The sequence below is a fragment of the Schistocerca gregaria genome, chromosome 6, assembly GCF_023897955.1.
Source record: "Schistocerca gregaria isolate iqSchGreg1 chromosome 6, iqSchGreg1.2, whole genome shotgun sequence".
NCBI lineage: Eukaryota > Metazoa > Arthropoda > Insecta > Orthoptera > Acrididae > Schistocerca > Schistocerca gregaria.
Window position 1 is genome coordinate 143394012 of NC_064925.1, and position 72089 is coordinate 143466100.

The following is a 72089-nucleotide window of genomic DNA, read 5'->3' on the forward strand; positions in this document are numbered from 1 at the left end:
TACTTCCGGCCTCACATGTCGAGATTGTGGACGCCCATCACATCCCGATACTCCATGTGCTCCGCCTCCCATCTGTGTAAACTGCGGAGAGCACCACTCATCTTGCTCGCCGGACTGCAGGATCTACCAGAAAGATCGCAAAATCATGGAGTATAAGACCCTGGACCGCCTGACATACACTGAGGCCAGGCAGAAGTTCGAACGCCTCCATCCTGTTCGAATGCCTGCCTCTTACGCCGCGGCTACTACTGTTATGGCCCCATTAGCTCTCCCTCAGACTGCCACCTCTCAGAGCCGGAATGCTACACCTGCCCCCTTGATGGTGGGAATCACTTCACTCCCTGCTGCTCCTGCACTACCTGCCTCAGGAGCAGCAACCCCCCAACCATCGGGGACATCAGTCCCCACTTCTAAGCTGGGGAAGCCTCAAACTTCCCCTGCTCGAATAGCACAGAAAGGGTCCCTTGGGTCCCTTCCTTCCCACGTTTCCGCCTCTGGGAAGGGTGACGTCAGCCAATGGAAGAAAAGCAGACCAGCGGCTGATCGCAGGGCTTCCCGCACCTCCTCCGTCCCGGAGACTGACTCGCTGGAGCCCTCCCAGCCAATGAAACCCAAGGACCAGAGAGACAAGATGAAGAAGAAGACCTCTAAGGCCAAGGACCACGCGGTGGCATCCACCCCACTGCTCCCTACAGGCTCTGCATCCGGGGATAAGGTGGAGATCCGGGCGTCCGCTGAGGACCTGGATCTCGCCGGACCCTCAGACGCCATGGAAGCAGATTGTACTGGTCCTCCTTCGGTGGCAGCAGGTGACCCAGTGGCGTGATCTGCCTCCTCGGCCCCTTCACGCCTTTTTCGGACATGGACAAAGCAATACTCCAGTGGAACTGCAGCGCTTTTTTCCACCACCTTGCTGAGCTTCGCCAACTCATCAGCAGTCACCCTTTCCTCTGCATTGCCCTACAGGAAACTTGGTTTCCGGCAATGCGGACCCCTGCCCTACGTGGGTATCGGGGTTATTACAAGACCCGGGCAGCTTATGAGAGGGTATCTGGTGGAGTCTGCGTCTACATCCTTAACTCTGTCTACAGAAAATGTGTTCCTCTTCACACACCTTTAGAGGCTGTCGCTGTAAGGATGTGGACGCCTCAGCCTATTACTGTCTGCAGTTTGTATCTTCCGCCAGATGGTGATGTCTCGCGTCATGTGTTGGCTGCATTGATAGCACAACTGCCTCCTCCTTTTGTGTTACTGGGCGACTTTAACGCCCATAACCCCCTGTGGGGTAGCGCCGCGATTACTGGCCGGGGTAGAGATGTCGAGACTCTTCTCTCGCAGCTTGACCTCTGCCTCTTAAACACGGGAGAGCCGACACATTTCAGCGTCGTCCATGGCACATTTTCGGCCATCGACCTTTCTATCTGCAGCCCCGGACTTTCAACATCCATCCACTGGAGTGTCCATGACGACTTATGTGGTAGTGACCATTTCCCCATCTTTCTGTCACTACCACAGCGTCACTCTTCTGAACGCCCCTCCAGATGGGCTCTGAATAAGGCTGATTGGGGCTTGTTCTCCTCTCTCGCCACTATCGCACCTCCTTCCCCTGACACCATTGATGCAGTGGTTCAGTCGGTCACCACCGGCATCGTTTCTGCGGCGGCATCTGCGATTCCCTGTTCATCCGGGTCCCCTCGGAGGAGGACTGTGCCTTGGTGGGCGCCCGAGATCGCAGAGGCGATTAGAGATCGCCGGCGGGCTCTTCAACGCCATAAGCGGCACCCGTCCTTGGAGAACCTCATCGTTTTTAAACAGCTCCGTGCCCGTGCCCGACGCCTTATTCGCCAACGGAAGCAGGAGTACTGGGAACAGTATGTTTCCACCATTGGCGTCCGTACCTCTGCATCGCAGGTTTGGGCTAAGATTAGGCGACTCCATGGCTATGGGCCGCCTGTCTCTGTCCCTGGGCTTTCGCTGAATCGAGTGGTGTGTACTGACTCCGACACGATTGCGGACCGGTTAGCAGCGCATTTTGCTCAGTGTTCCGCATCCCGCTCCCGGAAACAGCGGTTGGAAAGTTGGAGGCTTTCCTTTCACACGCGCCACGCGGAGTCGTACAATACTCCTTTCAGCGACTGGGAATTCCAGAGTGCCCTATCTGCTTGCCCTGATACGGCTCCTGGGCCAGACCGCATCCACAGCCAGATGCTGAAACACCTCTCTGTGAATTGCAAGCGACGCCTCCTAGATGTTTTCAACCGCATCTGGGTTGAGGGTGTGTTCCCGTCTCAATGGCGAGAAAGCATCGTCCTCCCCGTGTTGAAACCTGGCAAGAACCCGCTGGAGGTGGACAGCTACCGCCCCATAAGCCTCACCAACGTTCTTTGCAAGTTGCTAGAACGTATGGTGAGCCGGAGGTTGAGTTGGCTCCTCGAGTCTCGAGGCCTTCTGGCTCCGTCTCAGGGTGGGTTCCGCAAAGGCCGCTCTGCCGTCGATAATCTGGTCTCCCTAGAGTCTGCCGTCCGTACAGCCTTTACACACCGCCAACATCTGGTTGCCGTCTTCTTCGACATGCGGAAGGCGTACGATACGACTTGGCGATATCACATCCTGGCCACACTTCATGGGTGGGGTCTTAGGGGCCCGCTCCCGATTTTTATTTAGAATTTTCTGTCGTCTCGTTCCTTCCGCGTGCAAGTTGCTGCGTCCCATAGTTCCTCCCGGGTCCAGGAGAACGGGGTCCCACAGGGGTCTGTCCTCAGTGTCTCCCTGTTTTTAATTGCGATCAATGGGCTCGCTGAGGCGGTGGGATCGTCCGTCGCAGCTTCGTTGTATGCAGAAGATTTCTGCCTCTACTACAGCTCCGCTGGCATTGCAGTTGCTGAGCGCCAGCTGTAGGGCGCTATCCGCAAGGCGCAGTCGTGGGCTGTAGCGCACGGCTTCCAGTTTTCGGCCGCTAAGACCTGCGTTGTGCATTTCTGCCGGCGTCGCACGGTTCACCCTGAGCCACGCCTTTACCTTGACGGTGAACCTCTTGCTGTGGTAGAGACGCATCGGTTCTTGGGACTGGTATTTGATGCCCGGCTGACTTGGCTGCCTCATATTAGGCAGCTTAAACAAACATGTTGGCGGCATTTAAACGCTCTCCGTTGCCTTAGCCACACCGGATGGGGTTCCGATCGGTCCACCCTTCTCCGGCTGTATCAAGCGCTGATCCAGTCCCGCCTTGATTATGGGTGTGTGGCTTATGGTTCGGCGTCGCCATCAGCGTTGCAATTGCTGGATCCCATCCATCACTGCGGGATCCGACTCGCCACAGGAGCATTTCGGACAAGTCGGCGCGACCGACTTCTGGCCGCTTATGCTGCCCACGTTTGTAGCTTGCCAGGGCATCCCAACTACCGTCTCCTGTTCCCGCACTCGATCGTCCATCTTCCAGACAGGCGGCCCCGGTCAGGGTGTACGATCGCGGTTCGCATCCGGGCTCTACTGTGTGGGATTGAATTTTTTCCTCTCCCGCCTGTTTTCCGGGCCAATCTCCGTCTGCCCCCTTGGTGTGTGCGCCGACCATGCATTCGGCTGGATTTGGCACAGGGTCCGAAAGACTCGGTTCCTCCTCCGGCCCTCCGCCGCCGCTTTGTTGCTCTCCTTGCCGAGTTTCCCGGATCTGCCGTGACCTATACCGACGGTTCGATGGTCTCTGGTCGCACTGGTTACGCTCTTACTCTAGAGGATCATTGTGAGCAACGGTCGCTGGCACCCGGGAACAGTGTATACACTGCCGAGTTGGTTGCCATCTATCGCGCCCTAGAGTATATCCGCTCCCGCTCAGGTGAGTCCTTTGTCATCTGTAGTGACTCCCTGAGTGGTTTACGAGCTCTTGACCAGTGCTTTCCTCGTTCCCGTCTGGTGATGGCCATCCACGAGTCGCTCCATGCTCTTGCCCGTTGCGGCCGCTCCGTGGTCTTTGTTTGGACCCCAGGTCATGTCGGCATCCCGGGCAATGAGCGGGTTGACACGCTGGCTAAACAGGCAGTGAGTTCACCGGCTCTGGAACTCGGCCTTATGGAGTGTGATCTCCTGTCGCTTTTGCGCCAGAAAGTGCTTGGTGCCTGGGGTGACGAGTGGCGCACCCTGCCCACGCCCAACAAACTTCGGGCGGTGAAGGAGACGAACCGTGTGTGGCGCTCCTCCATGCGGGCCTCTCGGAAGGACTCTGTCGTCCTCTGCCGGCTGCGCGTTGGCCACACGTGGCTGACGCACGGCCATTTGTTGCGCCGGGAGGACCCACCACTATGTCGCTGCGGGGCAGCTCTGACGGTGGTCCACATTTTGGTGGACTGCCCGCTTTTAACAGGACTCAGGCAGACGTTTGCGCTGCCTGATACCCTCCCTGCCCTTTTATGTGATGACGATGCTATGGCGGACCTCGTGTTGAGTTTTATTCGGGCAGGGGGTTTTTATCGTATGATTTGAGTGTTTGTCCTTTTATTTCCTGTATTGACTTGGGCCTTTGGCCTGTGGTTTTAAACTGTGGGTTTTAATGTCATTTGGTGGTTGGCTTTTCCTTATTTTCATGGTCGGCCAACCACCTTCACACTCGGTGCGATTTTAGTTCCGTTTGTCTGGTCTTTGTCTGCCTTTCTTGTATTGTGTCGTCCCTTCTCTCAGTTCTCCGTTTTTAACGACTGACAGTTTTTATTTCGTGTGATTTTATCGTGGGTCAAGGGACCGATGACCTTAGCAGTCTGGTCCCTTGAATCCCACACCCAACCAACCATTATCTTCCACTGCTCCAAACACAAGAACACTGCTGGTAGTGGATAAAAGAGAGTTGGCGGTTGTTCACCTCCGTCAGGTATTCAGGTTTGTGGTGCATGCTATCTTTAAAATAATATTTTTGAGAACTTCAAAACTGCGAGTAAGAGATTAACGTTCCCGTCGTATTAGTTAACCTTTATACCAGCATAATCATTCCACTGTAGAACATTCCTCTTTCTCCGGACATTTTGCACGGGAGAAAAATCTTTGTCAGAAGACGTACTCAGAGTTCCATTCGCTCATCTTTCCCTGCATATCTCTTGCTCCAATGACGTATTTGTTTAGTGTCATGAAACATGTATCAATGATTGTTGCCACTGTGGTTTCTAATGAAACAGAAAAACTGAGACATTATGCGAGACTAGGGTTGGATACGGATACCGGCGATCTATAGTCAGCACCTAGACAAATGACCCTACCGAGAGTTACACAACTAAAAAAAAGCCCCAACAACAATATTCCGTTTATATTTGAGATGAGCGTGGTTCATGTTAGTGTCATATTTATTTAACATCTTGTTTTTACCGTATGGCCGCCTCGTCATTTTAATTTCAATTACTGGTGTCACTGAATTGCTGTCTTGCCTTCCCTTCAGTGGCAGCAGCAGCGCATATCGATAAGTGCACTGTCGCACTATCTCTGAGTGACCGATAGTATTTCCGGGTCGTCGTGTGTCTGGAAGTTAGAGGTAAGAAGGACCAGCAGGGCGGTCGTGACGCACCACCAGTACAGTCGGGCACGCAGCTCCAGTGAGGACCGCACAGCCAGTACCAGCAGGCACATTCGTTCGTTGGTCGTTCGGTCGGTCGTCTCATCGACGACGTGTATTTGCGTCGGTTCCTTCCTGTGCAGAGATGTCGGTTCTGTTCCCTCAGCATGGCTGGGTCCGAGATAGTGTCTCCTGACGTCGTGCGTCCGAAGGAAGTCAGTGAATTGTAGGAGATCGGACCTGGAGTCGTTGAGTTGGAACGCGGCAGAAGTGCGGTCCAGACACAGCAGAAGAAAGGGGGGGGGGGGCGGGGGGACCGCTAAGGAGGCGCGGACAGCCAGTATTCGCCGACGGACGGAGATGGCAATGGGATCGACCGTTGATCGGTCATTCAGTTGGTCGCCTCTTTGGGCGACGTCTTCAAAAATGGCACGGAACGCTATGGGACTTAACTTCTGAGGTCATCAGTCCCCTAGAACTTAGAATTACTTAAACCTAACTAACTAATTATCACACACATCCACGCTCGAGGGAGGATTCGAAACTGTGACCGTAGCAGAAGCGCGATTCCGGACTGAAGCGCCTACAACCGTTCGGCCACAGCGGCCGGCACGGTGTCTCCCAGTTCCGGATGGTCATCGGGTTGAGTCGGGTTGTAGCTGCAGTGGGCTGCCGATAGTCAAGACTCGCCCGACCGTTCCTGACACACATGGTTTGAGTGGCAACGACCTTGGTTGGTTGTTGGTCGCTCGTCTGGTCAGACGACGTGTGTTTCGTCACTGACGGTCTTTCTCTCTTGTATGTGTGTCCGCCTGTGAATTGTTCTAGTTGTTCATCATGGATTCATTTTACGAGTGTTCGAGATTCTTGTGGCAGTGTTTCGAGCAACACTGTGTACCCTGTGTTAGTTCGACTGAGCAATGTTTTAAATTCTGTCTGCGTTCTGCAGTAGCCTGTTGGTCCGTTGCGACAGAGCAGCGACTGAGTGTTTTCTTACCGTGTTGATGCTGTTCGCCACGGCAAGTAATTCCACAGCCGTTATGTCAGTAGATATTGTGCATTGGCTTACTAACACACCGATATTTGAGAACCAGTGTTACTGGTCTCTTCGCCTCGCTGGCCTTTTGGTTGTCGTGTTTTTGGTCTGGTGACTGAAATCAGGTAGTTGGTTGGTTCGTCGGCTGACTGTCGTTTGGGTTGCCTTCCGATTTAGAGATTGTTGGTCAGGCTGCCTATCTCCCCTAAACGGGCGTTACTGTTACAGTTCCAGGCCGGCCCTTGGAAACTTCTGAGAGCCGTTCCGTGACTGTTACATAGTAACTTCTCTGTTTGTGTTTCAGTTGTTTGACTGATGTATGGCCTTTAGCTGAGTTTTTATGTATCCTGAATTAACGTTCCTGTGTTGTCCTCTAGGCATAAGATTGTTATTCCCTATATGTGGCTTTCAGCCGAATCTTACATCAAATCTTTTAACGCCTTAAGCCGTTAAATTATTGTGTTGCTGTGTGGCTTTTAGCCGAGTTTTAATTTCTCTTAAATTTATGTTCTTGGCTTGCCCTTTGGCAAGAAATGTTTGAAGATAAGGCCTTCTGCCTTTTGATTGTAACTCTTATTTTTTCTTAATATGTGACCTCCAGCCAAATTCCATTGAAATTAAATTGCTAAGGCCTTTGGCCCGATTAGACTGAAGATTTAGAAAATATAAAAGGGTGAAACCTCCAGAAGAACCTTGTATTTCAATTTCTTGCTTAGGCCATGTGGCTTTCAGCCAATCTAAAGTTAATCAAAGGAGATCCATTACAACCCTGAGCGTTTTGTCTTATTTTTTAATATTGTGTGTGGACAAACAAAGGTGTATGTTGAGTACAACTGACAGCAAGCTCATTTTGGCCCCTCTCGACAACGTAACCCGTTCTGGCCTGCTAGCGCAGATGTTTCAATATTTGTCATAGTACATTTTTATGGTCAAGCTTGCGAAATGTGCCACCCCCAAGGGAATTGTCCAATCCAACACGTCGAAATCAACCCTGAAATTATTCACACAAGAGGAATACACAGAAAGAAATGCACTGTCGAATTTTAGCTGCTAAGCCGCAGTGCAGGTATGTTTTACAAAAAAGCGAACGCTACTCTTTTTCCCCCTTCCCCCCACCATGAACCATGGACCTTGCTACTGGTGGGGAGGTTTGCTTGCCTCAGCGATACAGATAGCCGTACCGTAGGTGCAACCACAACGGAGGGGTATCTGTTGAGAGGCCAGACAAACGCGTGGTTCCTGAAGAGGGGCAGCAGCCTTTTCAGTAGTTGCAGGGGTAACAGTCTGGATGATTGACTGATCTGGCCTTGCAACATTAACCAAAACGTCCTTGCTGTGCTGGTAGTGGGAACGATTGAAATCAAGGAGAGACTACAGACGTAATTTTTCCCGAGGGCATGCAGCTATACTGTATGGTTAATGATGATCGCGTCCTCTTGGGTAAAATATTCCGGAGGTAAAATAGTCCCCCATTCGGATCTCCGAGCGGGTACTACTCAGGAGGACATCGTTATCAGGAGAAAGAATACTGGCGTTCTACGGATCGGAGCGTGGAATGTCAGATCCCTTAATTGGGCAGGTACGTTAGAAAATTTAAAAAGGGAAATGGATAGGTTAATGTTAGATATGGTGGGAAGTAGTGAAGTTCGGTGGCAGGTGGAACAAGACTTTTGGTCAGGCGAATACAGGGTTATAAATACAAAGTCAAATAGGGGTAATGCAGGAGAAGGTTTAATAATGAATAAAGAAATAGGAATGAGCGTAAGCTACGACAAACAGCATAGTGAACGCATTATTGTGGTCAAGATAGACACAAAGCCCATGCCTACTACAGTAGTACAAGTTTATATGCCAACTAGCTCTGCAGATGACGAAGAAATTGAAGAAATGTATGATCAAATAAAAGAAAGTATTCAGATAGTGAAAATTTAATAGTCATGGGTGACTGGAATTCGGTAGTAGGAAAAGGGAGGGAAGGAAACGTAGTAGGTGAATATGGATTGGGGCTAAAGAATGGAAGAGGAAGCCGCCTGGTAGAATTTTGTGCATAGCATAACATAATCACAGCTAACACTTGGTTCAAGAATCATGAAAGAAGGTTGTATACATGGAAGAACCCTGGAGATACTAAAATGTATCACATAGATAGTATAATGGTAAGACAGAGATTTAGGAACCAGGATTTAAATAGTAAGACATTTCCAGGGGCAGATGTGGACTCTGACCACAATCTATGGGTTATGAACTGTATATTAAAACTGAAGAAACTGCAAAAAGGTGGGAATTTAATACTATAGGACCTGGATAAACTGACTAAACCAGAGGTTGTACAGAGATTCAGGGAGAGTGTAAGGGAACAAATGGCAGGAATGGGGGAAAGAAATACAGTAGAAGAAGATTGGGTAGCTTTGAGGGATGAAGTACTGAAGGCAGCAGAGGATCAATTTGGTAAAAAGTCGAGGGCTAGTAGACATCCTTGGGTAACAGAAGAAATATTGAATTTACTTGATGAAAGGAGAAAATATAAAAATGCCGTAAATGAAGCAGGCAAAAAGGAATACAAACGTCTCAAAAATGAGATCGACAGGAGTGCAAAATGGCTAAGCAGGGATGGCTAGAGAATAAATATAAGGATTTAGAGGCATATATCACTAGGGGTAAGATAGATACTGCCAACAGGAAAATTAATGAGACCTTTGGAGAAAAAAGAACCATTTGTATGAATATCAAAAGCTCAGATGGAGACCCAGTTCTAACCAAAGAAGGAAAAGGAGAAAGGTGGAAGGAGTATAAAGAGGGCGATGTACTTGAGGACAATATTATGGAAATGGAAGAGGATGTAGATGAAGATGAAATGGGAGATATGATACTGCGTGAAGAGTTAGACAGAGCACTGAAAGACCTGAGGCGAAACAAGGCCCCAGGAGTAGACAACATTCCATTAGAACTACTGACGGCCTTGGGAGAGCCAGTAATGACAAAACTCTACCATCTGGTGAGCAAGATGTATGAGACAGCCGAAATACCCTCAGACTTCAAGAAGAATATAATAATCCCAATCCCAAAGAAAGCAGGTGCTGACAGATGTGAAAATTACCGAACAATCAGTTTAATAAGTCACGGCTGCAAAATACTAACGCGAATTCTTTACAGACGAATGGAAAAATTAGTAGAAGCCGACCTTGGGGAAGATCAGTTTGGATTCCGTAGAAATATTGGAACACGTGAGGCAATACTGACACTACGGTTTATCTTAGAAGCTAGATTAAGGAAAGGCAAACCTACGTTTCTAGCATTTGTAGACTTAGAGAAAGCTTTTGACAATGTTAACTGGAAAACTCTCTTTTAAATTCTGAAGGTGGCAGGGGTAAAATATAGGGAGCGAAAGTCTATTTACAATTTGTACAGAATCCAGATTGCAGTTATAAGAGTCGAGGGACATGAAAGGGAAGCAGTGGGTGGGAAGGGTGTGAGACAAGATAGTAGTCTTTCCCCGATGTTATTCAATCTGTATACTGAGCAAGCAGTAAAGGAAACAAAAGAAAAATTTGGAGTAGGTGTTAATGTCCATGGAGAAGAAATACAAACTTTGAGGTTCGCCGATGACATTGTAATTCTGTCAGAGACAGCAAAGGACTTGGAAGAGCAGTTGAACGGAATGGATGGTGTCTTGAAGGGAGGATATAAGATGAACATCAACAAAAGCAAAACGAGGATAATAGAATGTAGTCGAATTAAGTCGGGTGATGCTGAGGGAATTAGATTAGGAAATGAGACACTTAAAGTGGTACAGGAGTTTTGCTATTTGGGGAGCAAAATAACTGACGATGCTCGAAGTAGAGAGGATATAAAATGTAGACTGGCAATTGGAAGGAAAGCGTTTCTGAAGAAGAGAAATTTGTTAACATCGAGTATAGATTTAATATCAGGCTGTCGTTTCTGAAAGTATTTGTATGGAGTGTAGCCACGTATGGAAGTGAAACATGGACGATAACAGTTTAGACAAGAAGACAATAGAAGTTTTCGAAATGTGGTGCTACAGAAAAATGCTGAAGATTAGATAGGTAGATCACGTAAGAAATGAGGAGGTGCTGAATAGGATTGGGGAGAATAGACGTTTGTGGCACTACTTGACTGTAAGAGGGGATCGGTTGGTAGGACATGTTCTGAGGCATCAAGTGATCACCAATTTAGTATTGGAGGACAGCGTGGATGGTATAAATCGTAGAGGGAGACCAAGAAATAAATACACCAAGCAGATTCAGAAGGATGTAGGTCTGCAGTAGGTACTGGGAGATGAAGAAGCTTTCACGGGATAGAGTAGCATGGAGAGCTGCATCAAATCAGTCTCAGGACTGAAGACCACAACAACAACAACAACAACAACAACTCTTTTTTGCCACAAGAAGAACCGTTTATAAAGACAGATTGTACAGCCCTTCCTGCATAGCGCTCGATCGTCGATGAGCAGTCGCAAACCGTGACAAGAGTACGTAGCGTGAGGTCCAAAGCGCAGTCATAGCAATTTTAAATAGTTGAACTATATCAAAGGTTTCTCAGAGCATAAATTTTTTGGTTACCTTGCAGCTCTCGTAGAAAGCTATACTTTTGTAGATGTATTTTTTTACCCAAGTTAGTAGCAGAGGATAGAAAATCAAGGCAATGTTTAGCGACTTTCATTAATCGGGACTTTAATTTGTTGATAGGAAGTATTTTATAACAATTCCTGTAGCACAGTTCCTGTAATATTTTCTGAATAATGTATAATTATTTTACTAACAATGAAATAGTTTTTTGTTTATTCCCGGTATGGTTACAAAAATGCCAAGCGTCCATTGAATGACGAAAACCTTTTCCTTACACCAAGCACACGTGACAAAATATTAATGCATTCTGGCGCTTTACAGTAATTACTAGTTTTATTTATAGACAACTGGAATTTAGTAAGATATGGCCACAGCCGTTGTTCTGCATATTGTGCTGCATGCCAAGCATACTTGATTCATGAAATGTTGCAATATGAACTTACAAAGCATATAAGACTGAAGTTTACCAATTCTGATACATCTGAAATCATAAAGAGCGATCGGAAATTTTATTGTCTGACAGTATTCTGAAAAATTATTTACTGTGTTGAAAATTATTTTATAGAGAGGGTGCAAAATACAGTTTATTCTGGATGTAATCCTAATTATATTGTCAGGAAGAAAGAGTATAATAACGCAACGAATTATTCGTTAAAATGGTCAGAAGACGTTACAGATGTACCATGGAAATTTATTCTCTTCCACTTTTCCAGATTTTGCAAGATAGAATAAAAATTTTTTGCAAGTAAAAGGCCGTTTTTAAATTTTTTATCCCAACTTGCCTTGATGTTCCTGAAGACAGATATAAAGCTGCGGAAACAGTAATGCACTGATACTTATCACTGGCACTGTAGTACAGAAAAATGTGTCACGGTATTCATCGACTGCACAAGCGATTCTGTTTCTCGCTCGAAACTGCACACAGTTCTGGCACGAAACCTAATTAATTGGCTTTATACACAGCATTTCAGGGGAAAACAAGAAGTTCAGCTTTAATATCAGCTACGAATTTATATATATTGTACCTTATTATTGATACCTCTTCACATTTACTTGAGGTAAGGATCATGATTTTGCGACTTCCTTTTCATGTAATTTCCTGAATCTTTTTAACCTCGCCGAAGAAGCCTGGAGATCATCAGTGTTAATCCCACTTGTAAATCACAGCGCCCTGTCTCGTAGATCTCCTTCCGTAACAGGACACTGACTCTCACATGCTCTTCTAAGCCTTTCGAATAGTTTTCACGGTTTTTCGAGTTTCATTTTTGGGCATATTTCGTAATTCGTGTAAATCTTTCTTCTATTTATATAATTCATGTTCCGATTTTACGAAAATAAACCGGCTTTGTATACTGCTTAAGTTTAAGCATTTTCTCCTCTTTCGTTTAACCAAAAAACGCGTAGCCTTTTCTATGTCACAGAAAGCTATTACTAAACGTTTTCAAAAAATGCTTCAAATGGCTCTGAGCACTATGGGACTTAACAGCTTAGGTAATCAGTCCCCTAGAACTTAGACCTACTTAAACCTAACTAACCTAAGGACATCACACAAGACCCAGCCATCACGAGGCAGAGAAAATCCCTGACCCCGCCGGGAACTGAACCCAGGAACCCGGGCGTGGGAAGCGAGAACGCTACCGCACAACCACGAGATGCGGGCTAAACGTTTTCGCCGGCCGGGGTGGCCGAGGAGTTTTAGGCGCTACAGTCTGGAACCGCGAGACCGCTACGGTCGCAGGTTCAAATCCTGTCTAGGGCATGGATGTGTGTGATGTCTTTAGGATAGTTAGGTTTAAGTAGTTCTAAGTTCTAGGGGACTGATCACCTCAGAAGTTAAGTTCCATAGGGCTCAGAGACATTTGAACCATGGACTTGTAAGATAGTCTCTTTTTTGCTCCGGACTTTAATTACAACAATTGTTGTTTCAACTATAATTCGTGGACTCGTCTGATTTCTTGTTTCTTTAATACTGGTATTTCCATAATTACTAACAAATAAATAACACATATGTACGCGTTCAGGAGAAGTAGGAGCTTTTGACTGCACGCCGTGTTGCTCATTTATCCTCTTCGCAAGATTGAAAATATTAATAGGTTTCCGCTTTACTGTGGAATTGTGGAAGCCAGACAACTACAGATGCTATTAGTAACTACTGCCAATTATTATGGATATTAATAAGCTGCAAATTCGAGCGAATAGTAACAGTGAACAGTTGTGTCAGAGAAACTATCAACTCACAGTGATATTCTCTTTACAATTTAATATCACGTTGTGCCGTGTTACCTATTATTGACGTGCAGTCAAGCAACGCTATGTACCCATCCAGTTTAGCATGACCTGTCTGTTAGCTGGGGTAAACATTTCTCCAACCCTCATGGCGAGCTATGAATTTGGCGGTTTTCAACATTTTCTTAAATACTTGCAGAATGTCTTAGCAGCTAAGGACAATTTTCGACATGTCGGATTCGACAGTTCCCTTGTCAGGTAGCTGGTGTCAACGTTGTCACAGGCGTTGGCAAGTTGGTTGCTCTACTTCCTTGGGCCAGCCGTCAATGCAGAAACAGAGTGGCACAAGTTAACTTCTTCTCCGCCAGTATTTAGCAAACCAACTGCTGCAAGCTGGCCAGTTCTTGTTGCGAAGCCGGTTGAACTCTGACTGCAGTAAGGTGATCACCAGCTGCCTTCGAGTAGTGGGAGTGGGTATCCGCCGATAACCTACTTTGGGTCATTTAGTAATCTTTGAGCGAGCATTCAGATTTCTTGTTGTTGTTGGCAGGGGAGCCAACACCGTGTTACTAGAGGAGGCCGAAAGGCACGCGATTTAGCTCACGCAGACTGGCATGAGGTCTGGAACGTGACTATTGAATTAGAACTGAAAAAAACGGACGTAGCTGGTGGAATACTTAACTTTAATCCATTAATGATTAACGTTGGTCTTGACTTTACATGATTCACAGTATCAATAGTAACTGAAAATGGCGCCTTGCTAGGTCGTAGAAAAAGACGTAGCTGAAGGCTATGCTAACTATCGTCTCGGCAAATGAGAACGTATTTAGTCAGTGAACCATCGCTAGCAAAGTCGGCTGTACAACTGGGGCGAGTGCTAGGAAGTCTCTCTAGACCTCCGTGTGGCGGCGCTCGGTCTGCAATCACTGACAGTGGCGACACGCGGGTCCGACGTATACTACCAGACCGCGGCCGATTTAAAGGCTACCACCTAACAAGTGTGGTGTCTGGCGGTGACACCACATTTCTATTTTGGTATAAGAGTATTTACGGAATGGACTGCACCCAGAAAGATAGCTAACAGGGGTTGGACTTCGATTCAAGATCATACACTGATTAGCCAAGACATCATGACCACCTGCCCACTAGCTGGTGTTTCTACATTTGGCATGGATAACAGCGGCGACGAGTCGTTGCTTGGAAGCAATGAGGCCTTGGTAGGTTACTGGAGGCAGTTGTCACTCCACCTGCACGAACAAGGCACCTAATTCTCGAGCATTTCGGGGAGAGGCCGATGAGCTCTGACGCCACGTTCAATCACGGGTTCAGATCTAGTGAATTGAGGGCCAGCACATCATTCTAACCACTCCATCACACTCCTCCCTTTATGCCATGGCGCACAATCGTGTAAAAATGTCACTGCATTCGGGAAACATGGTCGTCATGAATGGGTGTACGTGGTCTGCAACCAACGTACGATAGTCCTTGGCCACCAAGGTGCATTGTGCGAGCTCCAGTGGACCCATGGATGCCCACGTGAAAGTTTTCGAGAGCATAATGGAGCCACCTCCAGCGTGTCTCTGACACGCAGTACAGGTGCCAAGGAGCTGTCCGTCTGGAAGACGACGGATGGGGCAGTCCTAGCGGCGTGATGAAGAATGTATCGGGATTAGTCAGAAAATGCAACGCTCTGACAGGGCGCCAACGTCGAGTGCTGTTAGATGTCGTGGTGTTAACATTGCAACATGCATGGGTCGTCGACTGTGAAGGTCTGTCGTTGTCATTATTCGGTGCACTGTATGTTCAAAGACTCTAGCCAGCATTACAGTCTGACGTTGATTGCGCCTCATTCGCCGCCTGTCCTGTTTTACCAATCTGTCCAGCCTACGACGTCCATCATATGTAGTGAGGGGTGGCGACATAACTTCGCAACGTCTGGATGTGGTTTCACCTGGGTTTCGCCACGTATTGAAGACAATCACCACAACACTCCTATATCACTCGACTAGTAGTGCAATTTCCGAAATACTCTTGCTGAGCCTCCAGGCCATCACTATCTGTCCTCAGTGAAACTCAAAAGCATCGCACGCCTTCCCCTTCTACACACGGACGGCACGCTCACTGATACAACATGCACAAATGGTTCAAATGGCTCTAAACACTATGGGAATTAACATCTGGTGTCATCAGTCCCCTAGACTTAGAACTACTTAAACCCAACCAACCTAAGGACATCACACACATCCATGCCCTGGGCAGGATTCGAACCTGCGACCGTAGCAGCAGCACGATTCCGGACTGATGCGCCTAGAACTGCTCGGACACAGCGGCCGGCTCTACATGCACAGTGCGTGTGTCTGACTAGCAATCATTCCTCGCCAGGTGGCTCTGCTATCTCCTGGACGGCTTTATATCGATGGTAGACCGGCGGTCATAATGTTCTGGCTGATCACTTTATAACGTATCCTATTTGGACTTACCTCCTAAGTGAACTGTAGTGAAGTTGTCCATTTTATCCAGAGTCTTGTCACTCAACTCTAAGAGTATCGTGCCTCGAATAAATGTGGTGACTTTTATTATCATTGTTATTTATAGTTGGGAAGCTACCTCGTAGAAGCTAATATTGTTTGGCGTGCAGACTGCGACAGCCATCATAACAAAATGGCGAAAAGGATATTTGAACATGTGATAATTTACATTCCAGTTCTCGCTACTTCGTACAGGCATTATTTCTCAACTGTTCTCAGTATCATATTTTTGATGTTGCCACCATTTATTTGTCTCTGTTCTAATCGGAAGCTTTTCCACTTTAGTACGACAACTCCGATATTCAGCACGTTAGAGCAAGCATTACACAGTGGACACTGAAGCTTATGTTGGCAACATTTTGCCAGTGTGAAGCTTACCCGGTCCCAATTATGTGTATCCCACCTGCGCGTTTCTTATATTCTGACACGAAATTGGAGATGTTGTAGAAATACAGCATTCTACAGCTAACAGCATCACGGGTGACACGCAACATTATACTATTTGCTTGCATACTTAAGTGAAAATGTATCTAAACGTTTTCAGAAACTTATTGTAGTTCTATTTGCTATGGACGTAAAATACTTTCAATAGAGAGACATACTAGGTGGTTACTGTGATTCTTAAATACATGTAGCGGCTGCTAGATATAAATTTTTCTTTTATGGTAACAAAAGTGGTCGTAGTCATTGTCAGTAAATAGCTCAGTCATCGAATTGATGCGTGATTTTAAATATCAGTGTCCCAATGATAAGTATAAGCAATCATATGTGAGTTCATTAGTGTGGGGTATAATTCTAGTAGATTCTCTGAATGTCTGAAAATGATTTATGCAAGTTGAATATTCCGGCGGTACACACTTTTATAACTCATCCGTGCTTTTGAAGAAACAATGACGTCGTCGGTGGTATTGGAGTATTCTTCAGTCATATTTGAGACTACAGAGTACTCACACCACACCAGTTTACACCACAGACACGATGCAGCCGTCCTCTCTCAGAACGTAGCAGGAAAACAAATTTCCATTAACTTCGCTCCTATTATAAGTGTTTTGTATGTTACCTGTATGAGAATTGTTATTTTCGAAGGATCAGGTGTAATTCTTGTGAAAATAAAGATAAAAAAATCAAATTTCGTAACTCTGTACATGAAAGTAAATGACAAACATTTTCGTGACGATATTTCGGGCAATGAGCAAGATTTTGCAGGTTCGGGTTATAACGACTTCCAGGCCAGAAAAATTTTAGCGTGTTCTCTCAATCATTTAATCTTAGATGGGACAATCAATAGTGCCTTTGTCATTTTCAAGGATCGTCGTCGGCGATTCTCAATTTGTTAAATTATCGATGGTTACGCTCACAACAACTCTGATCTTTCCGAAGTTGATCAGTTACAGCTATAATACCATAGCAGTCTGTTGCCATAATGTTCGTCATAAGGATACCACAGTCTCAACTGGTAATCAAATGGCAGGATGCCAGTAATATTTTTCTTCTCGACACATTCTCAAATTTGTGACTGGAAGTACAAAGGTAAGCTAGTGAGATTTAGGCTTCACCAACCCACATTCATCTCCAGAAATTCTTAAGCTGGTAGCATCAACTACTTAAACCTAACTACCCTAAGGACGTCACACACATCCATGCCCGAGGCAGGATTCGAACCTGCGACCGTAGCGGTCGCGCGGTTCCAGACTGTAGCGCCTAGAACCGCCCGGCCACCCCTGCCTGCTGGTAGTATCAAGACGGTCAGTGTCCAGTAGTAAGACTCAGTGGTCGACTCCATTGGACCTCATTCCCTATTTCAAGTCGGTTAAACACCGCCATCCACCAACTGTAGGGCATCCACAAAGAATAAAATTACAGGAAGTGAAGTGTCTCTGTCACTGGGACAGGTGATGGTGGGTGGCAGCGCAAATGACCAAGTTGCTGTGTCGCGCCTTGTAAGTTCAAACTGTCACCCTGGTCAGCTACGCCCACGACTGGGTTGAGTGCCATTCACACCGAGTCTCCGTCCGTGCTAGCCACAACGCCCAGTCAGGCTCAGCAAGGCCTGCGGATGAGGTCGAAAAAAACTAGTATGAGACCACTGACTCACATTCCATTCCAGTGTTGTACATCGCCAAACACAAGGTATCTCATTTCATCTACACACTGTTAGTGATTGTTCTCCGCGGCAATTAGATCGCTCTTTAATTTAGGGTGCCTAATGGATTCTGCTTTCTCGGATAGATGTGCAACATTCAGGAAAATCAGGTTAACAGTTGATTGACACTACATAACTCTGAATTTAAAATAGTGTCGCAAGCGACAGGCGACATGCAAACAATCAAAATCCTTTGCTGTATACAAGGTCCATTTAAGCAACTGATATGGATCACTGCTATCGAAGTGCTCCCCGCTAGGCCAGGTCAACTACTGTGCCGTCCAGTACTGCGGTAGTAACGTGCGGTCAGGCTGGCAGGAGGGGCGCTTATATTCTCTTCGGGTAGGAGCCTCTCCTATCGTGGTGCGGTACTAGTCAGCGGGGTGTTGGCTGACGTCACCTCACAGCCTTCTCTCCTCTTGTGTTCCTCATATTCGTGCCGGTGCTTGTCGATAGTCCCCTCCCCCCCCCCCCCCCCAAAGCGACGGTCCGTCGTGGTGTAGTGAGTCCGACCATGGCGGGGAAGGCTGGACCGTAGGCACCTCATGGGACCCGAAGTTGCAACTGCAGGGGATTCGGACCACCGCCATCTGACTTGCTCTGTGGCGGAAACATCCCCCAGAAAACGACCAGAAGGGTACGCGTCCACTTGCTGCCATGAACCAGATGAAGAAGGTGGTGACTGCTGCAGTGTGAAAGGGTCCAGCTGCATGGGTAGGACGAGAGGGGGCAGGGGAGGGGAAGGCTCCGTCTCCATGGGGTCGTCCCGCGGTTCCTGAGGACACCCTCTGGCGCCTGCCGCGGCCGAGCTGTCATCTGTATCCGTGAATCTGTGGGTAGTGACACTGAAAGATTATCGTGCACGTGACAGAGGCGAAGTTGAGTTTGATGTCGGCGCTGCAAGCTAACTGGACCTGAAATAAGGCGCACGCAATATCCAAGTCGCGCCCACCTTCTGCTCCCGCTAAAAATCCTACTTGTAGCTTTCCTGCGTCGCCGAATTCTGAGGACGGTGGAGCAGGTGGAGCAGTGTCCGATGGCGGCGGCCGTGAAGCAATTCCGCCGGCGATGGTGCGAACGATAGGAGGCAAGCAACAGTTGCTCCTGGCGTGTGCGGAGCGAAGTTTGGCAATTTGCTGCTTGAAGGTTCAGACAAAAACGTTGCGCTTCGCCGTTTGACTGTGGATGGAACGATCCACTAGTTAGATGCTGTATGCCATTGCGTGCACAGAATGTTTTAAATTCATTTGACTTGAACTGGGGGACATTGTCTGGCACTATTACTGTAGATAATCCTTCTAGGCAATAAGTCGATAACAACACCTGAATTGTGCTACGTGACTTGTCGACTTTATTGGCACATAAAAAGGAAACTTGCTAGACTACTCAACCACAATCAGACAACAGGTGTTCCACAAAAGTCCAGCAAAGTCTATGAGCACACGTTGCCATAGCGATTGCGAGAGATGAGACTTTTGTGGCCGAGCAGACTGATGTTCCGCAAATACTTGACACTGTCACGTCATCCTATTTGGGCATCCATACCCTGCCAAGTACAGCGTCGACGCCCTAACTGTTTCGTACGAACAATGCCACAGTCTCTTTGATGAAGTAACTGCAACACTTGTTTCTGCAAAGCTTTATGGATCAACACATGTGACTGCCCACTCTCACTTTGAACAAAAATCACACATTTCTGTACAGCGAGACTATGCCGACGTGCAAAGTATCAGCTTCTGTGGCTTGTGCAATTTTCCTATAGTTAGCGGTAGAGACTGAAGCAATTTAGAATCCTGTGCATCGATATGACAACACGATGCAGCACAAGCTTCAAAGTCTATATCAATGCCAATGGGAAGACGTGAAGGGGCATCAGCTGTCGGACGATACACAATCTCGTACTGGTACTGAGATAACAACAGAGCCCATCTTAGCAATTTTTGGGCACTTAGTACAGGAAGCGGTTTCGTCGGATGAATCAAGGACTGCAAAGGCTTGTGATCCGTTACTAAGTAGAATTTTCTGCCATACAAATAGTGGTGGAATTTGGTGACACCATACTTAATAGTCAAAGCCTCTATTTAAATTTTTGAGTAGTTACACTGAGTTTCTGATAACACTTCATGCGAAACAATAGGTCTGTCTTTATCACCAATTCTGTGGGAAAACACTGCACCGATTCCATAAGAGGAAGCGTCAACTTGCAGTACAACTGGTTTGTCAGCATCAAAGTGAACTAAGCATCGATCACTAAGTTTTCGAAAAGTTACTTGGCACTCATCTGTCTAAAAAAAGGATACATTCTTGCGACGTAAACGATGCAATGGAACTCCGGTTAGCGCAGAATTCGGTATGATCTGAATATAGGAGTTCATTTTCCCTAAGACTGCCTGCAAATCTGTGATACTGCGACGAACCGGCAAATCTCGTATGGCTAACAAACGCGACTGAGGAGGATATACACCTTGACTGTTTATGACATGACCAAGGTACTGCAACTCAGGTTTAAAAAAAATCACACTTGTCCAGTCTACACATGAGTCCTGCATAAGACAACACATGAAACAAATCACGTAAATTTGCAATATGCTCTTCAGATGTAGGACCTGCTACGACAATATCGTCCAAATAGTTGGGGCACTTTGCCACTTGTGCAATCAGCTGTTCAATACCGTTGGAAATTGGCGGGTGAGGAAGCACTGCCATAAGCAAATACAAATATTTCAACAAGCCCAATTGAGTATTCACTACACACACATTTTAAGATTCTTCATCGAGCGGTATTTGAATATACGCTTCGTGCAAATCAATTTTTGAATAGTACCGTCCAGCGCCTAATTTGTTCATGAGATCCTCTGGGCGTGGCAGGGGACAAGTATCAATCACAATTTGTGGGTTGACTGTAGACATAGTCAGCACAGAGGCGAATACGATCTGAATATTTGGGGAACAAAACCAGTGGACTTGCCCACTGACTAACTGTCATGCGCGCAATAACACCGCTATGTTGCAATTCTTTAAGTTCTGCAGCGACTTTGTTCCGTCATGCAATGGGAACAGTTTTTGCCTGGCAAAATGTCGGCTGAGCATTGGCTTACAGCGTAATATGTGCAATAAAACTGTTAGCTTGACCTAAACCTTCATAAAAGACTTCCGGGAATTCTATTTGCAAGCTATCAGCACTGTCTTTTCACATGGAATGCAGACACTGACAACACATTGTCCTGAATGTTGAAGTCAATCTAATCAAAAGGAACAATACCAAATATGTTGACCGAGCGAGGTGGCGCAGTGGTTAGACACTGGACTCGCATTCGGGAGGACGACGGTTCAATCCCGCGTCCGGCCATCCTGATTTAGGTTTTCCGTGATTTCCCTAAATCGTTCCAGGCAAATGCCGGGATGGTTCCTTTCAAAGGGCACGGCCGGCCTCCTTCCCAGTCCTTCCCTAATCCGATGAGACCGATGACCTCGCTGTCTGGTCTCCTGTCCCAAAACAACCAACCAACCAACCAAATATGTTGGTACAATTGCGTGATTGTAGCACTGAAAATGTCACTGTTCGCGTATGGGAGCGATACATAGCAAGCAAAGTATATGTTCCGAGAACGGGAATGTCTCGTCCACTATAGGCCGTCAGCTGTGTACTAGTTTTAGACAGGCGTAGGGAGCCTAACTCTTCATAATTGTAAGGATTTAGCTATGTGACAGCCGGCCGGTGTGGCCGTGCGGTTCTAGGCGCTTCAGTCTGGAACCGCATGACCGCTACTGTCGCAGGTTCGAATCCTGCCTCGGGCATGAATATGTGTGATGTCCTTAGGTTAGTTAGGTTTAAGTAGTTTTAAATTTTAGGGGTAATGACCACCGATGTTGAGTCTCATAGTGCTCAGAGCCGAGCAATGTGACAGAGGCACCCGTGTCGAACTGAAATTCAACAATTTTCGCGCAAAGAAGTAAATTAACAAAGTGTTTGTTCAGCTGGTGTATCACTGGAGAAACTGCGCGCATGCCAGTTGTGTGAATGGCTGTTGCAGACTTTGAATATACTGAATTACTGACACGGGCGTCATGACAAGATTTTGTGAGTGGGCCGAATTCTTATGTTCGTTCCCTTGCAAACATACAGATTGTACCTCTGCTTTCCTACCACAAGCGTAACACTGAATTTGTCGGGATGGCAGTCTTGGCGGTTGTGCAGTGAATAACACCTAGGGCAGGACTTAATTCTTTTCGCCTGTGTAGCCGTCTGTTTAGTGAGCCGGCTGTTTAGTGACTAGCGCAAGCTGTCACTGATTGTGCAGATCGCAATTGTGGGACTCAACCGGACAAATAGCTGGCTGCTCAAATGTATGAGCCGACAATGCACCTGAATCGTACTGATCTAATATCTGCGCTACCTGCTGAAATGACGGATCGAACTGTTCCAAAATTTGTTCTCTGAGTTTGATATCAGGTACATTGTACACGATCACATCACGCAACATAACATCTGAGTATAAAACACCGCAAGCACATCTGAAATAGCATTTCTTTGTCATACCCTGAAAATCTGTTACCCACTGGCGATAAGTCTGTTCTGACTGATTTTTGCAATTAAAGACTTGATACCTAGCTGCTACACGCATTCACGTGTTCGTCATAATAGTTAGTTAGGGAGGCTACCAGTTGCTCATAAGACAGTTCACTAGTAGTGGCGTTAGGAAAAAGCCTGATTGTGGAGCGGAACACTGCACTTCCTACCGTTTATAACAGATATGGAAGTTTCACAGTAGCTGGTACATTGTGAGCGAGGCGGTGCCCCTCAAACTGGGACAAAACTATCGAAAAGGTGGTATAGCAACAGGTGTTGCTGTAGGTGGTGGTTGTACTGCCGGAGGCGCATCTTTGGCCAGTAGCTGCTGCACCATGTTTTGAAGTACAGATATCTGCTGCGTCAGGAACTGAAACATCTGCATTAACTGTGTGGCATCTAATGTTTGCGGCTGTGGCGCCTGAGTGGAGGCCGGGATAAGTGGGGTGTTGGAAGACACAAGTGAAAATTTGCAAATACGTAGTCACTGACATCTTTTTCGCGTGCTACACTTGGCTCTGTGGTGGCGGTTACGACAGACAGCACAATACATTTCAAGAGATCAACTGCAAAGTGCCTCCTCAGTTATGGTGTTTAGCTTCCTAGAGCCGTCCAACAACAAATTAGATACCTTAATGTTTCAGAAAGTCTTAGTGAGAAATAAAACGATACAATATTTATAATCTTGTTTCTCCTGTCTTTAGGCAGACACTGTTATCGCACCCGAAATGTCAGTAACAATTCATTTAATTTATCATGAGTTGAAAAACGAAAACTGCGCTATAACTACTGTATTGCTGAACAGTAATTCCATGTGTGTCAGTACATAGTTTTGGATCATCCAATTGGTAAATATCATATTTGAATTCATTATTTCATGTAAGAATATAGCTGAACATATTAATAGGTTCACCATCAACTCTTATGTAACGTAAAATATTTCCTCGCAATCTATACTTATTAAAAAAACGAAATTTATTTGAACCCTGGAGAACCACTGCTAAGCTTATCTTTCTTGACATTTTCTCCAAGTTTCATTTACTCCAATAAACCGAATGCACCAATTTTTCGGTACTGAAAGAGAATTTAATGATGTTCTTTTACGTTTACTTATACATGTACATGTCCAAGGATTTTTTCAATTTTCTGCATGGATTACTATAGATAATTCAGTAGAATTACTGAATGCTCAATCGACAATATTTTTTCTTATAATGTAGTGTGGAAGCTTCTGGATAGCCCTGTGTGTTATTACGTGTAGGTATTATTTCTTTCAATTTAATAAATTTTATACAGGTCTAAATTTAACAATGAATCTGACTTGTTGCCTCGTCAGTTGGTAGTTCTCGCAGTGGAACAAAAGAAGATGACGTACATATTCCAGAATTCGAATCAATAACGCTGCCACCATAAGGAACTTAAAAGCACACATCCTCAGAGCAATGAGGCAACTTAAATCACTTAATACAAGCAAGTCTCCCACTCAGGACTGTATTCCAGTTAGGTTCCTTTCAGAGTATGCTGATGCAATTGCTCCATACTTAATAAACTCATGCAACCACTCGCTCAACGGCAGATGCGTATCCAAAGACTGGTAAGATGCATAGGTCACACCAATATTCAAGAAAGACAGTAGGAGCACTTCACTAAATTATATGGCCGTATCATTAACTTCGATATGTAGCAGGATTCTGGAATATATATTCTGCTCGAACGCTATAAATTACCTCGAAGAGAACGGTCTATTGACTCACAGCCAACACCGATTTAGAAAATATCGTTCTTGTGAAACACAACTAGCACTTTACTCGCACGAAGTGTTGAGTCCTATTGACAAGGGATTTTAAATTGATTCAGCATTTCTAGATTTCCAGAAGTCTTTCGACACTGTACCACACAAGCAGCTTGTAGTGAAATAGCTAAAAATACTGAATATCGTCTCAGTTACGTGACTGAATTCGTGATTTCCTGTCAGAGAGATCACCGTTCGTAGTAGCTGAGGGAAAGTCATCTACTAAAACAGAAGTGATTTCTAGCGTTCCTCGTCATCCACATGACTGCTAAAAGGAATCCGTTGAACCTCGGTTACACCGTAAATCGGTCAAATCTAAAGGCCGCAAATTCAATTCAATACCTAGGCATTATAGCTACGAAAGACTTAAACTGTGCAGTAGATTTAATAAAGAGGCTGCCTAGACTACGCTTGTCTGACCTCTTTTCGAAAACTGCTGCACGTTACCAGATAGGTTTAACGAAGTACATTGAAAAAGTACAAAGAAGAGCAGCACGTTTTGCATTACCGCAATATAGGGGAGAGAGCGTCACTGACATGGTACAGGATTTGGTGTAGAAATCATTAAAACAAATGCGTTATTCGTTGCGGCAGAACCTTCTCACGAAATTTCAGTCACCAAATTTCTCCATCGAATATGAAAATATTTTTACTACGCCGACCTACAGAGTGAGAAACGATCATCATAGTGAAATAAAATAAATCAGAGCTCGCATGAAAAATTATAGATGTTCGTTTTTTCTGCGCGCCTTCTCGTGACTGGAAAAATAGAGAATTATTGTCAAGGTGGTTGGATGAAGCCCCTGCCAGGCATTTAAGCTTGATTTGCGGAGTATCCATGTAGATGTAGATGTGGATTTTTTCACATTAGGTGATCAAAATAGGTACGTGCAAAGGACGTGAATGGTTGTGTCATTTCTTCTGAAGTTCAATGGTTTTCTCTGTACATTGTCGTTTTCTTCTGCATTCTATTATTGAGATGAGGTGGCCAATAGCTACGGAAACTGCTTTAAAGTGTACTTGTGTCTTATGTACAAGGAATTTTTGTTGTTCCAATAAACAGAAGGGAATATAAAATTCTCCTGTAGTATAAAAAAATTGTGCTGATAAATATGTCCTGTTTTTAATGCATGTTCGCTCATTTGTAAATTTTCGACTTTTGTAGTAATATTTGTTCCATGATTTTAAAATTGGCGAACGGTTTTTTACCGCACTGTTTGAATTATGCCGCAAGAGTGTCCTGCTTTGCCGCGCACTACATTTCTGTAATCAGGCTGGGTTGCCCAGGGAGTTTTTATCTCTAGTAGGAGGCTAATTCAGCTCTAGTTTATTTCCCCTGCGTGAATCACATTTCATTCCTGGAGATCCAAGCGAGAAGGAACGAAAAAAAGGGAGACCAGTTGTAGAATACGTTGAACTTTTCTCCCTGCTGCACCAATAACCCTGATCTGCACCTCTGTGCATTATCATATTTTATTATTGTTGTTGTCTGTTCTCATACACTCAAGGTAACACATTTTGTTCGCAGGTATTACAGCTAAAGTGTCAAAAACTCGTTCATAAATCGTAATTCGTCATGGACGGTACTGCATCAATTTTACCTGCACAATTATAGCAATTTATTCGTCTTTCTCATGGCCACCGTATGAGGCCTTTCTTTTGTTCAGACAGCACTAATTGAATTTAGAACTCTCAAATAAATTGGTGGATAACTGATATAGAATTTATAGACTTCATGTGAATTTTCCCGTAATTCCCTATAAATAAACGTGTAACTTCTCTCTAGCATAATATTCTCTATGTGTTCCCTTCGAAACACTTCACAGAATGCGAGGAGTAGTTATTTAAACTGGTTTTAAAACACCAGCTAATATTAGTTATTTGTGTGGTACATAAATAGTTGATATCTTTCATTTTTAATATAGAATTTGACCTGAATGTTTCTAAACAATAAATTGTGGTTCGTTACCATCTGTAACTGAATACTAAGTACATAAATTAACTGTAGGCAGATGGAAGGTCAAAAATGTTGTTGTTGTAGGCCTATGCAACAAAAGTATTAAGTAACGGGAAATGCAAATGCAAAGATTAGGTTACCTAATGGTGGACGTGATGTCATTACCTTAAGGCGTCTATTGACGAAACCTAGAAGGAAACAATGTCTTAAAGCTAATGTACCAGCACACCAAAAAAACCAAGTGATGGCATTCATCTCGACTGGATAACTGTTTCTTGCTCCAACTAGCGTACTCTGGGGAAAAAATTTGCACGAGTAACGAATATTGTCAATTAAAAACGCAGACGGAAGCGCCCAGGAGCAGACTGCAAAACAGCATTTTGCAACTGTACGATTTTGGTTTGAAAGAGCTGAATATGTTTCGAGAACGCGACAAATTTTGTTTAGCACAAAGGAAACAAGCTCAATTAAATTACGTTGACGAAGCAATTCTTAGGCAAATTTTATTGTAGCTCTGAGTAATTCCCTATAAGAATACAAACAGACATCACAGGAACTGGGAATTGTAATTTTCCTTTGGTCTCTTATAATTGCGAGATGGAGCCATTGAGAGCGATATATCACAAAAGCACTGGCGGGTCTAATATCCCACAGAATGCAAAGTGCCTCTCGTGCAGGAAAATGTGCTGAGACCGATCACGTAGAGCAGAGACAGGTTGATGTATCGTATGTATACAGTACAAAACACGGTGATGGCTTGTTCCGTCGGGGGGCAGCCTACGGTAACGACGAGGTGAGCGAACGCCACGTCTTGCTCGTTCGGTGATCGATGGCTGTGGTCGACCTGATGCCCATCACCCCCCCCCCCCCCTACCACTTTGTAATTAATGACCGTTCTATCCCTTGCAGTCTGCTCCTGGGCGCTTCCGTCTGCGTGGATCAGGCAAACCCTCGTCAAAATAAAGCGTACACACAAGTAAAACCCACGTATGTGACATACCTCTCGTCAATAAAATGCGAAGTGCTGCAAGTGATTGCTCCTTAGTGTCGTTTAGATTAAATGTGCAATTTAATTCTGTAACGTGAGTGACCGTTCACTGCTTTTGTCAGTGATATAACATGTCAGCAGATGCACCGGAAGTTGATGCTGTGACATTAGATCGGTATATCTCTGCTTTCAAATCCTTCAAGCTACTAAAGAGATTCATTTACCTGACGATCGATATGACGACTGAAGATAAATCTCTCATGTGACTATTTAATGTACGCGAGATTACTTGTATCTAACAGTCAGATTCCTTTAGCTGTGCAAGACGCAAGAGGGCAATGCAAGCTAGCAGAGAGATGAAGTAAATCACCTATTTGATGCAACCGGTGTGTATTGGGAATTCAGTCATTTTAAATCAGAACTAATGTGCCAATTAGAAATGTCAACTTCTAAGAACTTCTGTCTGTTGTATTGGAAGACCACTATGTAACTGAAGATGTGATGGACTATCACACTTGCAGTCCCTCCAAATTCCAGATTCTGTTCTTAATTCCAAAAGTACTCTCCCGTCGATTACGAAATTGTAGCAGCAATGTTTCTTTGGTATCATTTCATCAAATGGAATGTGATGTTCTCCACAGAGAACAAAATTCGGAAAGGAAATGATTTGTTCATTATATGCTACCTGAAATGTGAAACAATTGTGACATGTTGATTCCTGAATGACAATTTCATAAAAAAATATTTATTGTTAAGTCTCAAAATCTGTTTCAAATGTAGGAAAGGACAAGGAAAGTAATCCTAATTATAAATAAAACCTACAGTTCATTGAATAAAACTGAAATAATTAAACTGGAGACAGAAGAATAACAGTAAAGAAAAAAATTATCTTATTAAACTCATCTTAGAAAAAACTACTTTTATGAGGAAATAAGTCGTGAATTATTAACAACACTGAGGAAAAGTATTGAGTTTGCTAAGGAACAGTCTTCAGTTTGCTCATTGCTGGTAATTTCATCACAAGCAGCATGTCACATCAATCAGGTAATTACATCATTCCGTCTTACATCATCGGCTGGGTTTCATGTATTTCAGGTATCAAATTTTGTTAGTTTACCATTAATTCGTTGTAAAATTTCTGAATTCGGTTCTTATGCAGCTCATTAGTGAAGTCTTCTTCTTTGGCTCGTGGAATTCCCTTCTTTTAATAAAAAATGTGAAAAAAGGGTGAAATTATTATAATTAGAAACTTTATTCTTCATTTTTATAGCTTCATTTAAATACGATTGAAGCGAACATGTACGAAACTCAGCATTTGCTGTCACGTAACTCTTCCAGTACTTTGTTTTCGGACAGTTCGTGTAATATCATACTGATAAGTGCTAAGGAGTGAACTAATGACTTCCAGTCGTTATAATCTCCATGTTTCCAATGTGTTGACACACAAGTGTACCCCGTTGCTGCTCAGAGATCGTATTGTGAAGACAAAGGGCAACACAATGTTAAGGACAGCCCCATTTTGCGTGTGATCTTTTATTACGAAGCGCTTGTGGTTCATTTGAATCCCTCACAGGTCGTTAGTGCGCAATAACTGGATCGCAACCATCAGTTTCCATTAGGACTTTCGTCTTATTTCAGGCAACAGATCTCATCTTTCTTAATAACTTGATTGTTTAACAGTCGCTGAGTTTCGCCTATCATCACCGAGAAAGTGAATTTATCCATCTGATATGAATATTTGGTACATAAACGATCTGATGAGATTTTTCTGTTGTCCTGCACAGCTGCCTGAGTTAAACTGAACATCTGCATATTCTTTAGGGGCATCTACGTACTATAGATATTTAAGAACACAAGTACGTAACTTATTAAACCCTCTGTCACCGCATGTTTCGCTGTCTACTGGAAAATAAAGAAATCAATTTTTTAAGTCATACATTGTGTAACTACAATTGTTAATGCCTGTTTTCCAGTGACAGTAGAATTTTAGTACGTTCGCTTTATGTAGTTTCTTCACTGACTGCAAATATAACGTAACTAAGGTTTCCTGATTTATTTTCTTTTGCTGCCTTGCAGCATATGGTTTTTTCATCGTCCATTGTCAAATATTACTCAAGTATTGCACTAAACTTACCGTTGGGGGAAAAAAATTAAATATACTGTTTCGTAAAGTCTAAAAAACCGAGCTGACTCATTTCATTCGAAGCATCCAATTTTTGTTCCTTCCATCAAGTTACCCTGGTTTCATTAACTCGGCTGCGACGGCTTTCGACCTTTCTGTACTGACAATGAATGTCGCTTTAATACTGCACTGATGACAAATGCAAAATTTTTCAAAGAACCTTTTGGAAACTGACACACTATTGATATTTCGTGCATTTCTTGAGCCTCCCAGACATATGTAATGGAAATTCGAGTTAACTGCCTCAAAGTAGTTTCGTAAAGTCGTCTATACCTTATAGTGAAATATCGTGTTTTGTATATTACAAAAGATATAAAATTAACATTTACCATTTGTTCAGAAATAACGTGGAAGTGAATGACAACGTATACGGATTCTGAAGGACACAGATACTGGAAGTGAAAGGTAGTTCTGCCACAGGTGATAGGCTATGCATTCAACAACAGCAGTTAGAACCTCTAGGTAATGTACATTGATATTTACATATTATATACTCTGCAGACCAGCGTACGTTGCTTGGCCTTTGATCCCTTTCTCTACTACTGGTCACTCCCATTTCTGTTACAGTCGTAAAGGGATTGAGGGCTACTCTCTACATTCCTCCGTTAGGCCCCTGATTGTCCTAACCCTGTCTTCGCGGTTATTACGCAAGAACTGATCAAAAGTGACCAGACATCCGTATGTAATGTGTTCACTTATATATGGTGGATCCGGCATTGTAGAAGGAGGCTAGGAAGCGGAAGAAGCGGGAACAGCAGTGAGGCGTGGCTGGCTCATGCTACGCGTTGGATTAAACCTTGGTCGCTATTCTGTGTTTAGTCTCCCGGAGTTATCGTGATTATGCTGTTATCCTCTCTTTCCGCGGGTGGCGGCAGCGGTGTGTATCGATATTCGCACCTTGGACCATCTTTGGACTGGTGCTTATAGTTTCCGGCAGGGCTGTGTGCGGGAAGTTGGTCGGTTGGAGTGGAGCAGTGAGGAAAACTCCGCGGCGCGTAGTTTGTCACGACCCGCTGGCGGCCTCTATGCAGTGTAGGAGTGTGTGGTGCTGTTCCCATTGATACGAGGTTCGTGGCTCACCGATCCTGGACATGAAAGTTGAGTTTTGACTTAATGTACCAGCAAGTCACGACAGTCCACATTGTGTTCAAATTCGTTCAAATGGCTCTGAGCACTGTGGGAGGTCATCAGTCCCCTAGAACTTGGAACTACTTAAATATAACTAACCTAAGGACATCACACACATGCATGTCCGAGGCAGGATTTGAACCTGCGACGTAGCGGTCGCGCAGCTCCGGACTGTAGCGCCTAGAACCGCTCGGCCACTCCGGGGGGCTCGTATTGTCTTTTAGTGTTCGTTGTAGGCTGTTGGGATATTCCTGCGAGCAACAACGTGTGTTTTAAAGTTGAAAAATTTTGGCCCTCCTTCGGTAGAGTTTAACTGTATTTGTTTATTTGAACTGAAGTGCACGAGCGGAATCTTTTGCCATGTGACCGTTAACATTCCGGTTACCTGCCGTGGCCGTTGATGTAAATTCCGGCAGTGTATTTTCCTCATCGTGTTGTCTCTGTCCGGAACAGTGTGTAGTTTGACAGCTCAATGTATAATTGGTTGTGGGAGTCAATACATTCTACGTTGTTTCATTGAACTCCCTGTTGTGTGTATGCAGATAGTAACTGTTCTCGAAAGAACAGATACCATTGATGACTATGTCGCTTCTCTGGAATAAATGATAATTAATTGAAACCCTCAGCTGCCGACAGGTGTTGTTGATCAACCTCAATGGGGACAGCTGTAAATGTGAGCCCTGACCGGGACTCGATCCCGGGTTCGAGTCCCGGTCGGGGCACACATATTCAGCTGCCCCATCGAGGTATATGAAGAACACCTGTCGGAAGCTGAGGGTTTCTATTAATTATCCCTGTTGTGTGTTGGTCGGTTGAAGCGGCTGTTATCTTGTCGGTGGGTCCGTTGACTGTCTGTCGGTTGGGTTTTCTTCGGATCGACAATGGTTGGGCATGCTGCGTGTCTCACCTAAGCGAGTGTTAGTGTTTGAATTCCAGGCCGATCCCCGGAACTTCTGAGCGCCCTTGGATGTGCTGCCTTTTCTTGTTTGTTCTTGTTGTTGTTACTTGTATGGCTTCTAGCCGATTTTTACATTAAAGTTGTCTTGCCCTTAAGGCGTAAGATGGTTTGGGCCTGCAGCCACTCTAGAATACCAGCCGTGATATAAACGCTTCAGCCGTGACCTGTGAACTGAATTGTTTGCTTGCGTGAAAATTGTATATATATCTAAGGACACTGATGATTTTCACGTCGCCATTTGCTCGCGATCCATCTTTGTAAACACGCAAATTTAAGCATTATCAGTATAATTTACTGTAATAAACTCCATTAATAATATTTGCCTGAACTGTTGTCTAGCTGTCCGAGAAAACTGCTTCCCAGGCACCCTATATCAGACGAGTGGGCCGGACACGACACTTCTAAAGCAGCCCAAATCGACTGTTGGTGCTGCGATTGTGAAGTGCAAACCTGAAGGAACAACCACAGATAAAGAAAGGTCAGTCAGACTGAGCAGTGAGTGGCTCATGTTCCCGCCATCATGTATTTTACAGCCTGTTTTTAACGTACTTCCACCCCACTATGCTAATTTAAATTACTGGTGTCACTGAGATTCTGCTTTGTCTGACCGTGAGCGGCGCTAGCAGCGCGTATCAATATATTCCCTCTCGTAGTATCTTTGCTCGACTGCTATTACTTCCCGGTCGTTGTCTGTAGTAAACCAATTCGGGTCCCATGTTCGGGCTGCCAGTCAGTTAGAATGCATCTGGAGCGCATTCTGGACCTGCCAGTCGGGGAGTTGCAATGTGGCGCTGGTGCAGTTTGGTTCGAACTGTGAGGGCTGCCTCGACATGGGTTGTCCGACCGTTGCCGCCACGCATCACTCGAGCCGGGCCACGGTCTTGGTGGAACGTCAGTCGGTCGTCCTACTGGACGGCGCGTTTTGGTTCGCAAATCTTTGAGTAGTTGGCTGTGTGTGTATGCATCAACTCCCGATTTGACTTCGTGTGTGCTTAGTTACTGTTGGGTATCGTCCAGGTCTTTGTGCAAGTGCTTGCCAGGTTGTGTCTGTAGTTGGCGTTATTTCCACTGATGAATATTTTGGATGTTGTCGGCATTCTGAGGCTAGTCGGTCGGTTGGTACGGACCAGGAAGGATATCTCCGTGCGCTGCAGTGGCTGGGTGCGCTGGAGGTCCCTGCGCAGTGTCGAAGCTTGTGTGGAGTTGTCCGATCGCTACAACGTTCATGGCTCACCGACCCTGGACGTCAAAGTTGAGTAGTTTGTTAAGTACCCAAGCCACGTCCGTTCGTGTTGTATTTTTCGTGTCTATGGTTCGCTTTTGGGGAGCTTTTCCTATGAGCAACACTCAGTGTTTGTAGTGGTGAAACCGATCCGCAGTTCGGTGAAATTAACTACATTGGTTCACTATAATTCAGGTGCACCAGCGGAATCTTCTTCCTTGTGGCCAATAGTGTTCTGGTTATCTGCCCTGGCCACTGACGTAAATTCAGGCAGTGTTCCTTTTGGTGGAGTTAGGTATGTTACCTTATTTCAAATTGAAGTGTACCAGTAGAATTTTCTTTCTTGTGGCCGCTAGTGTTCCAGTTACCTGCCGTGGTCAATAACGTAATTTCAGGCAGTATCCTTTCCCGACCTGTTGTCGCTGTCCAATACGGTGAGTAGTTTTGAGAGCTTCTTACATATTCCATTGTGGATATTCACGTCCGTAACAGTTTGGTCTTTGAGTTTTCATGTACCGATTGCTGGCTAGCAACTCGTTTGGTCGGTCGGTCCGTGACTGTCTCTTAGTTACCGACAGATCAAGTGTAGTTGGGCACACCACCTGTCTCACCTAAGTGAACGTTAGTGTTTCCAGGGCAGGGAGGTCGGGAGGTCGGTAAAAGGAGCCAATTATTAACCTAGCTCATGGGTGTTTAATGGTTTGTTGGTAATCTATTACAGCCAATGCTTTAAAAGAATTTTTTTATTGTGTTCTATGTAAACCAATGTATGTAAATCGAATGTAGGCCTTCAGCCGCTTAAAACCTTATTCTTAAATGTAGTTATTCTCGTTGCGCTGCATTTTTTATTTAGTGTGGGATCGCCCATCGAAAACTTAAGGGTTAAGGTCGTTTTGAATTTGTGGAAAATCAACTGTGGACCTTCATCCACTTAAAGACTCATTCTCAAAATTTTCCCTTAATTGAAAACACTGTGGCCTTCTGCATTAAAAGATTATGGTTATATTTTAAAACTTTTGTATTTAATTTTGGCCTTCAGCCGTTTGTATTTGCACCTTGTATATGTTTGTTCTATCCACCTTTGCCTTGAACCTTTCCGCCTAGCTTTATTTTATTTGCAGATTTAACTACATATCTTCAGTCACTTGAAATTTATCTTGTTGCTTTTTAAGATTTCTTGTTTGGAGGCCTTCAGCCATGAACGAATTGGATTTTGAAACTCGAAGTTGTAAAGGTTCAGCATTGTGCCCTTTTGGTTTACGGGTGTTATTAACTTACAATAAATTAGAATTTTTAACTGAAACTGACCGACACCTTATTTGGCCCTTTCCACAGTCCTAATCACCTGTTCTGCCCAGTGGGTTTAGCGGGCGTCTCACAGACCTCATGTTGTGATGGACAGAGACCTTCAAACGCTACGGAAGGCAGTTATATAAATGCCCCGAAATCAGCGTAGAAATCATTCGTGACTTCCTAAGGCTAATGCCACACTGGGCGATTTTCTCCACTGAAGGTCAGCGGCTTTTGTCGCACCGGAACTCCTTGTTGCAAAAGGTAGGTGTCACGCTGGGCTGAAATTGTCGCTCTGTTAAGTTTCCACGCACTACTGTCGCTGTCGAATGGGCCCGGGTCTATTTTTGGCGCGGCAATAATCGTCGTCATCCCTGCCACACTGGACTGTTACTATTGCCTGTCTCGGAGCAGTCACAAGGATACTGCACTCAATTCTGTTTCGCCTGTGTGTGGCAGTGTCCGAAAACTCTGTAAATGTCTTTCAAATGGATCATTTGCACAGTGAACTGACAATAATTGATGTGGAGAAATATCCCTGTCACTACAACATAAAATCGCAAGATTATAAAGTTCGTCTGCTGAAGGCAGAATCCTGGGAGAAGGTGTGTGCAGATGTTGTTGGGGTTGAGAAGTGGAACTCGTTATCACTGGATGCACAAAATTCAATAGGTGAGATGATATGCGTACATACTTGTATATAGGTGCATGCAAAGTTTCATACATGACAATCGGCTTAAGTTTCGGCTAGACAACTGCTAAAACTGTAATTAATTTTTTATTTTTCCTTCTTCATGTAATAGTATGACAAGGATACAAACCTGCTGCTCCAAAACAATTTCATTAATTGTGTTGAAATTTTGCATGATTTAATGTTTTAGAGGTATTATCAGACTATTTTCAATATTTTAAAAAGTCATAAAAGTACATACTCTGAATTTGAAGAAATTTTTCTTACTAATATATTAATCCAATGTTACTTAAGGTAAAAAAGAAACAGTTATGAGGATACTGACTGACATACATTTGCTCAATACAAAATGGCATGTTGGTTTTTCCAAACTGTTCCATTTAATTGCAGGACCTCAGGAGATATGAATAATGCCTCTATTCTTGAGGATGATGAAGCAGAAAAGTATCACGAAGACAGTGCACCGCCACCTACCACTTCTGCTAAGCCTTCCACTGCTGAAGCAAATGAAAGGAAACTTCAGGACCCATTTGAAAGACAGTTGATAAGAGTTTTCACACATGCTGTACCACGAAAGGATCTAGATGAGTTGTTTTTGACGTCTCTTTTGTATTACTTAAAAGAAATGACCACTAAAGATAAACTAGACCCTGAAATAAAAACTTTACAATGAATAAAATGTTGCAGCTGAAAGACTGCACATAGAAGCACTACTACTGACTGCTTCATAAATATTGCACTGTCAGTTACGTCGAAATCGACAATCACAGAAAGCCCCACACCTGCGAGTCCAGTCACTTATTTTTCACCAGTTACTCTACTGCCGGATGAATATGCGATCTTGTCGTTTGAAGAATATACCAAGTGATCAGGCAGCTGACGTGGACTTGTAATATAACTCTTTCAATGTAACCTAGTTTACGGTGACCTTATGTTACTTGTGTGTTCATATCTATAAATTACTTACTCTATTTGATTAAAAAATGTACCTCAATGTTACTGCAAGTTTTTCTTCCGTACAAACACAGTCACGTAACATGGTATCCTTCTTTTGTAAGTTGGTTTCTATATTTGAGAGAAGTCGAAAGATGCTACAGGCATGCGGTAATAAAGAATTTATCCGGATAACTCCGAAGTTTCTCGTGTAACAACACAAACTTTCCTTCACTAGGACGATTCATAATAATTGGATGAATCTACCATTTTAGTTCGCGGTTACGCCTTGTGCGACGCCAAACTACACATAATGCTACTGAGGCTAAATATTTCAGTTCTGGATGAGAAGTCATCTTGCATGGCGTCTCTCGTGGCTGGTTGCAAGACAACTGCAGCAACCACAGATTTGTGTCGCTAGTGCGGCACCGAGTTTCGTCGGCGCGACTTCATCCGCCGCGATTATAATCGTGTGAAGTGTGGCACCGTAGGCGACTATTTCAGCCACAATTACTACCGAGGGGAGAAAATCGCCTAGTGTGGCATTAGCCTAGTTGCTTCTAGCAGTACAACCACCACTATGACTTTGCTTAGGAAGTTAAAAAGAAAGTAGAACAATGGTCGTGTAGCTTCTGACAAGCCACTAATTTCTGTAGTCATCACTAAAGCCATCGTCACGAGGAATGAAGCACTTGACGTGGATGCGTCGTAAGAGACAGTGCTGGATAACGAGATTTTGTGATCTCAGTGTTCTCCAGTGGCAGTTGTCGGCTTTATTCGGCTCCCAAACACACAGTTCCTACACGAAAATGGATGTGCTTAAAATTGTGCTTTAGTTCTTTTAAAAAGAAACTTTACACCTTTGTCTGTATGCTAGTACTGTGTCTCTGTCTGTAGTATACTTAAGTAACAACTACAATATCCATAACATCTAATGATATAGAAAAGAAAGATACATGTTCAAAAATGGCTCTGAGCACTATGGGACTCAACTACTGTGGTCATTATTCCCCTAGAACTTAGAACTACTTAAACCTAACTAACCTAAGGACATCACACACATCCATGCCCGAGGCAGGATTCGAACCTGCGACCGTAGCAGTCGCACGGTTCCGGACTGCGCGCCTAGAACCGTGAGACCACCGCGGCCGGCAAAAGATACATGTCCAGCTAGTATCGACATCAGGTTATGAAAAATCGGAAAATCGAACGAAATCACTCCTAACAGAGAGCGCACAAATATTTCTGTAACATAAAATATAACAGAAATTATTTTTACTGATGAACCGTAAAGTCCCACAACCTGTTAGAAAACACGGAGGTGACAAAATTGCGGTGACAGCAGAACGCGAAGCCACTGCCCATTAGTTAGGAACTTGGCACCTACTACACTACGCTGAAGTTCTGCGACGAATGACTATGTACTTCATGTTACGGCCTTCTTAAGGTTTTAATCGCGGATACGTTATTAAATGGAATTTAATTATAACAAGTACTACTATGGCTGATATGTTTTCCATGACTCTTAAACGCGCCATCGCCCGAAAACAGCATACTTTCCAGAACACATAAGTTATAGCACGAAAATAAGTGAATATGGAAATGCGTTAACCACCAGTATGACGTTTCCCGTCAGCTGCGTTCTCGAGAAATTCACCTTGCTTGTGTTTAGAAAAAGCAAATACTCATAGGATGTAAGTTGTAATATAAAACCTATCAAGTACAACCTTCAGCCGGCCAGGGTGGCCGAGCGGTTCTAGGTGCTACAGTCTCGAACCGTGCGACCACTACAGACGCAGGTCAAATCCTTCCTCGGGCAGGGATGTGTGTGCTGTCCTTAGGTTTAAGTAGTTCTAAGTTCTAGGGGAGTGATGACCTCAGAAGTTAAGTCCCATACCGCTCAGAGCCATCTGAACCATTTTGAACAACCTTCAACTGAACAGTACACATACAATATGGCGTCTCGCTAGTCTTGCTTGTGACGTAGACAGCGATCCTCCTCCTTATTGGTTCTACTTTGTGTGGTACATTGCGAAATATCGCAGAACGTATTCTGTGTTTCTCGTGACGAAACATCTCGTCAGTTTGAAATAGTAGGAATTGACGTCACTAAACCTATGCAGTGCCATTTCAACGTAAGCCTACTCGTCCCGTGTGACGGCGGCGTAAGCCACGCTTGAAGCCACGCTTGAAGAGGTGTAAAAAGAGCAACACATCTCGACAGTCGTTGACTAGTGACGAGAGATTTGGAGAGCCGAATCAGGTTATACCCTGTGGCGTTGAGCAGCAACGGCCATTTGGCATCGTTGTGGTGTTAGCTATTGTACCGTTCCGGTAACGCAAAACGCGGCTTTGACGCAGAGGTAAAAAGCCCGCCGCTCAGGTATGCGCCGAATTGTCTCAGAATACAGATTTGCTGCAGACACGAGGGGCTCTGTACACCTGCTGCCGCATTTGACTGCTGTGTGGCGACAGTTGCGGGAGGCCGCTCTGTCTTACCTCACTACACAAGCAAGGTGCTAATGAGGTTTCGACCGCTTCCACAGTGTTACAGCTGACGAAGCAACAACTGCCGCTACGGTCAGCCGCTTTTGCCTAGGCGCCATCCGTTGCCGCTGAAGCGGTAGGCGGCATTCTCTGGCCAGTTCTTCAGAGTTAGCCTTCTTCGTTTTATTTATGCAGTCGTCCACGTCACACCCCTCCCTGATCACGCCACAGGAGGGTGCGAAGAACGAGAACTGACACTTCGGATCGCGTTCAAATTTTATCTAATGATTTTGAACGGGCTCTATTGGTTCCATCCTCTATACGAGCAGAAATTCCGGTCGCACTACACTCAAAAGTGGTCAGATCGTGTTCATTGATGTTGTAGCCCCGCGGTGCCGTTAGTGAAGGGTTCAATCGTCTGGGGGATGTCAGCAGTGTCAAAGACTGTCAGAAACATCGTTCTGTTGCACATCGTATTGAAAACTGTCTTTTTCGACAACGACATGTATGTAAATGAACGCCAGAAGGGAAGAGTGGTTTGACTGGCTTGCCTTAAGCGATCTCCTGAGATCTTTTCGTCTTAGTTTTGGACAGAGTGTGTAAGAAAACTGCCTTGGCATCGCGATTGTGACCTCCGTCGTAGGGGCATCTAAGTGGAGAGGGGTTGAAATATTTGTAAGAAGGGGCCATGGCGGCCTTCCTATCGTGTGACTCGTTCACAGTTGCGTTCAACAGAACTGTGGTGCCACCTACCGCGAATGTGACATCATTAATCTGTCTTAGACATCCCAGTAGCTTCTGAACTATGGCCTTCTTTAAGCATGTGTCGACACCTTACTGATTCAAGCGTCGCTGACCATGAGAGTGATGTTGCATGGCACGTCACTTTTAAACCCCTATAGAGAAAGGATTCAGGCACCTTTGTTAGACAAATTTCAGACTTGTGCATCGAAATTCGGGAAAATTACGATTTTTTTCTCCATTAGTGCATTCTACAATGTGTATCAGAACGAAGAAGGAGCTTTAAGATTAGTATACCAAGAACGAAGTTCTCGGATTCAAAAAGTTCAAGACAAGAAAGCAATCTGAAAAGTGTGTTCTTATAGGACAACTATCCAAGGTTTTCCACCGAATAATATCCAAACAGCAGACTCTGTACAATTAATTAAATTGACAATTCTAAACTCTTTTAAGTAACAACAAATTCATATAACTTACAGAACTTAACAAATAGTTAAAAAAATGAGTTTTAAAAACAATAACAGCAGCTTGCCACCATAAAATCTAAGAACCTTTTACAATAGTGCTTTTAGAGTTTACCCAAGAGACAAAATACAATAATAAGTTAACTTGGCATTACAATTTAAAATCATTTATGTAAAAAAAAAACTTTTAGAAAGATAATGACACTTGGCACCATAAAATCTAAGATGCGGAACACACAACCAATAAATATAATAACAAAATAATAATTTCATACAACCAAAGGGCAACTCCCAACGCAATCACAGAAGAGTGAGCTCTAAACACTTCGGAGCCTTCCCACTAGAAACGGTCCCCGAAATAAACGGCTGAGAGCTGCCCGACTTGCCTCTCACAACTGCCCATCGTTTACGCACCTTGCTTATGTTTGTAACACACGACAGATAATGTCAACACTAGATAAAATTCAAAAATCAAATAACAATATAACATCCCGACAGCACATGATAACCACGGTGCCCTTAACTCGGGCGCTCTTAACAAGTGCCGGAAGCCCACACACACAAATTTTAATAAACAATTCTCGCTTCTTTAAACAAAACAATAAAAGCCAAGTGCACATGAATAGTCAGACCACAGTCTTAGAAGTGCCTTAAAGACACCAAACGCGACTATTCCACCAAGTTGATAATAACACAGTGAGATAAAAATACAGAACATACCACTAAATGCTGTTACACAAACCAAATTGACGAGACACTGTTGTTCAGGTCCCAAAAGACCACATATACCAAGTAGCCATAATCCACTATGTATATACTGTCCAAAACCGTCTTTCTTAGGCAGACTTTACCTAAACCACCAAATGCCAAATATACCATAGTTGAACGCAACTCCGGGTAGGTAACAGGAACCAGCTATATGAATTCCTTTAAAAGGAACAAACAGGCACCACCAAAGGTAACGCTGAGCAGACCGGGTGGGCAACGACCCACTCAGCGGGATAACCAAAAGATACTCCAGTTGAGCAAAATAAATTAGTACCAACAAATATCGTAACGTGCCACACACACACACACGCACACACACACACACACACACACACACACACACACACACACACACACACAGCAAAACCTTCCAACAACGTCGTCCCACATTAGAATGAATTCAGAAATCGCTGCTGGAGCTTCTAGCGGAAAATCTGGCGAGCCAACCGACCCCACACCCTCACCTGGCAGACGACTAGTTGTCTCCGGGCCGGAGTATCACAGGAACCCACAGGACCTTCACATCAGACAGGCAGGCATTACAAGTACGCCGACTCCAATTAATCACCACCGCATGGCCAGCACAGCGGCGAGTCGCCTCCGCCGCAGACCACTCTGCTCACATTGCGAGGCACAATAACCTTAGCGCTAGTCACCAGCAGGTCAGTCAGAGCGAACTTCGCGTTCCGTGCAACACCCGGAAATCGACTACCCTCTCGCTTTCTGCCGGCCACCGTAAACACACGCCAGCGACGTCATAGCAAATCACCACCGGAGCGCCACCCGCACCAGAACAGCGAACTATAATCGATTATAGCGCGCGCTCTAAACAAGATCACAGGATAGGGGCGCGCGCCATATCACAATCTATCTCTGTTGATATTGAATTTGTACGAAGAGACAAAAGAAGAAATAAAAAATACCAGAGTGGCTTGAAAAGTTCTCGGAATCACCACGACAGGTTAGCGCTAGGGCAACGAGTTGTTCACGTGATTTTCATTGGACTGTTGCTGTAAACACGTGCCACGCCAGTGCTCTTGCAGAAGAGCTGTGGCGGTGACGTGGCTCTGTTGTTGTTCCTGCGTAGTGATATGCGAAGATAGAAAAAATCGAGATTCGAGGAGTGATTAAGTGCTTCGTAAAGAAAGGTATGAAAGCATACGACATTAATGCCGATTTCCAGAGTACACTGGGGGCCTCTGCTTCTTCATATTGAACTGTTTCCAAGTGGACAAATGAACTGATATATGGTCTGCAGAGCTTAGATGAAGATCTGCTCAGTGGTCGGCCAATATATGTCACTACTCCAGAAATCATTGCAAAAGTGCATAAAATGGTCATGGAGGGTCACTGAGTGAGTGTGTGAAATTGCTCACGCTTGGTAGATGTCATCTGAAAGGGTACATCGCATTTTAACGGAAGAATTAGGAATGAAAAAATTATCAGCTGATGGGTTCCACGACTCTTGACGCCCGCCAGTACACATGTGCCATCGCCATAACAAAATTACACGAAGTAAAGTATGAATTATTGCCACACCCGCCTTATTCACCTGGTATGTCTCCGTCAGACTTACGTCTCTTCCCAAACAGAAAAATTTTTCTTGTTGGACGAAGATTCACTTCAAACGAAGAACTATTTGGCAGGCCTGGAGGAAACTCATTTTTGAGATGGGATCAAGGCACTGGAACATCGATGGACCAAGTGCATTAATCTATAATGAGACTAAACTGAAAAATTAAAAAAAGTTCCAGTGATGTAAGTACATTTTTTCTATTCCGTTTCGAGAAATTTTCAAACTACCCTCGTAAATTCAAAAGTGGAATTAAAATTGAAGGTGAGAAAATTTTAACAGCAAGATTCACAGATGAGATTGTTATCCACACTGAAAACAAGGAAGAACTACAGCACATACAGGAGGCAGTCAAATGAAAACGAGACAGACAGAAACAAGTAAGTACACTGCTTAATACTGCAACAGTAATCGCAGTAACTCTTAATACTCTGAGAGGAAACGGGCAGTGTCTTCATGGAAAGCGTTTGCGGTTGCCTACGCAGCCATGATTGTACTCCTGCACGCACTCTTATTTCGCAGCAAAACGACAGATAATAACGCCTGTTTCCAAGGCTCCAATATTATAGAAACAGCTTGGGGAGCAATAGAAGCTGTATGGAGGACGTATAAAGCCTTCCCAGCGAAACTGCGTCAACGTACTCGAAACAACCTTGGCAACATATCAGTGATCAACGTTGGCAGATCGCTTCGGCTACAGAGCAGAAGTTTCGCCGAGAAGCCCTTAAACGTCCTTCATACCATGCTAATCTTCTCCAAGCAATTTCTGTATATTTGGAACTGTCAACGAAGGCATTCGTGACAGTCGATTTTCTTTGGACAAAGAGGAGCATACCTTGGTACGGACATGGTTCCGTAGACAACAGCAAATATTCTTTCATGAATTGATGTCTCAGAGGGGATACATGTATTGACTGTAAAGGTAATTTCTTTTGAAAATACAATAGTTTAATTACATTTTTCCGTCCGTTTCGTTTCATATGAATGCCGTTAATAATACACTCCTGGAAATGGAAAAAAAGAACACATTGACACCGGTGTGTCAGACCCACCATACTTGCTCCGGACACTGCGAGAGGGCTGTACAAGCAATGATCACACGCACGGCACAGCGGACACACCAGGAACCGCGGTGTTGACCGTCGAATGGCGCTAGCTGTGCAGCATTTGTGCACGGCCGCCGTCAGTGTCAGCCAGTTTGCCGTGGCATACGGAGCTCCATCGCAGTCTTTAACACTGGTAGCATGCCGCGACAGCGTGGACGTGAACCGTATGTGCAGTTGACGGACTTTGAGCGAGGGCGTATAGTGGGCATACGGGAGGCGGGGTGGACGTACCGCCGAATTGCTCAAAACATGGGGCGTGAGGTCTCCACAGTACATCGATGTTGTTGCCAGCGGTCGGCACAAGGTGCACGTGCCCGTCGACCTGGGACCGGACCGCAGCGACGCACGGATGCACGCCAAGACCGTAGAATCCTACGCAGTGCCGTAGGGGACCGCACCGCCACTTCCCAGCAAATTAGGGACACTGTTGCTCCTGGGGTATCGGCGAGGACCATTCGCAACCGTCTCCATGAAGCTGGGCTACGGTCTCGCACACCGTTAGGCCGTCTTCCGCTCACGCCCCAACATCGTGCAGCCCGCCTCCAGTGGTGTCGCCACAGGCGTGAATGGAGGGACGAATGGAGGCGTGTTGTCTTCAGAGATGAGAGTCGCTTCTGCCTTGGTGCCAATGATGGTCGTATGCGTGTTTGGCGGCGTGCAGGTGAGCGCCACAATCAGGACTGCATACGACCGAGGCACACAGGGCCAACACCCGGCATCATGGTGTGGGGAGCGATCTCCTACACTGGCCGTACACCTCTGGTGATCGTCGAGGGGACACTGAATAGTGCACGGTACATCCAAACCGTCATCGAACCCATCGTTCTACCATTCCTAGATCGGCAAGGGAACTTGCTGTTCCCACAGGACAATGCACGTCCGCATGTATCCCGTGCCACCCAACGTGCTCTAGAAGGTGTACGTCAACTACCCTGGCCAGCAAGATCTCCGGATCTGTCCCCCATCGAGCATGTCTGGGACTGGATGAAGCGTCGTCTCACGCGGTCTGCACGTCCAGCACGAACGCTGGTCCAACTGAGGCGCCAGGTGGAAATGGGATGGCAAGCCGTTCCACAGGACTACATCCCGCATCTCTACAAGAGAACTTGAAGAAGTAAATGAATCTTATACCTTGGAAGCAAAATAATGTGCGCCAGTGTAAGCAAGTAGGATACACAAAGCAGTGCAGCACAGGCAAAGAATGCATTTCCTGCCAAAAGGCGTCTGGTAATGGGCCAAATGAGCTTAATCTGTGAACGAAATTTCTGAAAATGAATATTTGGAGCATAGTATTGTGCGCAAGTCGATCATGCACTGTGGGGAACCCGGAGAACAAAAGAATCAAAGCATTTGAGGTGTGAGGCTGTAGAAGTAAGCTGATGCGGCAAGTGGATCCCCACTGCAGAAGTGGCGGCGAAAGAAACATATGGAAAAAATTGACAAGAAGAAGGGACAGGATGAGAGAACATGTCTCATGACATCAGGGAATAACTCTCATAGTTCTAGAGGAAAAGGCAGAGATAGAAATATATCCAACAGTTAATTGAGGATGATGGGCCGAAGTGTTTTTCTGAGATCGACGGGTTGGGGAATGGAATTAAGTCATGTCGGGGCGCATCAAAGCAGCCAGATGACATGTCCCCCTCCTCCCCCCCCAAAAAATAGTAATACTGCCAATAACATACGACAGTGTCGCCACTAACCTACCACTCCGCATGTGTCATAGGTTGCATCAGGAATGGCTCTCTCAGTAGCCTTATCACTACTTCCAATGTCGTGGCATCAGTCTGGGTTAGCTTCCCGTTAAATCAAAGACTGTGTAAGAAGGCAACTGAAGGATGCTGCAGTTAATTTACTTGCGATTCGGTCTGTTTCCCTACATCCTCGCCGGCCTCTGTGACCGAGCGGTTCTACGCAATGCAGTCCGGAACCGCGCTGCTGCTACGGCCGCAGGTTCGAATCCTGCCTCGAGCGTGGATGTTTGTGATGTCCTTAGGTTAGTTAGGTTTAAGTAGCTCTAAGTCTAGGGGACTGATGACCTCAGATGTTAAGTCCCATAGTGCTTAGAGCCATTTGAACATTTGAACCTACATTGTTTTACAGCTGTTAACTTTTTGAAAGGGGAATCAAAATGCACATCTGAGCACGAAGCGATCAGATAGATGTTCTGTTCGCTGACAGACTTTGCAGTCCTCCACCTTAGCGCAATTACATCCATTCCCTGTAGCATAATCAATTGTAAGGTGCAACTGGATTTTAATTTGTTTTCACGTATATTTGTGAACTTACTAGTGCTGAAAAAAAGGAATATTCCATGCCTTGAGAATTTTCCGTTCGTTAATTTCTAGCGGCCTCTCTCCATTATCTTTGACTATATCAGCTCCAAATTTGTCTGCATCCTTGCTAGAATCGAGCTTACCCACTCGTCCATTAAAATCTCCTAAAAATACAGCTCCTTCCTGTTTGTAATTTCATCTATGAGGTTTATCAAATGGCTAAAAAAGTTATTCTTCTCATCGTCAATGGCAAGCCCGCCCCCGGTAGATGAGTGGTGAGCGCGATAGAATGTCAGTCCTAAGGGCCACGGTTCGATCCCTGGCTGGGTCGGTGATTTTCTACGCTCAGGGACTGGGTGTTGTGTTGTCCTAATCCTCATCATGTCATCCCCATCGACGCGCAAGTCGCCGAAGGGGCGTCAAATCGATAGATTGCACCCGGCGAACGGTCTACCAGACGGGAGGCCATAGTCACACGACATTGATATTTTTACTTATCGTCATTAGCATTATCTGTGGGTGCATATTTCGTAACGATCCTACATCGGGTACTTTTAGCCTTACATCCACACCTATCAGACATTCATTCACACTTCCCATTTCTTAATGCAGCATCTCCAGTTCTTTTGTACCGCATCAAAAATTCCCTTGTTTGTCCGAAATATTCCACTGCTATAATCATACTCTTCGATTTTCTCTACTCCTTTACCTTTTTTACGGAGCAGTGTGGCGCAGAGGTTAGCTCCCTTGTCTCGCACTCGGGAGGACAACGGTTCATGTACGCAGCCGGCCATCCTGGATTTCCTACTCCATCCTTGAAATATTCCAAGTTTGTTGTCTATCTCTAATTACCATTATGACGTCGGGACGTTACATCTAATTCCTCTTCCTTCCTTCCTTTTCGATCTTTCCTTTTTGTTTCTATTAGTGCTATTATGTCTCAATTATTCCGATGAATTTGTTTGATTACTCTGCTTTCCTCAGTTGGGATGCCCTGAACTTTTCCTGTACCAAAATTCATATGCCGTGTTCTTGTTTTGGGTCCATTTACTTTAATTCTGACCTCGTTCCGAGGCTTTACTCTTGAATTTTTTGCGCTTTGATATTTACCTACTGATGGCTGGAAAGCTCAGAGCCTCAATCCCCACCCCGGAGTACCAGCTAATATTTAATCAAGTCTTTTTTTCCATTTATACATACTGTCGTTCTGGACTTCAGCCCTCGGTCCACTTTACGTTTTAATCAAAATTCTGTATAAAGTTTACGCACTCCAAGCCGTGGGGCGTGGGGATTTTAGCTCGCTTGCGCTTTATTAGGCGTTCTCTGAAAGGTGCCCTTCCACCGGCTCCACTGTACCGAAGTCCCTCCCCTCCAACGTCGCTGTCGTTGTAGATATGAAAGTGAAAGACACCGTCCGGTCTCGAAACCTAGTAACATTGTGGTAAAAGGAAACAAGAGATTACCAAGGGAGGCTGAGATAAAGGAAACGGAAGTGGAGTTAAGGGACCATATGGATGCCACCAACATACTGCAAAAAAAGATGCGCTCTAGTGGGACTTATGTACGCCTGAAATATCACTAACTGACAAGTTTTCACATTTCAAATATGAGATGGTGGACGTCACAGTAAAAATTTGTCGTCCTCATATAATTACGCATCAACTATACGATAAATTCAAGTTAATATATCGTTCTCGTTATGTTTTTTAGTTACGACTTTATGTAAATTGTAGTTAGAAAAAAGGAGAGTACGATGATACTGCCAGCCGTGGTTGTCGAGTGTTTCCAGCATTGCAACAACATGAGAGACAAAGAGTCTACATCGTTGACCACTGCGAAATTCGCCAACAGGCATAAGATACTATGTTGAACTGCTAAAAAGCGGTGGTAATGCAACTCTTTTATTCAAATTTATTGGTTCCTGAAATTTTAATGTGGTTTTAATGGCAGCTATATTTCCATCAACAAATCAGAAACTTCTCTGATCTGAGTGTCCATTTGATCTGTGCACGCCGGCCGGTGTGGCCGAGAGGTTCTAGGCGCTTCAGTCTGGAACCGCGTTACCGCTTCAGTCGTAGGCTCGAATCTTGCCTCGGACATGGATGTGTGTGCTGTTCTTAGGTTACTTAGGTTTCAGTAGTTCTAAGTTTTAGGGGACTGATCACCTCAGATGATAAGCCCCATAGTGCTCAGAACCATTTTGATCTAGGCACATTCAGGTTGACGTGACAAGACTGGGTAAATCAGCGGGTGAGCTTCGCTACCAGTGAAAACAGTTGTTTCATGGGTTTCTTTTAGCAAACAACTGAAGAAATTAGAACGGTTCTTTGTAGAGGTTTGAAAACACTGTTCTACTAACATCCAGTGTTAAAATGGATTTGAGTTCTTGGTCAGCTCAAGCATATTTAAGGGAATCGGTTGGTACACCCGCAAGTTATGTTAACCAGAATGTTGGATCCAAACGGATTACTTGCAGTTTGATGGTCTGTGTTGGAGGATTATCTGGAATCTGCAGAACTTGAGATTTTGTTCTGGTCTGTAATAGTTGTCCTGTACGGAACACCCTCGTGAAATATTTGTTAGTAGTTAAATCGTCTGTGTAAGAGAATGAATTGCTTTGATTTTGCAGGTCTGACTCAGGTGCTGAATGTTAAGTTAGTAGCTACTACGTAGATTTTGTCAGAACTGGTGATTTGTTGTCAAGTCCTACTTTCCATGAATGCGACAAAGTTAATTTACTCGAATCTTAGATTCCACTATTTGCTTTTGGGAACCGTTGGTTTGAATGGCGTTAAGTAATGCTAATCACTTCTGTGGAAAGTGTATTGAGTACTCAAAAATGCTGTAAAATGTAGTGCAGTATAGCGACAGGTAGCTGGCAACGTCAGAAGTGGTAAAGGTTTTTCTGAGTGTATAAATGTAAAGGAAAAGTGTCGGTGAAAAAGTCTACTTTTGCTGTAGGTAAGGCTCAGGCTGGACTATCTGCACAGGACTGGATTACAGCAAAGGTATATCTGGCATTAATTACGATTAAAACCCAAGCTGCGTAAAAGTGAAAACAAAATAAATTCCGAGTTGTTGATATATACATGTTAATTTATAACAAATACTACAATTTTGAGAGAGCCAGAATTGAAAGAAGCGACTATATAGATACAGAGAGATTTCTTTTATAATACCATTACGTAAATTATTTAAAGAAAAGAAAAGGAACATAGTGATACGTTTTATTGGTTTACATAAATAGTATTGGTCCATTTTCGCCGTCCTTCGTTGTCGTTAGTTAATTCTGGATGCCACAGACACCGAAAGGTTTGCCAAAGTAGAACAGTGCAGGGTACTCCTCACCAATAGAGAGGAGACCCTGATAAACGTAAGTAGCTAATGTACATAAACACTTTGTACCTTTAACTGGACCTAAAGCTCCCCGTTACAAAACTTACTTGCCGTAGGAGGGGTGCAAGGTTCGATTCCTGGCCTCGAGAAAGGTTTCTGTGTAGATGAATGATTTTTCCTGAAGAAAACAATACGCACAAGCTCAAAGGCATATTAATGTCTGTATCAAGGCGTATCAACAAATGACAGCTAATTTCTTTCAACGTATGACAGATAATTTCTTAATAACTCATTATTCACCAATTAGTGCTTCACAATTGGCGGTATCGTTGATTGCAATAAAGACAACAGATACGTTAAAGGTCCCTTCAAACCTATGTTAGGGACTATCAGATCTTTATAACTGCGCTATTCATACTACAGATGTTCAAATGCATTTCCGCCTTGTTGGATGCATTGGTTTAAGTGCCTCTCTGTGTTAGCATGGACACCTGTAACATTTCAGCAGATACTGAAGCGCAAGCATGACACACTCGTTCTATTAACACATCTGGATTTTCCGATTCAGTTTTATAATCCTTGGCTTTGATATAACCCCACAAGAAGGAATTAAATGGCGTTAAATCAGGCGATCTCGCTGGCAATCGAATTCAACCACCACGACCTATCCACCGTTCGAGGTACAACATTATTAAGATATTCCCTGACCCCTCTACAATAGTGGGGTGCGCCATTGTGCTGAAACCAATGCCTCACAGCTAACGAAAGTGAGATGTTTTCTAGGAGGTGTCCAAGATCCAGCTCTTTCTATAGGAATTGTTAATACAACAGTCCATTTAGCCTAGGAGACAAATAAACTGGTCCAATGTTTCCTGGAATGCCGTACTATAAGTTAACAACCCACTGTGTGTGCATGTGATGTCATAACTAGTGAGGATTTGCTGGAGCCCAGTAATGTGGATTGTGTTTATTGACAGTGGCGTCAGTGACGAAACAGCATTCATCTCATCATAAACTCTGCCTGATTGGAATCCGGATTTATGGCTACTTTCTTTACGAGACGTCTGCAGAACGATATTCGGTTGTGGAAACCGTCTCCATATAGTTATTCGTGTAGGTACAGCTTAAATCGGATGCCATTTTCTTTACTCCAGAAACATTTGTACCGAAGACCTCGATATCCCCAGATTTTTTCCAGCTCTTCTTTGTCCTAAGTACGGTGATAAACAGCTAATGAATTTCATAATATTAATGACAATATTATTATTATTATTATTATTATTATTATTCCTTTCTCAGACGTTATGTCTGGTTAAAAATGGAAAGTGACGCGGACATTGATCAAGCGTGACTTCCTTTTAACTGTACGGTATATGTTACATTGCATTTAGGAAATTTCGGGTAGTTGAACGTGTATCAATAATTACAGATTTCTGTAGTTGTATATAGACGTTTGGATGTAGCTGTACTGGGTTGATGTACTGGGGGATATTGTTTGGTATGACTCCTGTAGTTAATAGTATAATTGGTATAATGTCAACTTTATCCTAATGCCACATCTCCTTGACTTCCTCAGCCAGTTGGATGTATTTTTCAATCTTTTCTTCTGTATATTTGTTGTATTGGGTACGGATATTCCAATTAGTTGTCTTAATTTCTTCTTTTTGTTGTTGAGTATGATGTCAGGTTTGTTATGTGGTGTTGTTTTATCTGTTATAATGGTTCTGTTCCAGTATAATTTGTATTCATCATTCTCCAGTACATTTTGTGGTGCATACTTGTATGTGGGAACGTGTTGTTTTATTAGTTTATGTTGTATGGCAACTTCTTGATGTATTATTTTTGCTACATTGTCATGTCTTCTGGTGTATTCTGTATTTGCTAGTATAGTAAATCCGCTTGTGATGTGATCTACTGTTTTTGTTTGTTGTTTGCAAAGACTGCATTTATCTGTTGGGTATTGGGATCATCAATAATATGCATGCTGTAATATCTGGTGTTTGTTGTTTGATACTGTATTGCAATCATGAATCCTTCCGTCACACTGGATATATTGCATTTTCTTAACCAGGTGCGTCTTGATCGATGTGTGGCTGTGTTAGATGATACAAGTGTTTGCCATGTAGTGTTTCTTTTTCCAATTTACTTTCTTCCTATCTGTTATGTCATATGATCTAAATGTTGGGGAAAGTGGTTATGAAATTGCAATGGTGTAGCCGATGTATTTATATGAGTGATTGATTTATGTATTTTTCTAGTTTCTGCTGGTTCTATAAAGAATATTCTTAAATTGTCTACCTGTACAGAATGTAGGTTTTTTATGTTGATAAATCCTCTTCCTCCTTCCTTTCTGCTTAATGTAAATCTTTCTGTTGCTGAATGTACGTGATGTATTCTATATTTGCGGCATTGTGATCGTGTAAGTGTATTGAGTGCTTGTAGGGATCTGTGGCCTGAGCTCCCACCTGGTGCACATCGACAGCGCAGAAAGATACGTATATAGCTTCTTTTCTGTGTATACTTCGTAGATTCTTACTTGAATTGCGTGTGAGTTTCGTATAGGTGTAATTTCGAGTTTTAGTTACTGTAATCGTAAATTCAGGTAGATTGTAGCGCAGTCGTTAGGCACTTGTACAGGTTAGTTCATACATTCTTTGCTTGTTTTTTTTTGCGTTATCCAGGCACAGACTCGTGTTTCAGTAACTGTTCAACATCGGTTAGAATGGACGGGGACTGTGATTGCTGTGTTCGGATGAGGGCTGAGTTGGCTTCCCTTCGATCACAGCTGCAGGCGGCGCTGACTTCGGTCATACAGCTTGTGTCTGTTGCCAAATGGCACCTCTGTGGGGAGCCGGACTTGGGTATCATGGGGATGTCAAGCTCGTCCCGTCTGTCCCCAGATCGGTCTGCCGCTGTGGTTGCCCTGGTTGCTGCCTGCAGTGTGCCCGCAGTGGGGCTGAGCCCTCGACTGCGGTTCATTGGGAAGTCGTTCTGAGGTGTTGCAGGCAGCAAATGACGTCCCCAGAGGCTGATCAGAAAGTCTTCCTTGTGCGTCTGACAAAAAGGTATCAGGTACTGTCTCTGGCTGAGCCAGATGCAGCTGCCTGCCTGTTTCAGAGGATGATTCTCAGCCTTCAAGTTCCAGGCAATCGCAGGGGGTGGGCTTATTGGTAGTTGGGAGCTCCAATGTTAGGCGCATGATGGGGCCCCTTAGGGATGTGGCGGCTAAGGAGGGGAAGAAATCCAGTGTGCACTCTGTGCTCACTTCATCTGCATTCTGGGTGGAGTCATTCCTGATGTGGGAAGGGTCCTTCAGGATGCCATGGAGAGCGCACGGTGCAGCCAGCTGCAGGTGGTGGAACATGTCGGCACTAATAACGTGTCGCTTTGGATGTGAGGAAATTCTCTCTGGATTCCAGCGGCTATCTGATTTGGTGAAGGCTGCTTACGAGATGGAGGCAGAGATCACCATATGCAGCATTGACAGAAACGACTGCGGACCTTTAGTGCAGAGCCGGGTGGAGGGTCTGAATCAGAGGCTCAGACGGTTTTGCGACCCTGTTGGCTGCAGATTCCTTGACTTGTGCCATAGGGTGATGGGGTTTCGGGTTCCGCTGAATTGGTCAGGAGTTCAGTACACTCAGCTGGCGGCTAGACGGGTAGAGAATGCTGTGTGGCGTGAGATGGGCGGTTTTTTAAGGGTAGAAGGCCTCAGGAAAGTACAGGGTGGGCTGCAGTCTCAAAGGGTGCATCGCAAATACAGGACGTACTTGGATCAAGGAGCACTCGGAATTGTAGCTTTAAATTGTTGTAGTTGTGCTGGGAAAGCCCCTGAGCTTCAAGCGCTAATAGAATGCACAGAAGCTGAAATCGTTATAGGTACAGAAATCTGGCTAAAGCCTGAAATAAGTTCTGCAGAAATTTTTACGAAGTCTCAAACGGTGTTCAGGATTGGTGCTGGAGTGTTTGTGTTTGTCAGTAGTGTTTTATCTTGTAGTCAAGTCTAAGCATACTCCGTGTAAATTGGCATGGGTGGAGGTTATACTTAACAGCGGAACTAAGTTAATAATTGGCTCCTTCTACCGGCCCCCAGACTCCGATGAGATAGTTGCTGAACAGTTCAGAGAAAATTTGAGTCTCGTAACAAATACCCCACTCATATGGTTATAGTTGGTGGGGAATTTATCCTTCCCTCGATATGTTGGCAAAAATACTTGCTCAAAACCGGTGGTAGGCAGAAAACATCATCCGAGATTGTCCTAAAGGTTTTATCTGAAAATTATTTCGAGCAGCTAGTCCACGAACCCACGCGAATTGTAATTGATTGCGAAAACACACTGGGCCTCTTAGCCACAAACAATATGGAGATAATAGAGAGCATCATGACTGATACAAGGATTAGTGATCACAAGGTCGTTGTAGCTAGGCTCAATACCGTTTCTTCCAAATCCACCAGAAACAAACGCAAAATAAATTTATTTAAAAAAGCGGATAGATCGCCACTAGAAGCCTTCCTAAGAGACAATCTCCATTCCTTCCAAACTGACGATGCAAATGTAGAGGAGATGTGGCTCAAATTAAAAAATATAGTAGCAATAGCAATTGAGAGATTCATACCACATAAATTAGTAAGAGATGGAGTGATCCCCCATGGTACACAACAGGTCCGAACACTGTTGCAGAGGCAACGGAAAAAGCATGCGAAGTTCAGAAGGACGCGAAATCCCGAAGATTGGCTAAAATTTATAAATGCGCCAAATTTGGCATGGACTTCAATGCGAGATGTATTTAATAGGTTCCACAACGAAACATTGTCTCGAGATTTGGTAGAAAACCCGAAGAATTTCTGGGCGTATGTAAAGTACACAAGCGGCAAGATGCGGTCAATACCTACGCTGCGCAGTGTCGATGGTACTGTTACCGACGACTGTGCCACTAAAGCGGAGTTATTGAACGCAGATTTCCGAAATTCCTTCACCAGGGAAGACGAATAGAATATTCCAGAATTTGAAACACGAACAGCTGCTAATATGAGATTCTTAGAAGTAGATACCTTAGTGGTTCCGAAGAAACTCAAATTGCTTGAATCGGGCAAGTCTTCAGATACAGATTGTATACCTGTTAAGTTCCTTTCAGATTACGCTGATACAATAGCTCCCTACTTAGCAATCATATACAACCGCTCGCTCACCGATAGATCTGTAGCTACAAATTGGAAAATTGCGTAGGTCGCACCAGTGTTTAAGAAGGGTAGAAGGGGTAATCCATCGAACTACATACCTATATCATAGACGTCGGTTTGCAGTAGAGTTTTGGAGAATATGCTGTACTCAAACATTGTGAATCACCTCGAAGGAAACGATCTATTGATACGTAATCAGCATGTTTTCAGAAACATCATTCTTGCACAACACTGCTAGCTCTTTATTCGCACAAAGTAATGGCCGCTATCGACAGGGGATCTCAAGTTGATTACGTATTTCTAGATTTCCGGAAAGTTTTTGACACCGTCCTCACAAGAGAGTTCTAATCAAGCTGCGGGCCTATGGGGTATCGTCTCAGTTGTGCGACTGGATTCGTGATTTCCTGTCAGGAAGGTGCAGGTCGTAGTAATAGACGGCAGATCATCGAGTAAAACTGAAGTGATATCAGGTGTTCCCCAGGGAAGCGTCCTGGGACCTCTGCTGTTCCTGATCTACATAAATGACCTGTTTGACAATCTGAGCAGTTCTCTTAGGTTGTTCGCAGATGATGCTGTAATTTACCGTCTAGTAAGGTCGTCCGAAGACCAGTATCAGTTGCAAAGCGATTTAGAAAAGATTGGTGTTTGGTGTGGCAGGTGGCAGTTGACGCTAAATAACGAAAAGTGTGAGTTGATCCACATGAGTTCCAAAAGAAATCTGTTGGAATTCGATTACTTGATAAATAGTACAATTCTCAAGGCTGTCAATTTAACTAAGTACCTGGGTGCTAAAATTATGAACAACTTCAGTTGGAAAGACCACATAGATAATACTGAGGGGAAGGCGAGCCAATGGATGCGTTTCATTGGCAGGACACTTAAAAGATGCAAAAAGTCCACTAAAGAGACAGCTTACACTACACTCGCTCGTCCTCTGTTAGAATATTGCTGCGCAGTGTGGGATCCATACCAGGTGGGATTCACGGAGGACATCGAAAGGGTGAAACAAAGAGCAGCTCGTTTTGTATTATCACGTAATAGGGGAGAGAGTGTGGCAGATATGTTACGCGAGTGAAGATGGAAGTCATTGCAGCACAGACGTTTTGCGTCGAGGCGAGATCTATTTACGAAATTTGTCACCAACTTTCTCTTCCGAATGCGAAAATATTTTTTGAACCTAACCTAGATAGGTAGAAATGATCATAAAAATAAAATAAGAGAAATCAGAGGTCGAACAGAATTGTTTAGGTGTTCGTTTCTCTCGCACGATGTTCGGGAGTGGAATGGTAGAGATAGTATGATTGTGGTTCGATGAACTCTCTGCCAAGTATTTAAATGTGAATTGCTGAGTAATCATGTAGATGTTGACGTGTTACTACATTTCACTAATCCAAATGAGTAGGTCAATTTTGGTATAGCATAAGTATTTATAGCTTTTGTCTTGTTTCCTTTGTCAATTCTGTTTTCAGTACTTTTGTTAGGCTTTGTCTATATTTTTCTTTTAGTTCTTTAATATTTGTATTATTTATTCCTATTTTTGCCTGTATCCTAAATATTTATAGGCATCTGTTTTTTTCCATCGCTTCTATGCAGTCGCTGTGATTATCCATTATATAATGATGTTTAGTGTGTTTTCCCTTTAGTGTGCTATTTTTCTTAAATTTGTCTTCCAAAAGCCATATTTATATCATTGCTGAATACTTCTGTTATCTTTAGTAATTGAATGAGTTGTTGATTTGTTGTTGCCAGTAGTTTTAGATCATCCATGTATAGCAAATGTGTGATTTTGTGTTGGTATGTTCCAGTAATGTTATATCCATAATTTGTATTTAGCATTTAGGATAGTGGGTTCAGAGCAAGGCAGAACCATGAAGGTCTCAGTGAGTCTCCTTGGTATGTTCCACGCTTAATCTGTATTGGATGTGATATATTATTTGAATTTGTTTGGATATTAAGTGTGGTTTTCCAATTTTTCATTACAATGTTTAGGAACTGTATCAATTTATGATGTACTTTGTATATTTTCTATATTTGTAGTAACCATGAATGGGGTACACTATCAAAAGCTTTTTGGTAATCAGTGTATGCATAGTGCAGCGACCTTTGTTTAGTTTTAGCTTGGTATGTCAGCTCTGCATCTATTATGAGTTGCTCTTTACATCCTTGTGCTCCTTTGCAGCAGCCTTTTTGTTCATTTATAATTTTGTTATGTGTAGTATGTCATTAATTTCTGTGTAATGACGGAAGTTAATATTTTCTATATTGTTGGTAGGTATGTTATGAGGCGATATTTTGCTAGGTTTGCTGTGTCTGCTTGATCTTTAGGTTTCAGATGGGTTATTCCTTGTGTAAGTGTATCAGAGAACGTGTGGGTCTGCAATGTAACTGTTAAGTAATTTAGTTAGAAGTGAGTGTGTTAAGGTGAACTTCTTTAGCCAGAAATTTGCTATTTTTTATTTTCCAGGGGCTTTCCAATTGTGCCTAGAAGTAATTGCTCGGGTGACTTTGTTGCAAAATGTTCACTTCAGGCATTTGTGGTATCATCTTGTACGTCTGTCTGTTTCTGCTTGTATCCACCATACATGTCTGTTATGTTGTATCGGGTTTGACCATATGTTGCTCCAGAAGTGTTCCATGTCTGTTAGGTTTGGTGGATTGTCCATTTTAATGTGTGTTATCTATTGTCTGATAAAATTTCTTTTGGTTTGTGTTGAATGTTCGGTTTTGTTTCCTTCTATTTTCACTTTTTTGTGTCTTCTAAGTCGTTTGGCAAATGCTTGTAATTTCTGCTTATTTTCATCTGATTGCTCTATCGCTTCTTATTGTAAGATTTTACCTAACCTTTTTCGTTTTTTGTCTGATATTTCTTTCTTACAAATTGTGTTAGCTGTCTGATGTCTTTTGTCAGTTTTTCTATTCTGATCTGTAGCCTGTGTTGCCACGCTGGTTTTGTGGGATTCCTGTGTGTTGGTTGGTTCTCATAACTGCCTAGTGTGTATATTTAGTGTGCTCCTATATAAACCAGTAGTTGTAACTCTTCCATAGATGTATTTTCATTTATTTTGTTGTGTATGATTCTGTTGATAGTTATTGTTTCGACTAGTGGGTTATTTGGTGGTCTATGAAAGAATGGTCTAATGTCTGCATTTGTGTCTTCGTATTCTATATATGTCAGCTGGAATTTTTCTTCTATATTTAACATGTCACTTCGTGTTCTGTTTCTGTTTGTGCTTGTTCTGGTGGCTGTCTTAAGATTTCATTTTCCTCTGATTGTTTAATTGATGCTTGTTGTTCTTTTTCATTTGTTCTGGGATGTTTGAGTCCATTAATGTATTTTCTTCTTCTGATTGCACATTATTTTGTTCCAGTATTTGTTGTTGTTTGTTGTTTGTTGTTTGATGTTCAATGTTTTCTAATTCTCTATGGGGTATTCTGTTATTTTTGATTACTACACGAATCTGATCAGCTAATCATTGTTCTGTAAAAAATTTTAATCCCTTTATCTGGTAATAAATGTTGTGAAAACTCGTGATCTGTATCCAGTTGTGTTGGTTCCTACATTTGTTGCTCGGTAATAACAGAACATGAGGTGCTGGTTGACTTAATCTGACCATCTCATCCTCTGTCATTTTTTTCCTTCTAGAGTGGTTGCAGGAAGCATATCCTGCGAAAACACTTCTATTTGGAATTAAATCATTTCCCCGTGGGGCTAGCAGTGTCGTTACCATTGTAGACGGCCATAGGGTTCAAGCGACATCCCCGACCATGACAAAGCTAGTCTGAGGCTTCATTAGTTCTGTCCTGAACGAGCTAATCACACTAAAAGGGGGGTTATCCCTATAGTGGTTTGTTCTTTTCGTTGCCTTTTACGACTGGCAAACATACCGGAGGCCTATTCTTTTCCCGGGCCTCCATGGGTGTTATTATTATTATTATTATTATAGGTACAAATAATGATACAACCTAAATAAAATCGTTTATACGCCACTGTAGGCGTTATTTTCGTTTAAGCTATGCTTACTATTTGTCGGATGTGCTCCAAAACACTCAATAACGTTCCGGCAACATCGAGTGCGTCTTGCATTGTTATTTCCAGGACACGCTCTACCTGGAAAGCTCCCTAGATTCTTAAGCGCATCTCTGTACGTCTAAAAACACGTGCAGAAGGTAGACGTCACGTTGGGAAACGTTGTGAAAATAGCCTTCGTTCCTCAGCTGCATTGCTCTGAGTGTCCCCATAGATCAGTATCATACCGATGTAGTCTTCGCTGAAGTACATTGCAGTTCTGATTTCACAGTAAAACTTGACTGGAACTACAAACAGACGGCCAAACGACCTTATCAGAGCAGAACGATGAGGAAAACGCACGCAGATAGGACAGTTCGGGGATGGACGCTTCTACGTGCACATTCCCTTTGTACACCAGTGACGAAGCAAACCTTCTTCCACTAATGTATGCGGGAAACGTAAAACTACAATGGAAGGCTTGCGTGCTCCACCTGATACACATATATACAGGGTGGTTCACTGATAGTGACCGGGCCAAATATCTCACGAAATAAGCGTCCAACGAAAAAACTACGAAGAACGAAACTCGTTTAGCTTGAAGGGGGAAACCAGATGGTGCTATGGTTGACACGCTGGATGGCGCTGCCATAGGTCAAACCGATGTCAACTGGGTTTAAGTTAAATAGGAACCCCCATTTTATGTTACAGATTCGTGTAATACGTAAAGAAATAAGTGTTTTAGTTGGACCATATTCTTCGGTTGATGATAGATGGCGCTGTAATAGTCACAAACGTATAATTACGTGGTATCACGTAACATTCCGCCAGAGCACACGGTATTTGCTTCGTGATACATTACCAGTGTTAAAATGGACCCTTCACCAATCGCGGGAAACTTCGATATCGTGTTGATGTATGGCTATTGCGATCAAAATGCCCAACGGGCATGTGCTATGTATGCTGCTCGGTATCATGGACGACATCATCCAAGTGTCCGCACCGTTAGCCGGATAGTTACGTTATTTAAAGAAACAGAAAGTGTTCAGCCACATGTGAAACGTCAACCACATCCTGCAACAAACGACGATGCCCAAGCAGGTGTTTTAGCTGTTGTCGCGGCTAATCCGCACATCAGTAGCAGACAAATTGTGCGAGAATCGGGAATCTGCAATCCTTGGTGTTGAGAATGCTACATCAACATCCATTGCACCCGTACCATATTTCTATGCACCAGGAATTGCATGGCGACGACTTTGAACGTCGTGCACAGTTCTGCCACTGGGCTCAAGAGAAATTACGAGACGATGACAGATTTTTTGCACATGCTCTATTTAGCGACGAAGCATGATTCACCGACAGCGGTAACGTAAACCGGCATAATATGCACTATTGCGCAACGGAATATCCACGATGTCTGCGACAGGTAGAAAACATCAGCGACCTTGGCGGGTTAATCTAAGGTGCGGCATTATAGGAGGAAGAATAATTGGCCCCCATTTTATCGATGACTATCTAAATGGCGCAATGTGTGCTGATTTCCTACGTAATGTTCTACCGATGTTACTACAAGATGTTTCATTGTATGACAGAATGGCGTTGTACTTCCAACATGATGTATGTCCAGCTCATAGCTAGCTTGCGGTTGAAGCGATATTGAATAACACATATTATGGCAGGTGGATTGGTCGTCGAAGCACCATACCACGGCCCGCACGTTCACCGCATCTGACGTCCTCGGATTTCTTTGTCTGAGGAAAGTTGAAGGATATTTGCTATTGTGATCCACCGACAAGGCCTGACAATATGAATCAGCGCATTGTCAATGCATGTGCGAACATACCGGAAGGCGAACTACTCGCTGTTGAGAGGAATGTAGTTACACGTATAGCCAAATGCTTTGAGGTCGACGGACGTCTTTTTGAGCATTTATTGCATTAATTTGGTATTTACACATAATCACGCTGTAACAGCATGAGTTCTCAGAAATGATAAGTTCACGAAGGTACATGTATCACATTGGAACAACAGAAATAAAATATTCAAACGTACCTACGATCTGCATTTTAATTTACAACCTACCTGTTACCAACTGTTGGTGTAAAATTGATCCATATGCTTGTGACTATTACAGGGCCATCTATCACAAAGCGAAAACAGTGGTCCAACTGAAACATTCATATTTCTTTAGGTACTTCACAAATATGTCATAAAAATGGTTTCCTACTTTTAAAAATAAAGCAGTTATTTCCGTTTGACCTATGGCAGCAACACACACATCCATGCCCGAGGGAGGACTCGAACCTCCGTCGCGGGCAGCCGCAGGGACTGTGATGAGGCGCCTTAGACAGCGCGGCTACACCGCGCGGCTATTACATAGTCACTACGGAATTGTCGTAATGTTGTTGATGTAGATTATACTGTACATACACAGCGAATGTGTTCTCTACTTATATACGTATTGTTTTAGTTGGTCTATAAATTGAAATTAGCCTACAGGTAGTCGGTTAAGTCATTTTTAATACATCCATATAAATACTGTTGCACAGAAGGTGGCATGTACGTATACTGAAAAGTGACTTTGTTGTGTTAAGAAGGGCAATATTAACCACAAGATTCTTAGTTTATGTTCTGCATGGGTGACCCTACTAGCGACATTGCTCCCGGCTCAAAGCTCAGGGGTGTCTTCTCACTGTCATCCCCACCACGTTAAGGTGGTAGCGTATGGGCAGAAAGAGATAAATATCGACTGTTCTTACGATATGCCTTAGATGCAATGTTCGTGGTGGACTATATGACTGACTAACGTGAGATGTACGCTCATATTTGATTAACCATTTTTAGAGTTTCGTACTTCAATCGGTATGTTGCCTGTATGTCTGTCTGTTAGACTGTTCAAAACGCTTTTTCTCAGGAAGAGGGAGACGTAACAAACCGAAATTTATGTCACGTATTAAGGTATATGGCCCGTTGACAATGTAAGGTACATTCAGTGTCATTTGTGAGTACTGTCTGAAAAAGCGTTTTGCAAACGTAGCTTCCAGTAAACATGTAGTCAGTTTTATCGTCGCGCCTGATGCTGGAGTTTTCCTACATTAATAGCGAAATTGAAATAAGTGGCACTTCACCTTTTCTCTGTTTTGTGAGGGGTGTCTGGGAGAAAACTTTGGCAAAAGCGGAAAAAAAAAACAGAACGCACCGTTATCAACAGGACGACAAGAAAAATTGAAGCGGGTGTCATGTCGGCTCTCAAGAAAAGACTTAATTATCCACAATCGCCGCAGAGTATCCGTTTTGCCGACGTAATAGGCGGTGTGCCACAAGCAGTTCAGAAGATGCCCAGTGAAACTGCACAAAAAATTCGCTGAGAAACGAGCCGCATTATTTCTAAATCCAAGCCGCTGTCTTCGAACATGACAAGAGCTGAACATAATGGTCTTCGTGAACTCCGCAAAGGTCCACACCTCGTAATCCTGCCAGCTGACAAGGGCAATGCAGCCGTCGTTACGGAACGAGCCGACTATAAGGCGACGATTCGGTTGATGCTGGAGGAGACATTGTAAAAACTGTCAAAGGACCCAACTTCAAGAATACTGAGGAAGCCGTCGGAGATTATGAAGAGGTCTTCGCTGGAAGAGAATGTCACAAAAATCTGTGTGCACCACATGAAGAATACACCCGAGTTCATCAGTCGAATTAAACGCTAGCGTCTTGGAGAAGGGATGTTATAGTCAGCTGTGATGTAGTGCCATTGTTCACGCCCGTTCCCATTAAGGACTCTTTAGATCTGCTCTCTCAGTTATTTGACGACACTGTTGTGAATTTATTGAAGCATACTCTGACGTCATCGTATTTCTTTAATTGTGGAGAGTATTTCAACCAGACGGATTGCGTTGCTATGGGAGACCCATTAGTTACCGGAAACCCACTCATATTATCACAAGTGGAAGTGGATACATTAAACATTTATTATGCACATGCAGAAAATATTATTTTTTAAAAGAAAGATCTAATCTAATGCTTGTATTATAAGAAAAAAAGGTTATAAGCTTATGTTTATTTTCTTTTCTTTTTCCACTTCCATGCATAATTAATCAGATAGTTTCTGGTATTTGAATGACACTTTCTTCTTTGTGAAGTTCTTTGAGAGGCATATTTTACTTTCATATTGTTTGCAGTTACAAATCCCTGCACCATATGAGATGTATCAGTACAAATCAAAGGACTACTTAAAAGATACAATATTTTCTGTATCGCAATGTAATGTTAGTGACTTAAAATATAATAGTAAAACAACAGTGCACATTCAATTATCAAAAGTAGAAAATTGCATGAAAGAATGTAGCTATGTGCAAATATACAAAACGAAAATGTTCATCAGTTATTCACAGCAAGTTAGGTTAAGCTTCATTTGATAAACACTTTCACTTGTGTGACACGGGGAATTCTTCTATTCTTGTTCATATGTAAAGTTTCGACTTCCACAAGATTGTTGTGTGGTATACTGCATATACATAGAGGTCCATTATAAACAAGGAAAAAATTGTGTCTGAACTTCTTACCTTCACGTGACAAATTGTAGGATTTCACTAACATCTTCTGTCACACACATAATTTCATTACACACACTTTTGCTGGTTGTAATGTCATTCATCTTTCAGCAAGTTTCCTAACATTACTGAATTCTATATCAGCTACTTCTTATGATGTAATCATTGTGATGTCGGAAAAGATACACGTTCTTTAATATAATCTGGTGGTTTTTCGTTCTTCAGTAAAAGTAAAGGCCGTAACAAAGCAGAATCATCGGGAAGCTTTTTGAGAACATTTTGAAAACTTTTCATATGTATATGCATGTCTGGTGTTGTAAATGCTAGTACAGTCTACGCTGCTTCATATGTTCTTTCATTGTGCAGTCTACCGAATTGGATGCTGGCCAATAAAGGTAAATTTAGACACGTTTAACATTGTGAAAGAACAAAACTGGGAATCATTGCCCGAAATCACTGTATCCATGTCCAGCTTGTTTAAGAAAATTTTTGACAAAAGCAGCAGACACTGTGTTTTCGGTACTGTCTGCAAAACAGTGAGTGAAATAAATTTAGACGTCACTTCAATTACAACAAAGATAGATGAAAATCAGTTATTTGCTTTAACGATTGGTACTTCCAAAACTACAACAGCCAATTGTTTTAAGTTAGCAGGGATGATGGGAACAATGGAGCAAGGTGTGAGATGATTGGTGGTTTAGATTCTTGACAAAGTTTACATGTGTTCAAAAATTACCTTTCTATTCCCATATTGTTGAATTAGCAAGCCACATGAAAACATTTCGTTGAACAAAAGTGAGCACAGCTAAGATGAGAATAGTAGATGAGATTTTCACACGATCGTCAGGTATGTATGAAACTTAAAGAGACTCATTCACAGAACATAGTTTGAAAAGAAATTATTATACACCAGATAATATTGTCTTAACTTAGGGTTTGGTGTGTCTTGTTCTTTAGCAACATCACAGAAAGAGGCGAAATCCTCAAAAGCTTCTTTCGGAGTGTACAACAAATTAATTTTTTAATGTATTCTCTGCTGTTTCAAACGAAACTAACTGAAACATGAGACGAAGTATTGGCAACAACTTCCTGTGAAACAGAATATTAACAAAAATCAAGTGAAATTCTTGTGGGTCCAGAGCCCAACGATTCAAACGATCTGTGTTAAATTAGGTGACATCAGAAACTGAAGTGGAAGATCATCTGTGTAAACCTTAGTGTGCTTTCCATACAAAAAGAAATGACAATCAGAAAATCTATTTGTTCATATCGATGTCAATGAACTGGATCTGTAACTCATTGGACCTGTTTATTTTCTTTCGTATGTATTGCGGCGGTGTGTGCAAGTTTACCTTCTTCTCATTGACCGTAAATATTCCTCTTGACGGCGTAGGAAATGTAATTAAACGGCTGGATCCTTGAAGCACATGATGCACTCGTAAATTGTTAGCTCACTCAACAAAGACGTTGCCTCTAGAACCATAATCGTCCTGCTACAACTATGATAGGGTCATGATAATATAGAGGAACATGCCTGGTGACGCTGTAATACTTGTTACCTGCTGGAATGATACTGGATTATATTGCTGTATTTGTGGTATGCCAATCAGAGATTCTGAATTTACTGCACTTTGGTGTATCATAAACTTATCAAATATATTTTTACAGGTAGGAGATATTACTTTCACGCAACCACTACAACTAATTTCGTTGTCTACGTTGTAAATTACCCGTATCAGCCTACACAAGGGCAACGAGGAAACGATGAACCCTGCAGTAGGCCACTTGCTCTGTGAAAATGTCGACTCACTAAAGAGGAAGTCAGTAGCTCTGTTCCAAACTGGGGCGTTAGCACCATTTCACCTCCTCTGTCACAGAGCAACAAACAGCTATACCGAGCTCAGAATAACACCTTCAGAAATTATGTCATCATAAGAGACTCGATACGTTCAGGAATTAGTAGATATACAGGTAAGAAACACAAAATGCCGTGGAACTGCTACTGAAAATATACAAATCTGTTAATGTGAATACTCTGCTAAGTGTGTTTCAGCAAATACTCACAGCCACATTCTCCTATTTACGTTGTAGTCCAGTAAAGCTACTTGAGTGTGAAAAAAGACTTCATGTTTAATTAAGGCAGCTGTTCGTTTTATGGTTTTATGACGAGACACCACTTGTATTAGTGTAGTGCATATTAATTGGCGTTTCCCGTTGGGTTACTGAACAAAACAAACACAAATATCAGAGAAATTGTCAACTATACAATCCATCTCCTTACTGAAAACTGATGACGCGCAGGTGCTGATTCTGAATTGAGCCACATTTAAGCCACTGTCCCCAAATCAAGGCAATCAAATAAAAACAAAAGGAAACAAAAACTGTCTCGGGGGTTGATCAGTAAGAAGCTAGAAAAATAAATACACGTGTGGAAGATTAGAAGTAGTGTGGTAGACGTGTTTACCAGCCAAGCTCCTTGGTGCAGTCTTCCAGGTTGTCATTGTTATTCTAGAACTGCAAGGCATGTTATTTGCTGTTAACAACTGTCAGCTGCGAAGGGCACATCCATGTGAAGCAGTTCGTATCACAAAATGCCTTCTTTGTGGCACCAGATGTTTATCAATAAAAATACATTTTGTGGACGTATACCGACCATCGTTGGAAATAATGTTTGTTATGGCTTACCCACCCTTTTCTGTTCACGAAGTTTCAATATCGCCATGAGGCCGCACCGGTTGATGGCTACAGCGGTCTCCCAGAATCTACTACGGCAAATGCCAGGAACAATTCTTGAAAAGGCCACCGACGACTTCCTTCCCCATCTTTTCCAGTAACAGATTCTGCTTCGCGTCTAAACTCGTTTTCAATGAATCGTTGTATTGTAATCCTCCTCCTTTTCTTTTAACCTCGCTATGGCTACTGAAGGCAAGTGTCACACGACGGATAATTGGTCTCTCACTTGCCAGTTGTCGGATACAATGTCTTGACCATAGTAGTAAATCGTAGAAACGTCTTTCATCGAAGTCCGTTTGTCTTCCCGTATGTGGTTAACAAATATACATAATAAATCACAGAGCGGCCGTACTAGAAACGATACAACTTGACCTTCTCGATAGCACTCGTGCCATACAGGGCACAAGGCACAGGTGTTTCGAATTGCATCCACTGATTTCACCCTTTTATTAAACATAAACAGAACACAGGGTCACAAATGTTATACTTTACTCCGTTTTAGACTCAGCTATGCATAAACGACGCTCCTCATAAAGTCAAAAATGAGAAATACTCAAGCTGTCATGGCAATAACTGTACTAAAACTTAAACAAAACAAAAGCATAGTCAAATCGCTTACAGCAACAATCCATACAAAGTGGCCGCAGGACATGCTAAAAATATAATACTCTTTTATACACAACGTTACGTACTGTTCTACTTGATAATTCAAGCCCAGAAAATACCGCAGGAGATCATAGGCTCAATGCCCGATGCATCGCAATCACTTTTTCTGACGCTTGGTGGCGCTGACATTGGTCTTACCGTGACAAACACACCCGAACCCTTTCACAAACATACTTCTGCAAGATTTTCCTTTGTTGTCTGGTTGTAAAATGAACGGAACTGTCTCTGACCATCTGTCAGACTGATGCTCTTAGCAGAGACAGAATACTGCTTAATAAAGAAAGGAAAGTGATTTGTTTTATATCACGTCTTTGCATTCACACTGCCTGACGTTGACTAACAGACCATGAACAGGTTATTGACAATTGCTGAAGTGATATTCAACACTTCTCATACCGTGTGCTGCGTATCCCGTTACATTATAAAACGTGATGCTAACATATGAGAAATTTGGTGGCTTGTTAGGCTGACTCTAGCTTGTAATGGATAAGGTGTAGGTTCGATTCCAGCTAGGGTACTAGTTTTGAACACAAAAATACCCATTTGACCTACGTTAATGCCAATTAAAGAACGCAGAACTGTGCTGTGTCTCAAAACCAATATTAAATATGTCCATTCGCTACTGAATGGAACAGAACTGGATTAGTTTTGGCTGTCAGAGGCGGAAGTAGCTGTTTGCAGGAACTCTGTCCCTAGTAAGCTTTTTTATAGTAGTAGTCCTATTTTTGTGCACGAACCAATTGTCGCGTAAGGTCATAAATCCTTCAATTCTTATCTTGAGATTTTGAAAATAATGGCACTCGACTGGGATTCGAGCTCCAATTCCAAATTTTCTCTGGCTTGGAACCCTTTGAGATAATACTGTCCCATCATTTCGTTGTTTCCTCACGATGCCAAACTCCTTCAGGTCTCTACGAATAGCACGATCAAAATCATTAGTGAAACGAAATTTTGTAGCTGTCACCTCGTTGTGTAGGGTCAACAACGACGATATGTGCTGCGCTGGAATCTCATGCAGCACAGAATTACTTGTTGCCCTACTTCCATCGGAACATTTGCACATATCGCTACTGGTGAAGGTGAAGAAACAATGAATATTTCATGTCTATCCGCACCTATAAGACAACAGAGACAGGTGCCGTGTTTGGACGCCTGCGCAACGAATATCATTCGTATCGACGTTTCAGGTTCCAGTACCGCTCTTTCGTTGAATATGTTTGACATCTGATATCTGATTGTGCTTAGTTAACGATTCACATAGCTACTTGGTTCTACTCCCCATACATCACCTCAACTTTACTCCATGGCGTTTCACACTTCCATATTCTACATTTTTTACATGTCTTTCATCGTTTCTTCTCACGGACACTATAAGCTTCGTGGGGTTCCCGGTGCAATCAGTAGCAAACTTATTGTCAGTTATTTCCAGGTTCGGCCATTCGGTCTTGGAAAACTATTGCTGGTGAAAACTACGACATTTTACGTCACTTTGTCGAGTCTCGATCAGACACACAAGCTTTGTTTTGTTAACAGTAGGTTCAAATTCAGATGACGAACGAAAACTCATAATTTTATTTAATGTATGTGATAAGACTTCTGAAGTGTCACTTATTGTAACGAAGTTTAGTTTACAGGGGTTATGTACTGTCTCGTCTGTAATAACGTGTTTTCTAATATTTGTTGTACCCCAGCATTGGCCTGCATCTGGAGTGACTGTCATAATGAGCAGTATTTTCTAGTGGCCTCTTGTGGTAACCATTGTCTACAGTCAAACGACTATACCCCACAGGGTTTCGGCGGTTAGAGGGCCCGCGACACTGCTATGTTATGTTAGTTGCATTCAGCAGTGACCCAGTATTTTTGCTATCAAGTGGACTTCCTCATTACCTTCAACCTGACATGATAGATGTATGGAAAGCGCCCAGTTCAGTGACCAGTTTGTCGGGTCTAAGAATTTGCAAAGCTTTTCTAAAATATTACTCCAATATTAATATTCTCGTCTCCACAGAAAATCCAGTGAACTTATTTCTCATGTTAGCTTCAACGCACATGTGTGAAAGGTTTTATCTGTTATGAAATTGATAAAGTGCTATTAAAGTTTGGGTTTAACAGATACTGATCTGCATAACTCGGTGGTTTAGTTTATTCATTTTGAAGAGCGAGGGAGATCTGTGGTAATACATTAGTGAAGATAAACTTCTTTACCAAGATTGCTGATAACCTTTATTCTCGATAACCAATTTCGGTAATCACTGTTATTATGTTTAGAACTCGACAGGCAGGATACTGCATATTTTTTAAAACAGTAAAAAGTGCTCTTTCACCTGAAGTAAGAGGTTGGAAAACTTACACATCGGCATATCAAAATTGAAACGGCTTTATACACCTTGTAACGTCCCATGGACAGAAAACACCAATTAACAAACTTTGTGAAAACTTAAAATAGGGAAGTGAGTCATGTTGACAGTGAAAACAAATATTTGTGATTAAAAAAATTAACTGATAACGTTTTGATTAACAACTGTAACACTTAAATACTGAAACATACAAAAGAAGAGATAAAACGAAAGGGTTGTCTTGCATTATCTTTTAAACATCTACAGAATAAATTTAAATTCACATGAACGAAAGTTAAATCCAAGTAGGTAATTCGGTCAAAGATAACATTTATCATCGAAGAGAGTTGTAGCCGCATGGAAAAGGAAATTCAATACAACTCGGATATGGGAAAGTCTAGTTAGTTGCTCTTGAGTCGCTCTGGTTTCTTCTGGAAGCCATCGCTATTAGATTGTTTCAGTTGTGAAAGTTCGATAGTTATTGAGAGAGAGAGACTAAAGCCATACTTAGTCATTCAACTGAATAATGTAATCCTTCCTGTTATCAACGCGACGGTGAGTTGGAGTGATACTGATTTACTGAACTCAACCTTCGCACTGAAGAACAGTGGCGAACTTGATAGTTCTGTATCAGTGACACGAAAACTATTCCTAGTCTTCAGTAGGACACAATAATACGAAGTCATGAAGAAAGACCAATACGCCGTTAAATAAAAAATTGTCAACGTCACTGTTACTAGACTGATGAGAAGTTACTCTCGAATGACACATTTGTGTTTGTGCGTGATATGGGCAAACAATTACAATAAGATTAATAAACTATTAGCCAAGAGATAAATCAGATGTGTCGCCTACATGATTCAAGGAATAATATTACGTATGTTAGTGATTGACTCTTTAAAACATTTTAAGTGACTGTGTGAAGACAGGAATAACAGACAGTGAAAGGTGGATGATATAAAAATCAGGATTACGGCTTGTTACAAGGACGTTACTTCAACATAAGTGATCTCTGGAGTTACCTTGGACCGTTGTTAATAATTTGACGTAGCAACGGCATAGCAAAGGAACTACGAGCAGCAATTATTAATCCTTGCTAAGAGTGATATGAAAAACGACCGTAATGATAGGATTAAGAAATTAGATTTCATTGTTCAACGAAACTAACCGATCATAAGATAAAAAATAAACAATTGATCAGTTAACACTATCTGATGAGACTATTACGGACGATCGATAGAATATTTCTTAACTACGTGAGGAGCTGTGTTTTACTGAAGTTACAGGTGCTGTTCCACGTCATACTGACGGGAACGAACATCATTACGAGTCCCGTCTCCTCCCGACATGAGCAGAAGGAGGGATGCGACGTAACAAACTTTATCCGCCACATACACTTGTCTTAAATGATATACGTGGCGAATAACGGTGTATACAGTTTACATTTTGACATGTCGAGGCACCAAAGTTTTTGTCTGTTATCTTCACTGTCAAATGTGTTTATTAAATTAAGAAGTAAAGTTACCGACTAGGTAGGAAAATAAAAAGGTGAAAGCAAACACTATATAGCAATACGCGTCTTTGATAAGTAGTCGTTGTTTGTTACAGACACGTTTTCGTAAGTCTCTCGCATGTACAGCCTTCGTCATACAGCCGTCTTACTCAAACATTTGCTCGGAATAGCGAAGTGATGGGGGGATGGGGAAGCGCTGAGTGGACTTGACTGCGCTCACACAGTGCAATAGCGCTCCAGGAGCGCAAATCCTGCTCAGGACTGCCCTATAATATCCTTCCGCCCACTGGCTAAACTTGGCTTCCTTTGTACCGGCTCGAGGATTTCAAGATAGCTTTTCCGCGCTTATTTGCAAGTTACCGTTTAGATAATTAAATGCACTATCGATGTCGGTCTACATGCGACTAAAGTATATGTTAAACAGTTTACTAAGTTGTTATAACATTATTATATTGATACATATAATTGGATATTGGTATTTAAGAAACGACTTTTAATAGCTGCTCTTGAACCTCCATTAGAAACGATGTGGTGCAAAGTAAACGGTGACCAGGCGCACTTCGTGTACTAACGAGCAGTGCGGAGGGTAATTGTAAGAAATAAAAATTCCGATGAAATCAACAAGTAATCGCTCGTGAGTTGCAAAGTGGTACCACAGTGCATCTAGCAAAATGACTCTGCGTAGAGAGTTAAGAGAAATCTCGGCAAAAGTCGAGCTGCCACACATTTCTTTAGTTAAAGCTAGCCGTTGCTCGATTGGACGACTGGAATCTAGTATTTTTTATGATCAATCGCAAATATCGTGTGCCAGTCCAATGATGCATTTGGGTTTGGCGAATTTCTGGTGATTGGTACGTGCCTTAATGTGTAGAGCAAATAATGAAATACTGAGGTGGTTTTAATGATTAGCGTGTGGAGCCCATATTGCGCTTAAAAACGTTAAACGCGGAAGGATCTGAACACATTTCACAGCATTTTGTATTGCGTATTACTGAGTAAAAATTCTTATACGGTTACTATATCAGCATCTTAATGCTTTCAATCAAAAGCAGCGTCTTTGAGGCAATGGTTCCCTAAAATGGGCTGGCCTATCGGAGTCGCAGCCTGAACTCACTGGAACATCTTTGGTAAAAGAAAGAGAGGTTATAATACAGCCTAACCTAAATTACAGATGCGATGAAGTTACCTTATCTATGGCTTGTTTAATTGTAAAGCCATATTCAGTACATTTATATTTATGTTGCTTAATTTTATGAAATTTAGATTTAAGTTGGAAAGTCCAATTGCGTTTAACGCCACAAATACAGCAGATGTGAAATGACAAGATACAGTATATCGACATTTTAAATGTAGTATGTCTTAGTTTCGTTTCTTACATTGTATTATTGTGTTTCCGGTGGAAGTATTATTTCTCTTTTGTTCTGTTTATATAACAACACTGACGATGGCTGTGGCCGAAACGCTTTGTGGTGAATGTTAAAAAAAAAGTAAAATGTAAATATCGATCAAGACGAACAGCTATAAGGGTCTTCGTAATGAGTTAGTCATCTTCGTTGCAGACATCAGCGTCAAACATTAATATCTTTCTTGGTTTCGGCTCTTGAGGACGAATGGGCTGCCATTCTTCTACAGACATTCGGATACCTCGTTGAAATTGTACTCGGCGCAAATCAAGCCATCATGAAGACGAAGGGTGTGCACACCCCCACATTTATGTCCACTAATAGCTGTCCTGCTGCTTTTGATTGGATATCTTATTATGTATCACTTGCATTTAATGTACAAGACTAAATTTTTATGCTTATTCATTAGACAACGGGATGATCGCTTAATTCGTATTCTATAGTTTGTGTTTTACGTTCCGAGCTGCAAGCCTTAATTACCAGTAAAGCCATGTGAAGACACTGACAGAAGCGGTTCTCTAGCTGCATACTAGAGCTCTTGAGTTCTGATTCGAATATCGTTTGCAACAATCATCGAGCGAGGTGGCGCAGTGGTTAGCACACTGGACTCGCATTCTTGAGGACGACGGTTCAAATCCACGTCCGCGAACCCTGGTTTAGGTTTTCTGTAGTTTTCCTAAACCGCTTCAAGAAAATGCAGGGGTGGTTCTTTTCAAAGGGCAGGGCCGATTTCCTTCGCCACCCTTCCCTGATCTGAGTTTGCCATCCGTCTCCAATACCCTCGTCGTCGACGGGTCGTTCGACGCTCTGATAATTCAGAAGCCGCTGCAAAGCCGTCAGATAGTATTTATGTAATAGAGCTGTAATTTGGTAAGAACAATTTACTGTAACGAAATTACAGAAAACCTCAGAAAATCTGCTGTTGTTGTACTACCGTGCGAGCAAGAGTAATGACAAAGATTCTGTACTCCCAGTCGGGAGGACGACATTTCGGACCTCCGACCACGGCCGAATATTCAGATTTAGGTTTCCCTTTCCTTTCAACTATATCGGTGGAAGCAAACCACGTGCGGTCGGAAGGGGAAGAGGGAGGAGGGGTGGTCGTATTTAAAAGAGAATGGCCGATTTCTTTCTTCATCCTTCCCGAATCGCGCTCCTTCTCTAACAATGTTCAAAATCTGTTCCTTCC